Source organism: Ornithorhynchus anatinus, chromosome 11 (assembly GCF_004115215.2).
Source record: "Ornithorhynchus anatinus isolate Pmale09 chromosome 11, mOrnAna1.pri.v4, whole genome shotgun sequence".
Classification (NCBI taxonomy): Eukaryota; Metazoa; Chordata; class Mammalia; order Monotremata; family Ornithorhynchidae; genus Ornithorhynchus; species Ornithorhynchus anatinus.
In genome coordinates this window covers 51218401-51287597 of record NC_041738.1, presented here as the reverse complement: position 1 = coordinate 51287597, position 69197 = coordinate 51218401, and the positions used below count along the sequence as shown (strand labels likewise).

Here is a 69197-nt window from a genome sequence, read left to right as displayed (position 1 = left end):
TGATTGTCTCATGCCTCACCAGCCTTACCATCCAGGAAGATAGGAACCGTTGGGTGGGGGAGGGCAGGGTAAGGGGCAGAGAGGAGGATGTCGGTGTTGAAGGAGAGGGAAGAGGTCCTCAAAGAAGAGGAAAAGGCTGAGGGGAGAAAGCTTAGGATGGAGGAGAGTCTGGGGGTAACGAGCCATGGTTGGGAAACTAGGAGCATCCAATAATAACAATAATGATAATAATAATAATGGTATTTATTAAGTTATTACTATGTGTCGAGCACTGTATTAAGCACTGGGGTAGATACAAAATAATCAGGCCCCAGATGGGGCTCAAGGGCTTCTAGGAGGGTGACAGGGATTGAATCTCCATTTTGCAGATGAGGGGAAGGAGGCACAGGGAAGAGAAGTGGTTTGCCTAAGATCACTCAGCAGATAAGGGGCAGGGGTGGGATTAGAACCCAAGTACTCTGACTCCAGGCCCAGGCTCTTTCATCTAAATCATATGGGTGGAGGAGAGTCGGGGGTCAAAGGCGGAAGGTTCTGAGGACGCCCAGTAGGATGAGGAGAGACTAGAGTTCTGGAGTGTAAGAGGGGAGTGGTCTTTAATACTAAGGGGCAGCAAAAAGGCAGGGGTCTGGTTCCTAGGAGAAACATGGAAACATGTCATTTGTGGGGACAGAAAGGGTTCCAGAAAGGGAAGGGGAGGGGCCGAAGGAGGAGAGTCAAGGTCGACCAGTTCAGGCTTTGTGGGATTTTGGGGGAAGACCCCAGGCCTGGGAGCCGCAGGACAGGGCAGGTCACTTCACCTCTCTGGGCCTCAGTTTCCTCATCTACAAAATGGGGATTCAGTACTTCCCAATTAGATTGTGAGACTAATATGGGACAGGGACTCCGTCCGACCTGGATCAGTGCTTGATACATAGTAGGTGCCTAACGAATATCACTCCTACTGTTAGAGGCAGAGCTTGGGTCTCCACAGTCCTTCTCACCCCTGTCCCCTGCTTCCTTATCACCTAAGCGTGCTGGCCCTGAGCTGTCCCCTGGGCCAGAAGCTACAGAGCTTCCCTCTGCAGTCAGAAAAAGGATGAATCTTTCCTTCCCAGCTGCGCTAGAGTGTGGGAAGTGTGAGTCAGGGGACACACACAGAGAGAGAGAGAGAGAGAGAGAGAGAGAGAGATGAAGTGTCAATGGGACCGGAGGTTTCAACGTCTGACCTGCGGCACTCCTTCCTGGGGAGATGGGCACTGGATCACGAGAGCAAACACTGCTGGGGAAACGCCTCTGGCCTGAGGTTGCAGACAACACAAAGCCCAGATTCTTGCCCTAAACCTCCCCCGGTTTCTCCCTAATTACCTTTCTTCCTTCCTTCCTCCTCCTCCTCCTCCTCACTGTTTGATCCCATCCCAATATTGCACTAATGAGACCATGACAAGTTATTATTTTGATTCACGGAGGTCACTGTGTTCCTGAGTTTGTTGTTGGCCCCCTGGACAGGGATGGGCTGGTGGGTAGGTGGTGTTGTTGGTGGGAGGGATGGGGAAGGGCGGTATAGATTGTCAGCCTTTATCCTCCCTCTAAGAAACCAGGTGTCCTGCCTCCCAGATCCCCAACCACACAACCTCCCCCACCCCCCCAAACAACCTAGGCTTCCCACCCCAGATCTCGCTCAGTCCTGGGAATCTAGGCCCCCAGGCCCCAGTGCCCCAACCCTCCACTTCCAGAATTCATAGAACCCATGTGTCTTGGGTTCTCCACTAAGCAGATCCCAATCCTTTCCCAGAAGCCAGTCTCCTTCTTTGTTTGGGCCCCCGAGTCCGGCCCCCCAAACACACACACACAGACACATGGACACAGACACACACACAAGCACACGGTGTGCTATGAGTAACACACCGTTCCTGCAAGTCCTCAGTGGCAGGCACTGAAGCTCCGCCTCCATCTCGAGAGGCAACAACAGGAAGGAGACCAGCCTAGGCACTTGTGGAAAGGTCAGTTTCCCTGGCAGCTCTCAGGCGGAGGCCCCAGCTACCCTGCCCAGGGCCCGTGGAGGCAACGCCCTCCCGTCCTCCGCCAGCCCTCCCACAGGTTGTGGGCCTGAATCACGGCTTTCCGGGCATCACTGCGGAAGAGGGCTAACGGGATTCCAGAACGAGGGGTTGTCCGAGGTCTCTGGGGGCTGACTCACGGAGGGCAATGAGTGCCCCAGGCCGCAGAGCCGTTAAGGGGCCAGAGCCGGTCCCCTTCCTCCCCTCCCCATCCCAAGACACCCGGGGTCTGCCCACGCAACTCTCCCTATCCCCCTGGGCCTGGATCCCTAATACCTGCAACCTGCTCCCCCAGAACACCATCTCCCCACAGTACTGCTCCCAGCCCCTAGCCCAGCATATCTCACCCCCACCCCCAACTATAGCCTTCGCCCTACTCCCCTTCCCTTCCCAGAACCCAGGGGCCCTGTCCCCAGCAACCTAAAGATAACCGTGGTATTGGTTAATCAATCGATCGATGGTGTTTATTGAGCACTCATTATGTGCAGAACACTTTACTAAGTGCTTCGGAGAGTACAATATAACAGAATAAGCCGACTCGTTCCCTGCCCAAATTGCCAAGCGCTTACTAGGTGCCAAGCACTGTGGTGAGCACTGAGGTAGATACCCTGCAAGTACATCAGACACAGTTCCTTTCCCACATGGGGCTCGCAATCTGATGGAGAGGGAGAGCAGGCATCGAACCCCATTTTATAATGCCCCTCCCTCAGAACCGGTCCCCTCCTGTGCCCCCAGCACAGCCCCCGGTTTGGGATAGAGGTGTTCTTCACCACACCCCTCTCGAGAGCTCCCCGCAACCTTCCCGGAAACCCCGAGGGCCCCCAACCCTCTAACCCAAGGCCGGTGGTGGAAGCCAGAGCTGCCTAGGGCCACATTAACAGCTTATTTCCTTCCTCCCTGCCCCCTCCACCACCCCCTTGACCCACAGCCCCAGGACTGGGGCTCAGGAGGCCCTGCACTGGGGAGACTGGTTGGTCTGCATTCCATCTTCTCCTGAGGATAAAGCCTCCAGCCTGCAGCCGAGCCAGCACATTGGATTCTGCTTCCTGGATCAGCCACCCGCCGCCTCTCTGCCCTGGATTTCTCTCCCTGCCTGCCTCTGGCCTCCTAGTCCACCATGGCCACCAGCAGCACCCCCATGGCCATCTGCTGGGGCTGGGGAATGACCCTGCTGGTCCTGTCCCACCTGAGTGAGTAGCCGAGGAACCCTGTGAGGATCCTCTACATCCCCTGGCCCTGTCTTCCTCCCTCCGGCTCCCTGCATCCCCCCAGCCCTGTCCCTACCCTCCCTCCCTCTGGCTCTCTGAACTTCCTAGGGCCTCATCCCCCTACCTCTGGCTCTCCCATTCTTTCCCATCTCTGTCCTTCCCTCTCCCTCCTCCCTTTGTCCAGTTCCTTCTCTTCTCCAAGGGTCCCACACCATTTCCCTGGTTCCCCCATTTCTGCTCATTTCTCTTCCTTCTCTCTCTTCCTATTGGTCCACCAGTCCTCCTTTCTCTCTCTCTCTCTCCTGTCCTCTTTCATCTCCATCTCTCCCTGGCTCAGGCGCCATCTCTTTCATTTGATTTCAATCCTGCTCTCTCCTTGTCTCTCCTTCTCTACCCTCCCTCCTACTCTTCACTTCCCTGCACTCCCATCCCTCAGGGGAGAAGCCATGAGAGAAGCTTACCCACTTCGTTGACATGCTTGCGAGTCCTAGGGGACAGGAGCTGAGGAGGGGAGGAGAGGGGAAGAAAGGAGAGGGGAAGGTAGAACGATGTGGAAGGGAGAGAAGAAGGGAGGAAAGGACATAGGTGTCGAGGGAGGGAAGAGAGACAAGCAAAGAGTGAGAAAGACAGAGAGATAGACATAAATGGAGAGAGAGAAGGAGATATTGAATGATCCACCTGCCCGATATGCCTCTCCTGCCCAATATGCCTCTCTGTGGAGAGAGAGAGATAGGGACCTAAAGGCAGAGGCAACAGAGAGTGGGCGAGATATTTCATAGTACTAAGTTCTTAGTACAGTTCTATACACATAGTAAATGCTCAATAAATACCACTGATGATGGTTGATGGTCCGAGAGATGGACAATGGAGACATCAACAGATGGAGAGGCAGAGAATTCTGGAGGAGGAAGGATGAGGAGCTGGAAGACCTGGGGACTGAGCCCTTTGGCCATCTTCCTCCTGCCAATCAATGGCTTTTATTGAGCACTTACTGTGCAGAGCAATAATAATAATAACTGTGGTATTTGTTAAGCACTTTCTATGTGCCAGCCACTGTACTAAGAGCTGGGGAGGATACAAGCAAATCAGATTGGACTCAGTACCTATCCCATGTGGGGCTCACAATCTCAATCCCCATTTTACAGATGAGGTAACTGAGGCCCAGGGAATTGAAGTGACTTGCCTAAGGTCACATGGCAGACAAGTGCCAGAGTCAGGATTAGAACCCATGACCTTCTGAGTCCCAGGCCTGTGCTCTATCCACTACTCCATGCTGCTTCTCCAAGCACTAAGACTATACTAAGTGCTTGGGAGAGATCAATATAATAGACATGCTCCATGCCCAGAAGGAGCTTAGAGTCTCGAGGGGGAGCTTACATTCGCTCCTGTTTTTTGTTTTTTGTTTTGTTTTGGTTTTGATGTATTTGTTCAACACTTACTATGCGCCAGGCACTGTACTAAGTGCTGGGAAAGATACAAGTTAATCAGGTTGGACACAGTCCCTGCCCCATATAGGGGTCACAATCAATCCCCATTTTACAGATGAGGTAACTGAGGCACAGAGAAGTGAAGCGACTTGCCCAAGGTAACACAGAAGATGCCTCCCAGAGACTCCCCAGCCCCGAGAGGCTGGAGATTGAGTCTCCAGGTTAGGAGGAGCAAAAGAAGAAACTGGCAAATATCTGGGCCCAGAGACAGGGGAGAAGCCAGGACTGGGAGCTGGATGCCTGAATTCTGGAAAGGAAGAAAGGACTTGGGGAGAAAGAACTGGGTAATTCAAAACAGGAGGGTTCAGGGTTCTCAACCACCTCCACTACTGGACTGATCCCTCTCTCTCTCTGTTTCTCTTCCAGGTACTGCAGAAGCCACATCAATGCCAGGTAAAAGAAAGATCTACCCTCTTACCACCCCAACTGAAAGCAGGAGAGAGGAGGAAAGTGGAGAGAAAAAGGGGATTAGGAGTAGGGGAGGGAAGAGGGAAGAGGAAAGGAGAAAAGGAGAGAAGGGAAAGGAGATCCAGGGAGCAACAAAGAGTGGTAGTGCTGGGGAAAAAGGAGAGGGAAAAGAGGAGAGGGAGAGGGATGTCAAGAAAACAGCAAAACAGAAGAACTGAGAAGCAAATAAGGTAGAGAGGTTAGTGGAAAAAGAGGAAAGTGGAAGGAGAGAGGAAGAGATAGAAAGACCCAGAGGAGAAGAGTGGGAGAGAGGGAAGAGGTAGAGAGAGTCTTATAATGGGAAAGAGGAAAGGAAAGGAGAGATGAGAACTTGGAAGGGAAGAAGGAGAAAGGAAAGAAAGAATCTGAAGGAGAAGACAGTGAAGAAAGGGTGGCTAGTATGAAGAAGGAAAGGAATATGTGAAAAGCGGAAAAAAAAATAAGGATAAGGGTTGGGTTGGCTTTGGGGTTGATGTTGAGGTTGGCATTGGTTCCAAGTGGGGTTAGGTTTAAGGTTGAATTGTGTCGATGTCAGGATTGGGGTTGAGGTTGGCATAGGTTTGGGGATGGGGGCTGGGTAGGATGTTAGAGTTGGACCTGGGTTGGTGATAGGGTTGGGGTTGGTGTTCATCTTGAGTTAGTGATAGGATTGGGGTTTGGGTTGGGTTAGGGTTGGGACTAGAGTTGGGGTTGGGACTGAAGTTCAGTGGGCGATAAGGTTGGGGTTCGATCTGAGTTAGGGTTGGGACAAGACTTGGGCTTAGGGTTAGGGTTGGGTTGGTGTCAGGTTTCAGTTGGGAGTTGGGAGTAAAGTGGAAGATGTGGTTGTGTTGGCGTGTGGTTGGTGTCGAGATCGGGATTGGGGTTGAGGTAGTTGGGGTTGGGGCTGGAGTTCAGTTGGTGATAGGGTTGGGATGTGGGTTGAGTTGGGGTTGGGCTGTGGGTTGAGTAAGGGTTGGGACTAAAAGTAGGGCTGGGAATAGGGTTGACATTAGGATTGGGACTAGATTGGGACTACCATTATCATCATTTGGTTGGTGTCAGGGTGGGTGGAGATTGGGATCAGAGTAGGGTTGGGGTTAGGGTTGGGATTGGAGCTGGGATTAGGGTTGGCACGAGGACTGAGGCTGGAATTGAGAGTGGGTGAGATCCAAGTTCTGCTGCCGCTCCTGTCCCCAGTCTGCGGGAAGCCCCAGCTCCTGAATCGCATCGTCGGGGGAGAGGACGCCAAAGACGGGGAGTGGCCGTGGATCGTCAGCATCCAGAAGAACCGCACTCATCACTGTGCCGGCTCCCTGCTCACTGACCGATGGATAGTCACTGCCGCCCACTGCTTTAAGGGGTAAGTGGCACTAGCACCATACCCCCACACCCCTCGCATCACCATGTGCCCTTCCCGGAGCCCAGGTGTCCTGCTCCCAGCTCCCGACTCTTCCACCCACTTGCCCTATACCTTGCCCTGCCGCCCCCCCGAGCTGCCCAGCCAGGCCTCCCGACCACCCATCGCCCAGGCCGATCTCTGCCCTCTCCCCACTTCCCTGCATCCTCAAAAACTCCCACCATGCTTCCAGCCTCTGACTCTCTCTGCTGAGCCCCTCCCCAGGATCCAGGTGTCCCCCGGCACAGCCACCTCGCTGCATCCAGACCTCCCCATTCCTCATTCTGCCCTCCTGCCTCTTTCCTGCCTGTCTGCACCTCTGGACCTCCTAGGTCTTCCCAGAGGCCTGACCCCTGCTCAACCTAACCACGGCTCCCCGTCTCTCTCCCGCACAGCTCCCCGGACTTGTCCCTGCTGACCGTCCTGCTGGGGGCGTGGACACTCACCACCCCGGGTCCGCAGGCCCTCCGGCTCTCAGTAGCAGAGGTGCGGCCCCACCCCGTCTACGCCTGGAGGGAGGGGGCACCCGGGGATATTGCCCTGGTGCGCCTCGCCAGCCCTGTCCCCTTCTCTGAGCACATCCTGCCCATCTGTCTGCCCGAAGCCTCCGTGCCCTTCCCTCCAGAGACGCTCTGCTGGATAGCAGGCTGGGGGAGCATCCGAGATGGAGGTAAGAACCCCGGAGGGAAAGACTAGAGGAGAGAGAGACAGGGAAGGGAAAGCCGTGTGGCCTAATAGAAAGAGCGTGGGGCTGGGAGTCAGACGACCTGAGTTCTAATCCTGGCTCCGCCCCTTGCCTGCTGGGTGACCTTGGACAAGTCCCTTCACTTCTCTTTCCTCATTTGCAAAATGGGGATTCAATACCTTTCCTCTCTTCCCCATAAATGGTGAGTCCCATAAGGGACAGAGATTGGGTCCAACCTAATTATCTTGTACCTACCCCAGCACTTATAAAAGTGCTTGGCACACAGTAAGCCCTTAACAAATACAACACCCATTATTAATAGGGAGGGAGAGAGGGATGGGGAAAGGTTGGCACAGAGAGAGAAGCAAGCCTAGTTAAATCAGAACAGGAAAAACATATGGATATGGATGTATACCTACTTTCCTGTAAATTATTCATTTTTATTAATGTCTATCTAGAGGACTATAAGCTCGTTGGGGCCAGGGAACATGTCTACCAAATCTGCTATATTGTACTCTTCCAAGTGCTTAGTACTGTGCTGTGAACACAGTAAGCGCTCAATAAGTATGATTGATTGATTGAGGGAAAAGGCATAGGAGAGAAACTGACTTCTGCCCTCCTGCTAAACCTGCCGCACTCCTCCCCTTGCCTTTCTCCTCTCTCCTCTTCCCTCCCTCCAACAGTCCCCCTGCCCCCTCCCAAGAAGCTGCAGAAGTTGGAAGTTCCGATCATCGCTCCAGAGACTTGCAGCCATCTGTACCGAAGGGGAGGGGGACAACAAGACACCATCACCCCAGACATGCTCTGCGCTGGCTACCGCGAGGGAAAGAAGGATGCCTGTCTGGTGAGGCCCCAGCCCAGAGCCTCTCGAGTGGCTCTGTTCTCTTAGGTCGATATCACCCATCTCCAGAGTCAGCTGTGGCGTCCAGTTATAGGCTGCTCAGGCCGTTCCTCTTCAGAGAGTCACAGAGGCAACTACGTCTCTCTGTTGCAGTCAACAGCTGTTCTCTCTCTCTCTGGAGTCAGCTGTGGTTCCTGATTATTCTCAGGGTTTTGCAACAGGTCAGACACTTCTCCCAGCTGGCATCACCCCACCCTAGAGAAAGTCACAAAAGTCCCTGTTCTGCTCAGACAGTGTCACCCCAGCCCAGAGGTAACCAGCCTTCAGGAGAATGTATGGGTGCGGTAAGCCCCATAACTTGGCCCAGCCTCCCCATCCTGGAGCCAGTTTGGGAACACTGCCTTGCAGGCAAGTTCCTGAAAAGCTCTAGGTTCTCTGTGCTCTAAAAGTGGCAATGACATTCACGTTGGCCCTACCCACCTTGACCGATGGCACCTCCTTCCTAACTGGCCCGCTCCCACCCCATTCCATCTCCCTAATCTGAGAGATCAGTCCCTCCTCCCTCCCCTTTCCATGAAATGAAAACCCAAACAACAAGGCCATAGAAAGGAGAGAAGAGTGACAGTCCCGCTGCCTGATTTCCTTTAGGTCTGGGGTAGGTGGCTGTGCAACTGTACCTGATCCTCACCCCAGAGCCAGCTCCGCCTCTGTTATACTGAGCAGGGGCTGCACCCCATCCCAGAGCCGGCCGCCTAGTGTTCTCCTCAGCCGAGCAGCTCCCCGCAGCACAGCCAGCTGTCCCTTCCTGTTATTCAGGTGAAATCTCTCCCCATGCAAGCCCCTTTTCACCCTTCTCTCTCCCTCCCCCAGGGCGACTCCGGAGGCCCCCTGATGTGCCAACTGGAAGGGTCCTGGCTCCTGGCGGGCATCATCAGCTGGGGGGAGGGCTGCGCAGAGAGGGACCGCCCGGGAGTCTACATCCGCCTCACGGCCCACCAAGCCTGGATCCGGGAAACGGTCCAGGAGGCCCAGTTCCTCCGGCCGAAACTAGGAGGGGCCAGAGCGACGGGCCCAGGGGCCCCAAAGGGGTTAGGCGGCTACCGGACCGGGCAGGGCCGGGCTGGGGCTCTCTCTCCTCAGACTCGGAAGCCCTGAGACAGGGAGGGTGGGAGGGTGGGGATGGGGTGAGGGGAGGGGGCTGGAGATGGGGAACGCGCAGGGCCTGGGGGTGGGGGAAAAGACAACAGGGGCACACTGGGTCCCCTCTCCCTGTGCCCTCCGTTTCCCCCCATTCCATAAATACCTTACCTACCTCTGAGGGACGACGATAGCTGAGTGGACCTAGGGCCGTGAGCCTGGCTAGCCCGGCCTCTCTCTGCCTCATTTTCCCCCTCTGGATCGCAGGGAGCACCCCTCTCTGCCCCTTCCCTGCCTACTAGAAGGGGAAAGGGGAGGCAGGGTATAGGAGTGTCTGTCTGGGAGCCACAACTCCTGGGTCCTACCCCCGCTGGCCGTGGGTGCCCTCGAGTCCGATTTGGCTATTCGACTTCTGTTTCCTGAGCCCTCTGCGTCCAGAGGGCCCAGAAAACACCACTCCGGGTTTGAATGTCACTTGTGTTTGCGGACGTTTGTAATCACTGCTGAATATCTTATCATGTTATTTATTCCTTCGATTTCAATAAATTATTTATTCCCAAAGTCCCGTCTCTTGGGATCAGCATACGGGGAGGGGAGAGTTAGTTGCATCCGGCTGGGGTCTCGGAGATGAAGGGCAGGCTGGCCAGGCCACAGGCCTCTCTGCCCACAATGCGGGCACCCCATCTGTGCCCCACCCCTACCATCGGGGCGTCCGGTACCCGGGCACCCGTCTGCAGCCCCCGGAACCCTGTCTGTCGGTCCCCGGACACCCTGTCCGCCTGCCCCCGGTGTCCTCAGTCCTGCCTCCGGGAGGGAGATGACTTTGAGCACGTCACCCTCTTTGGGCTGATTTACTGGGTGATTCACAGCAGATTCTAGAAATTCCTCCCTGCCGATGCCCGACAATAACAATGAGTCAGCAGATTTCTAGGCCGCTTTGATTTCCCTTCAGCACGAACCTGCAGTCAACTCCCTGGGCCTTACAGGTTCCTCCTGGGACAACAAAGGGTCAGGAGAGCAGCAGGGATAGGGTGTCTTGGGTGGGTCGGGGCAGGGCCAAGTGTCCATGAAGGAGAAACTGAAGGCCCAAGAGGCGGGAATGGAATCCGAACCCAGGTGTTTTGTGCCAAACCCCTGTTCTTCTCTCCAAAGCTACACATCCTGCCTTCCCAATCCCATCACCTCCTAGGCACGGTCTTCGCCCCCTTCCAGCGGGAAGCAGCGTGGTTTAGTGGAAAGAGCCCGGGCTTGGGAGTCAGAGGTCATGGGTTCTAATCCCTGCTCCGCCACTTGTCAGCTGTGTGACCTTGGTCAAGTCACTTAACTTCTCTGGGCCTCAGTTACCTCATCTGTAAAATGGGGATGAAGGCTGCGTGGGAAAGTCTAATTCCGTTGTATCTGCCCCAGCGCTTAGAACAGTGCTTAACAAATACCAACATTACCATTATTATCATTATTATTCCAAGGACCCAGGTAACCTACAGTGCAGCCCCAGCTCTCTCCGCCACCCCCTGCACAACCCAGGTCTTCTTAGCTGAACCAGAGAGCACCTCCCTTCTTCCCCATAACAGATTCATCGTTCTTACTAACAGGAGAGGAGAGCCAGGACCAGGGCAGGTGACTCAGTGGGAAGGAAGGAAGGACAGACAGGTGAGGGAGAGGGGAAGGGGAGAGAGAGAAAGAGAGAGAGAGAAATGGATGGATGGATGGATGGATGGATGGATGGATGGATGGATGGATGGATGGATGGATGGTTGGATGGATGGATGAAAGAAATCCCAGATGTTCTCCCTGAAGCCTGGAAAACTCAGCTCTGCTCCCAGGGTCTCTTACTGCCTCTCTGAAACCAGATCCAGCCTTGGACCAAGCTTCCAGGTTTCCAGAAGGAAGCAGTGGCAGAAGGCAGGGCCCGGGGGAAGGCTGTGCTGGGCTCTGGCTGCCAGGGTCTCTTACTGCCTCTCTGAAACCAGATCCAGCCTTGGACCAAGCTTCCAGGTTTCTCAGCCAGAGCCCAGCACAGCCTTTCCCCGGGCCCTGCCTTCTGCCACTGCTTCCTTCTCTCTGGTTCTCGAGACCATATTTTCCTACCCCTCTCCCATCCACCCACCCTCCTTCCCTGACTGCATCACCATCATGGCAGACCCCAGGCAGCCCAGGAGGGAAGGAGTGGTCGCAGGGGAATCGGTATTCTGGACTTGCGGGCTGGGGCAGGAGAGGGGGCCCAGTCTCCCCAAGGCGGCGGTTCCCCCGAGCTTGGCTGAGCCCTCGGAGAACACTGAACCCTAGGGAAGCTGGGGATTGGAACTCGGAGGGATCCAGTCCATAGCCACGAGAGCAGGCGTCCCTGCCCCACAGCCACACGCGGTGGGGTGGCAGGAACAGCAGTAGTAGAATGACTGGCCAGCAAAGCAAGCAGTCAGGGCCCAGCTCCTCTGGGGCCCCCAGGGCACCATTCAGACATCAGCCTTCCCCACGCAGGGCGCGGCTGGGTGTTGGAGTCCACGCTCTGGGGCCGCTGGGCGGCACACGACAGATTACATCCGGAGGCCCAGGCAGGAGGTCAGGAACCCAGAAACGCCAGTCCCCCTGCCCAGGACTGGCTCATGTATGGCTAAATTCGCCTGGGTCTCGCCAAGAACCCAGGATTTCCAACTGCCAGGGGTCCCAGCTTCCAGTTCAACAAAGCAGAGGGGCCAAAACCCCGAGGGAGTTGGGCTGGCAGCCTGCCAATCTCCAGCCCGAGGACAATCACTTCACAATCCCCGGAACAGCCTACGCCAGTAATATAAACTCCCTACCACCTCCTCCCTGTCTTGGTCTCCCCACCCTCTCTGTCCCAAAGCCTGCACAAATTCCCTTTGCTTCCTGGCCTCTCTCCCTGGATCACAATCTTTCCCTTTTGTTCCCAACCTCGGCATCTTCCTCCTCTCCGAGACTCTTCTCTTCCCACTGCGGACTTCTGGGGACGAAGGAGAGAACTGAGTGGCACAGCCAGGAGAAAGACATTTATAGAATCAAAGTGATGGTATTCTCGCTGCAACAATGATGAAGGCGATGATGACTGCCTTTAATTTTGACAGAAGCCAGAGCCGTATCAGATCCATTTCAGTCATCTGGCATAATTAGTTTTGGAACCTACAGAAGAATTAAGCTGACAGGTCCCTTAGGGCACAGATAGAAAAGGCCCCGTCCAGGTTCGAAGAATAGAACCCAACCATCTGCTCCCCATCTCTTAGAGTCCCAAATTTCTCTTGTTTGGCCTGATTCAGACACCCACCCCTTGGTCTTTATTTTCTATTCAAAACATTGCCATCACTGTCTTCAATATGCATTAAGCGCAGTGCAGAACACTTTACTAGGCACTGGAGAAGATAGAACAGAGTAAAAGAGGCCGGCCCTACCCTCAGGGAGCTTACATCCTGATTCCATGAGATAAATATGGAGTAGCTTGGCCTAATGGAAGGAGCATGGTCCTGGAAGTCAAAGGACCTGTGTTCTAATCCCCAATCTGCCACTTGCCTGATGTGAGACCTTGGGCAAATCACTTAACTTCTCTGTGCTACAGTTTCCTCAACTGTAAAAGAGGATTCAATACCTGATCTCCCTCCTACTTAAACTGAAGCCCTATGTGGGACAGGGACTGTGTCCCACCTGATTAACTTGTACCTATCGTGGTTCTTAAAACAGTAAGCACTTAACAAATACCATAGTTATTCATTATTATTATTTTAGATTTTTGGACAGGGTGGGGAATCTAAACTAGGAAGGAGGGAAGTTTAGAAAGTTTTCTGTGGTGGTCTGAAATCAGCTCCTTCTGCCTCTGACTCCTCCTAAGAGTCCTCTCCCTCTCACTCTGAGGGGAGAATGGACACTGGTGTTAAAGTGGAGAGGTAGAGAGTTTTCCCAGAGAATTCTGGAAGAATTTGGGGGTCTGAACTTCCCCCTTGGAGTCCCTCTGAGACCTGATGATCCTGTAGCTATCTCAGTGCTTAGTACAGTGCTTGGTCCATAGTAAATGCTTAACAAATGCAACACTTGTTATTATCATCATTATTATTAGTCTCATGCGGGCTCCACCCCCTTCACCCCCTCCTCCAAATATTGTATTGCCTCCAAGTATTGCCTCCAAATAGGGCCTGAAAGACAATGTGAGCTGAGCAAAGGAAACAAGGATTGACTGCAGGAGGTCAGGAAATGACTTAGCCATAGGGCTTCATCCAATAATTAAGGTTGATAATTGGGTCTTCCAGGTGGCCCCCAGATCCTTAACCCTTCAGGGACCTGAGTCATGGAAACAGGAAAGGGCGTTTCCAAGGGGAAAATTAGACTTCCTCAGCAGGCCGAACTGGCCAATCCTGCAGTAGGAGGGAGGAAGAGCTCCTTGCCTAGGAGACCAAAGAGTCTGATAAATTCAGGGGACTTCTTTATGGGGTTTATTAAACACTTACTATATGTCAAACACTGTTCTGAGCACAGGAGTAGATACAAGTGAATTAGGTTGGACACAGTCCTTATCCCTTATGGGGTTATTGTGTGCAGAGCACTGTATAAGCACTTGTGAGAGTACATTATAACAATAAACAGACACATTCCCTACTCACGACAAGCTTACCATAAAGTCAATTCCTTCACCTGCAAAATGAGAATGAAATACCTGTTCTCCCTCCTACTTAGGCTGTAAGCCCCATGTGGAACCTGATTATCTTGTACCAACTCCATTGCTTAGTACAATGCTTGGCACATAGTCTAAGTCAGAGGAAGAACAGAAAAACTGAGGCACAGAGAAGTTAAGTGATTTGCCCAAATTCCCACAGCAGAAATTTTCAGAGCTGAGATTAGAACCCAAGTTCTCTGACTCCCAGGCCCTTGATCTTTCCACTAAGCCATACTATTAATAGGTCATTCCAATTCCATCAGTGAGGGGATTTGTGAAAGTAGGAGAGCCCCTCCAATATGTCTGGACTGGGGAGGTCCATCCTTCTTGAAGGCAGGGGGCAGGGACGGGACCTTCCCAATGCTCTTTGTTTTGTGAAGATGAAAGGAGGGAGATGGGGAAGAGGAAGATGGAGGAAGAAGAGTATGGGGGAAGAGGAAAATGGGGGAAGAGCAGGAGGGAGACAAGAAGTGAGCCTTCTCCTAGAGAATGAGTTGGCAGAGAGCCTCAATTTCCCCAACCAAACTGAAGTCCTGGAGGGCTCCTGGAGGTCAGTGCCTGTGATCTAGAGAGAGAGAGAGAGTTGTTGCTGGGCTACAGTGCTGCAGTCTCGGAATCACTGTTTTCACCCAGAGCCTTCTGTCATCCAAAACCCAATTCCTTTGCTGATTTTATGACAAAGAGGTGAGTGATGGATGGGTCCCCAGCTGTGGAGGAGTGGCAATCAATCCCATGGCAAGGGAGGGTGGTTGTCATTCCCTCTTTCTCCCCCACACCCAAAGTCATCAGTCCTATTACAAGGGAATGGGTCCCCCTGGAGTGAGTCCCCAGACACAAGCAGCATCTGAAGCCCCATCTTTAGAACCTCTCAGTCTGGTTCAGCAATCCGCAGTCACTTGGTCCCTCACGGGCGGTCCCTCACGGGCCTACCCTCCAACTCTCCATTTCCCAGGCTCTGTCCTTCGATCCCTACCGCCTTCCACGAGGGGACCCTTTCCCCTTCCCTGGTATCGGTCTTGTGGTTAAACAACCATCCCCAGCCTCCCCTTCCCTTCCTTCCTCACCCCCCAGAGGCAGTGCCTTTTCTCTCCCACCTAGGATCACTAGTCAGTCAATCATATTTATTGAGCACTTACTATGTAGTAAGTGCTTACTGTATAGTGCACTGCACAGATTAGCGCTTGGGAGAGTACAATATAAGAGTATCACAGTTACATTCCCTGCCTAGGATCTCCTTCACTTCTCACAAAATGAAAACAAAAGCAGCAGGGTGCTGCACCTTGAGGAACACTACAGTCACCTTGAGGTTGAAGCAGAATGGTCTAGTGGAAAGACCACAGGCCTGGGACTCAGAGGACCTGGGTTTTAACCTGGGCTCCGCTACTTGTCTGCTGTATAACTTTGAGCAAGTCACTTCATTTCTCTGTGCTTCATTCATTCACTCATATTTATTGAGAGCTTATTGTATGCAGAGCACTGTACTAAGCACTTGCGAAAGTACATTATAAGAATTAACAGACACATTCCCTACTCATGACAAGCTTACCATATAATCAGTTCCTTCACCTGCAAAATGAGAATGCAATACCTGTTTTCCCTCCTACTTAGGCTGTAAGCCCCATGTGGAACCTAATTATCTTGTGCCAACTCCATTGCTTAGTACAATGCTTGGCACATAGAAAGTTCCTAACAAATACCCCAATTATTATTATTATTATCATTAATGGGAGCACACAAGAGCTGCCTGTGTCCTTCCCTCCCAGCCACGCAAGGCTGGTGGGAATGAAGGAGACCACTGAATTCTCTGACAGAAGTCACCTGAGCAATGAGCCAGGTCTTTGGACCACCTTTCCTTTTCTTCTTTTCCTGTCCTTCATTGTGGGAATACACTACCGCGCTTCCGTTTCAGAGGGAGGTGAAAGGTCATCATTTATGCTCTTGTGCCCCAAGGCAGCTTTGGAAGGTCCCTGAAGAGGAAAACCTTCTCCAGAAGGAAAGAGGAGTCCCTAGCACCTGTCTCGGTGACTAGTGACAACTCCCTCTCTTGTTACTGTGTGCAGAGCACTGAACTAGATCCTTGGGAAAGTGCAACAACTAAGTAGAAGAGAGGGTATCTACTCACAAGGAACTTAGAGTTTAATGGCTTCTCATTTTGGAATATCACAGAATGAACTCTCTGGAGGAGTCCTACTCCAAAATCATTCTTAAAAAAGGCCAGGCTAAGCAGGCGGGGTTGAAGCAGATGAAAGGAGCTGCAGCGAGTCAGCAAGGAGAGCGATGGGTGACAGTAAAGTGGCTTCTTAGTGCTTCCCGGAGCTCACCCGGTCCAGACATGCATTGACTGTCAAGGATTTTCCAGGCTTCCCATGATCTAAGCAGAGACTGAAGCTCCATCCTTAGAATGCCAGGAAGTCTAGTTTTGTTCCGCAAGGTGTCGATGACTCCCTATCTGCAGGTTCACGTGCCACGTGGCCACTCTCCACTCTGAGTGACTACACATCCATCCCTGAGATTGCGTGATACTTTAGGTTTTAATTTAGAGTTCTATCAATCCTGAGGTCAGGCTGCACTGCCGGATACACAGCCTAACCCTGCCTAACTTGAGTCCTAGCCCAAACCTAACCCAGCCCAGCCTAAGCTCCAGAACCACCCTCATCCTGAGACTTCCGAACTCCCTACGGGGACTCCCTAAAGCCTCCCCTCCTCCAGAGAAGCAACATAGCATAGTGGATAAAGCACTGTCCTGGGAGTCAGAAGGTCATGGATTCTAATCCTGGCTCCGCCACTTGTCTGCTGGGTGACCTTGGGCAAGTTACTTCATTTCTCTGGACCTCAGTTACCTCATCTGTAAAATGGACATTGAGATTGAGTCCCACATGGGACAGGGACCGTGTCCAACCTGATTTGTTTGTATCCACCTCAGTACTTAGTATAATGCCTGGCACATAATAAGTGCTTAACAAATACTACAAGTATTATTATTGTTACTATTATCCAACCCCTAATATACCATCCCTGCACTGATCACTTGACCCGCCCCCTGCCTGGGACCAGCCTTAACCTGAAGTAACACCTCCCTCAGTCCATCAGTAATTCAATAATATTTGTTGAGAACTAATTGGGTGTGCAGAGCACTCTATTAAGTGCTTGGGAAAGGACATTACAATAGAGTTGGTAGACAAGATCCCTGCCCTCAAGGAGTTTACATCACATTCCTGTCCCACTTACCCCTCCCCCTGATTCAAGACCCCTCCTGCTCAGCCATCCCCTCATCACAGACATGCATTCCCCCCTACCTATATCTCTCCCGGCATATGTGCGCTCACAGACATATACACTCATACAAGTAGCAGCAACATCATCTCTTTGCTGTCTCCCTGAGGCAGAGCAGAGCAGGGCCAGGGAACCCCCAGTTGTCCCTGATTTGGCAATGCCAAGCTGGACAGGGGCAGCTGAGCATCCCTAGGCCATCCCTGAAAGTAGGGAAACAAGGGAGGAAAAAAATAGGTAGAGGAGAAAGCACAGAGCTGGAAACTTGAGGATGGGAATTCTAGTCCCGGCCTCTGCACTAGAATTTGTGCCTCTTTGTACCTCAGTTTCCTTATCTGTAAAACAGGGCTAATAAGAATCAGTGTGGCCTAATGATGTCAGTCGATCATATTTACTGAGTCCTTACTGTGCACAGATCACTGTACTAAGCTGTTGGGAGAGTACAATATAACACCATAACAGGCACATTCCCTATTCACAGTGAGCTTAAAGTCTAGATGGAGAGACAGACATTAATATAAATGAATAAATTTACAGATATGCACATAAGTACTGTGGAACACTCTAATTTCAGCTCCACCACTTGTTTGCTGTGTGACCTTGGGCAAATCACTTAACTTCTCTGGGTCTCAGTTACCTCATTTATAAAATGGGGATAAAGACCATGAGCCCCATGTGGGACATGGACTGTGTCCAACCTGATTATCTTGTGTCTACCCCAGCGCTTAGAACAGTGCCGGGCACATAGTAAGGACTTGACAGATATCATTAAAAATATAATACATTTTTTTAAAATGGCATCTTCTCCCTCTCTTAGACGTTGTGAGGAAAACAATAAATAATATGAAAGTGTTTTCGAAAAATAAAAGCACTCAACAAATTCAGAGATGAAAGAGAGAGAGAACTAGGTTCCCTCCCTCCCCTATGGGCAACCTTCCACCTGTGCTCAGTCCCAGCTGGGCATTGCCAAATCAGGGACAACTGGGGGTTCCCTGGTCCTGCTCTGCTCTGCCTCAGGGAGACAGAAAAGAGATGACAATGAGAGACAGGGCACCACAAAGTCAAAGAGCTATTTTTCAGTGTCCTGGAGTCTTCTAGATTGCAAACTTCTTGTGGTCAGGGAACATCAATCAGTTAATCAATCGATTATATTTACTGAGCACTTACTGTGTGCAGAACACTGTACTAAGTACTTGGAGAGTAGAGTATAACAATATAACAGAGTTGGTAGACACATTCCCTGCTCACAAAGAGCTTACCGTCTAGAGAGGGAGATAGACATCATTATAAATAAATAAATTACAGATATGTAATAAGTGCTGTGGGGTTGGGGGTGTTGAGAGAGCAAATCCAAGAGAAAGGGTGACAGAAGGGGGTGGGAGTATGGGAAATGAGGGCTTAGTCAGGGAAGGCCTCTTGGACGAGATGGGCCTTCACTAAGATTTTGAAGGTGGGGAGGATATGAAGAGGGAGGGCATACTAGGCCAGAGGCAGGATGTGGGCCAGAGATTGACGGCAAGATAGACGAGATTGAGATATAGTGAGTAGGTTGGCCATGGAGGAGCCAAGTGTGCAGGCTGGGTGGTAGTAGGAGAGCAGCGAGGTAAGATAGCAGGGGGAAGGTGATTGAGTGATTTAAAGCTAATGTTAAGGAGTTTCTGTTTGATGTGGAGGTGAATGGGCAACCACTAGGTGTTCTCAAGGAGTGGGGAAATGTGAACTGAATGTTTTTGTAGGAAAATGATCCAGACAGCAGAGTGAAGTATGGACTGGAGTCTATCACTCTTTCAAATTGTACTCTCCCAAGCTCTTAGTAAAGTGCTCTGCACACGGTAAGTGTTCAGTAAGTACCACTGATTGATTGTTTTTCAAATCCCTGGGCTTGCTTTCTTCTTTGGACCTTCTGGGGGGCCCTACTTTGAAACTTCTCCCTCTGCATGAGAAGGAGGAGGAACACTGGGGCTGAATTCCCCTGGAGCCCTTCTTCTCCTGAGTCCCCAAATCCCATTGTAGGGTGTTATACCATGACATCACATTCAGAGGAGCAGTGTCATCTAGTTGAAAGATCATGGGAGTGGGAGATGGGCCTATGCTTTAATGGGTCTATGTTCTAATCTCAGCTCTGTCCTTGTCTGCTGGGTGGCCCTGGGCAAATCCTTTAACTTCTCTGCACCTCAGTTTCCTCAACAGTAAAATGGGGATTAAATCCTACTCCCTCCTACTTAGACTTAGACTTTGGACCGAGGCTGTGTCCAAACCGAAGGAGGGTGAGCAGTGGGGCTGGGATGTAATACAGTGCTTCTCACATAGTAAGTGCTTGACGAGTCCCATAATTATTTATTATTTTTATTATTATTCAACCTTTGGCCTAGATAACTGAAGCCTCTGATCTGTGAGGTTTTTCTATGTCAAAAGGTCAGTCTGACCTCTCACCAACCTATAGCAAGGTGTTTCCTCCAAGCATATTGCTCATGGGTATTCCCCCTGCCCGGAATGCCCTCCCTCTTCCTCTGCCAAACCACATCCTGCTCTACCGCAAAATTCCACCAAAGCCCATGGAAGCTTCGGTGGCTTTCCCAGCTGAAGCACCCACTCTGGAGTCTTTAACTTCTTCAGATGCCCCCCTCGCGTTTCTGTAAAGACAGTATAGAAGTTTTGGGGCCAGCTTCAGTCGATAAACAAGAGGGCTTCTCCCCGGGGCCTCTGTCAGAGGCTGAGTTCTAAGAGAGGAGCAGAACTGGAGCTTCCAATCCACAGTTGAGGGTGGGCTTCCTGAGCCAGGGAATGGGAATTGTGCTTGGACCTTAGCGGCAGTATGACTGGGTTTGGATTGGAGGGTCAGAGGCTGTGGGGTGAAAGAGAACTAGCATTATGTGGTGGGAGGTGGGGGGGGGGGGGGTGGCAGGTGGCAAGATGGCAGAAGGGCCTCTCTCCAAAATGGCAGAGGTGAACGCTACGTGTCCCTGGGCCCCTGTCTAAGATGATGCAGGAAAAAAGTGAAGTGCTAGGCAAGTGGAAGTCAGGGTCTCAAAGCCAAGTTGCCTAAACTCACTTCAGCCTGACATCAATCAATCAGTGGTATTTACTGAGTGCTTACTGTGTGCAGAGCAGTGTACTATGTGTTTGGGAGACTATAGTAAAATAGAGTTGGAAAGCATGATCTCTGCCCACAACAAGCTTACATCTAGTGGAGGAGACATCATAAAGATATTTACCACTGAAGTGGTTGAAATCAATATTTGTGTTCATATGTGTACACGAATGCTAAGGATGGATATAATTTCCTAAGTGCTAGAGTTGGCTGAGGGGGGTATAAAGCTAAGGATTCTGGGAGAGTGGGGTGGCAGCAGGGGTGGTGTGACCAGAGAGTTTTGAGACCTTCTGTAGATAGACATCCTTAAAATGTTTTTAATCAAACACTGCAGCATAACCTAATGATGACATAAGAACAGAAGGGAGTAGTGAAGAATAGTAATAAGTATTTTTCTGGTATTTGTTAAGCACTTACTATGTGCCAGACACTGTTCTAAGACTAGTGTAGATACAAGGTAATCAGTTGGACACAGTCCATGTCCCACTTGGGGCTCACAGTCTTCATCCCCATTTTACAGATGAGGTAACTAAGGCACAGAGAAGCAAAGTGGCTTGCTCAAGGAGACACAGCAGACAAGTGGCAGAGCCGGTATTAGAACTCAGGTCCTTCTGATTCCCTGTGCTCTATCCATTAAGCCACACTGCTTCCCCCAAATATAATAATAATAATATTACTGAGAACAGTGATTGGAAATGTGGACAGAGCCCCTGCAAGGACTGGGGGAGCAGCCATTTCCTGGGGTTTGACTTCCAGGTTGAGCTGTCCCCACCCTGCTAATTTATGACTCTCTTTCAGGTGCCATGCACAGGATTCTGCTCCCAGAATCCACAAGAGTCAGTTCAGAAACTCCAAGCCATGCTACCCAATGCCAGCTCCCTCCTACTCTCCTTCCTCCTGCTGTTTCTGGATGAGCTCTCCAGACTTCACACCCAGGGAAGGGCAAGAGGAAGGGTGAGGAATGGAGGAGTTGGCTTTGCTCCCTTCTTCCCTCCTCCTCCTAATCATCTCTCACACTTCTTCTCAACCCTTTTTCCTCAGATGCCCAAGGGGTTCAGCTGCAGGCAGATTGGACTTCCTCCACTCGGCAGGTTTGTTGGGGCAGGGCCGACCCCTGGATTCTCAGATTCCTGGATGGGGTGGGGTTGGGCAAGAGGAAAGTTGGGAAGGAGGTGCCCTTTGTCAGAGACTGATTTCCTGGAGAGTAGCAGATCTGGAGCTGCCAACTCGCAGTTGGGGGTGGGCTTCCGGAGCCAGGGAATGGGAATTGGGTTTGGCCCCTGGAGGCAGGACACCTGGGTTTGAATTGGAGGGTTGAGAGTTGAGGTGGGGTGGGAAGAGAGAACCATCATGGGGCAGGGGAGGAGGCTCAAGGTTTTGAAGGAAAAAAAAGTAAGAGAAGCAAGTAGGTGGGGGGGCAAAGGTTTGCAGTTCCTTCAGTAGGTCTCGCCTCAGCAGGAGCTGGGAAGATTTAATTTCAGAATGGTCTTACATCTCTGAAGGGCTTGTCTCCAAAGGATAGAAACCTGTTGTTCTCATGGTCCTCTGGAGAGTACCTCGCAGCAAGAAAGATAGAGAGTAGACTCAGAAAGATCCTCCCTGTCAAGGTTGGGGAGGCAAGATAAAGGGCAACTGAGGAGGCTAAGGGAATCTATTTCACCAAGATTCTTCCTTTTTCCTGCACAGAAAGTCCCCCCAACCTCTTTAAGCTGGAGGAAGGGACACTCTCTTAGAGGGGAGAAGGGAGAGAGGAACAAGAGGAAGAGAGTTAAAAGTAGGAAGGGGAGAGGAAGAAGGATGCTTAGTACAGTGTTTTGCAAATAAGTAAGTGCTTAGTAAATATGAGTGAATTAATGAATGAATGAAGGAGAGGAAGGAGGAGGAATTCAGGAAGAGAAGTAGGAAGAACTCCCTTGGCCTTTGCCTTTCAGATCCAGAGAGAATCCTTCCACTGGAAATTGATATGGTTCTGATCCACAGTGTTTCCTCAATATCGAGGAGGCCCAGGACTGTGGCTAATGGATATGGAGTGACTATCAGGGCAGAAGAAAATCAGAGACCCCTCCCTTGGCCTGGTTATTGCCATCATGGTTATCCTTTCTCATCTCTCCCAGATATTCACCCCTGGTTAGGAATCCCCACCTCCCAGCAAGGGGCTGGGGAGGAGTGCAGAACACCTAGGTGTTGAGAGAGGAAGTCATCTCTTTTTGGCTCCCCTTTCCCTTCTTCCCCCTACCTCTGTCTTCCTACCTGGCCCCACTTCTCCCACCTCAGACCCTGCGAGGGGGGCTAAAATGGTGGGGTCAAAAGGGTCATACAGAGTAGTCTTCAGAGGCACACAGGGTGGGAGCAGAAGGGGGGAAAGAATGAAGCTGCAGGGATAGGGAAGAGAAGAAAACCGGATGGCCTAATGGAAAAAGCCCAGGCCTGGGAGTCCAAGGGCCTGGATTCTAATCCTGGTTCTGCCAGTTGCCTGATGTGTGAACTTGGGTAAATCATTTAAATTCTCTGTGCCTCAGTTTCCTCAAGTGTAAAATGGAGCTTCAATACCTGTTCTCCCTCCTCCTTACACACAGTCCCAAGCGGGACAGGGACTGAGTCTGACCTGATTAAATTATATCTACCCCAGTGGTTAGAAGAGTGCTTGACACATAGTAACTGCTTAACAAATTCCAGTATTATTAATGAATTAAGCAGAAGTCTGGGGACTATGGACTGGATTTCTGTTTTTTCCATCTACCTATCTTTCTGTTTCCCTCTAGCTCTCTTTGCCTTTCTTCTCCTGCCTCCCTCAGTGTCTGTGTGTGTGTGTGTGTATGTCAGTCAGCCAATCGTATTTATTGAGCAGTTACTGTGTGCAGAGCACTGTAGTAAATGCTTGGGAGAATACAGTATAATAATAGACAGACACATTCCCTGCCCACAATGAGCTTACAGTCTAGAGGATGTGTGTGTGAGTGTGTGTGATGCCATCTACAATCTCTTCCACTACTTTTCAGCCCCTATATCAGTGTCCTTTACCTCCATAGAGATTTCTAGACTCTGGACTCTCTCCACCTATCTACACCCTTCCTGGATTCCCTCCCACAGTGCAGAAGTCCACGCCCTCTCACTGAGCTCAACTCCCTCCCCATCCGGCCTCACCCTTTGTCTCCCAACACTCCCAACCCCACTTCTGCAGCTTCTCACTCATGCAGCTGAGTGTTGTGAGCAGAAAGCCAGTTCCAGGCTTTTTTCTGCTACTTCAAGTTACTCTCTCATCCTGTCATTCAAAGGTGTTTATTGAGCAATTACTATGTGAAGAACACTGTACCGAACATTTGGGCGAGTACATTCCAGTTGGTCTAATTGATCCCTGCCCTCTACAGCTTCCATTCTGTTCTTTCTCCAACTCAGCAACAGCACAGCCTCTCCCTCCCTCCTGGTCTCCCTCAACCAGAGCAACTATTCCCTCCATGATTTTAGCACCTGAGCCACCACCTCCTCCTTCCCTAAGCCCCGAGGACTTTGCTAAATGGACCTTCCCATGAAAACCTCCCCAAAGCCAATCTCACCTCTTCTCTGGTTTCTTGTCCCCAATTATGGGAAAAGTTAATGCTCTATTTGAATGAACAAGTAATAATAATTGTGATATTAAATGCTTACTATGTGCTAAGCACTGGGAAAGATACAAGGTAATCAGTTCAGACACAGTCTCTGGCCCAAAAGAGAAAGAAGGAGAATAGAATTTTATACCCATTTTTCAAAGAGCAGCTAAATGACTTGTCCAAGATCCCACAGAAGGCAAGTAGCTAGGTTTAGAACTCAGGTCCCTGACTTTCAGATTCGTGCTCTTTCCACTGGGTCATGCCACTTCTCCGATGAATGAAAGAATACCCTGCCTCTGTCTCTCTGCCAGCCTCCATCTCTGTCCTTCTCTCCCTTTCCTGCCTTTGCCTCTGCTCCGTGCCACTCTATCACAGCCTTAGCCCAAAAGGCTAGAAGCTGGGACTCTGGAATACCGTGACCCCACCATTCGTAACACCTGCTTAAGCCCTAATGGAAACAAAAGGAAACTTCGGAATGAGTGTGTGCAGGGCCTGGGCCATCTGGGGCTCTGAGAGGCCAGACAGCAGGGTTGGAGTTGGTTGGAGTTTGTTCCAACCTAAGGTTTCTGACTTTTTGTTCCCTGTCTGGGACACTCACCCTCACTAGTTGAAGCACACAGCAGGGGTCAGAACTTACTCCTGGTTGATGAGGGAGCCACTGGAGAGGTGCTTCCAGGTCTGATGGTACATCAACTGCAGGCTGACCAGCCAAGACCGCTCCCCTCATCAGGCCACACAAAGAGAGGTGAAGTGATTTGTCTAAAGATGCTCACCAGATAAGAGCAGAGCTCTCCTCTCTCCCAACTCCAGAGGACTGAGCTGACAGTTGTGGGAATTTATTCATTCAGTAGTATTTATTGAGTGCTTACTATGTGCAGAGCACTGTACTAAGCGCTTGGAATGTACAAATCAGTAACAAATAGAGACAGTCCCTGCCCTTTGACGGGCTTACAATAATTTAGAATGGGGAGGCTTCCTGGAGGAGGAATCTGATCTCAAAAGGACTCTGAAGAATGGGGAGACTTGTGGTCTGTCAGATATGAAGGGAAAAGAAGTTCAAGAGTTTTTTGTTTTATTTTCTTCTGATTTTTAAATGGTATTTCTGAAGCACTTACTACATGCAAAGCCCTACTGAGAGCTCACCTCCTCCAAGAGGCCTTCCCAGACTGAGCTTCCCTTTTTCCCTCTGCTCCCTCTGCTCCCTCTCTGCTCCCCCTTCGCCTCCCCTCAGCTAAGCCCCCTTTCCCCCCTTTCCCTCTGCTCCTCCTCCTCTCCCTTCCCCTCCCCTCAGCACTGTGCTGATTTGTATATATTTTTATTACCCCATTTATTTGTTAATGAGGTGTACATCCCCTTGATTCTATTTATCGTGATTAAGTTGTCTTGTTTTTGTCCATCTGTCACCCCCGATTAGACTGTAAGCCCATCAGTGGGCAGGGATGGTCTCTATCTGCTGCCGAATTGTACATTCCAAGCACTTAGTACAGTGCTCTGCACATAGTTAGCGTTCAATAAATATTATTGAATGAATGAACGAATGAACATAGTTAAGGGGAAGGGTGTGAGCAAGAGAGGTAAGAATGGGGCCGAGTAGATTAGCCTGAGAGGAACGAAGAGTGTGAGCTGGGTTGTAGTGGGAGAAGAGAGTGGGTAAACAGTAATACCAAGGGTCAGGAGTTTTTGCTAGATGCAGAAAAGAATGGGCAACCATTGGAGATTTTCGAGGAGTGGCCATAGTTTATCTGTTTACTTATATTGTGCTGTGACATTATAAAGTTTAGAGCAGGAGGAACTGCTGGGAAGGAATAATTTTGGGGTTGCTATACTTCCAAACATGCTTCCCTCCCAAACATCTGTCTCTCATTGCCCCCTGGTATCTTACAGTTCCCTGAATCCTTTGAACTACCAGGTCCAACTGGGAGAACAGATGCTCTCAATGACCCATTAAATTATTTGGGTAAACGTTAGTCAAGTCATCCTACAATCCGATTACCAGTGGGACAAAGTTGACTCCAGAAGGGACATCGCCCTGGTGCACCTGGAAAAGCCAGTTTCCTTCTCCAGCAAAATCCTCCTCGTCTGGCTCCCGGTTGCTCACGTCCAGGTGAACTCAGAAACCCGCTGCTGGACGGCAGAGTATCATGCCAAGGAGGAAGGAAGTAAGGAGAGGAAGCACAAGGACTCCTCAGAGTTGGGCTCATCTCCCCATTCCAGTCAGCTGTGCCCCCCACCCCAGAACCAACCACCAGTCTCCCCTTCACCCTCTTCTCCAGTGCCCATCTCCGATGTCCAGCAGGAGGTTGAGGTCCCTCTGATCGATGCCAAAACCTGCGACGCCTTCTACCACAGAGGCACAAACATCCCCACCAGTCAGAAAATCATCTAGGATGATATGATCTGCAAGGGCTTTCCCCAGGAACAGAAGGATTCCTACCAGAGGACCGTTCCTTCTGGGCTCCCATCCAGGCCCAGGGTCCTGCAGCTAACCCATCTCAGAAGCCTCCAGCTTCTTCTGAGTCCAATCCAGCAGCCCCTCTCACCCTCCACCTTAGTTTCCTTGAATCTGAACCAAGGGTTCAGTCACCCCTGATCCCAGGTCCCTGCAGACTAGATCCCAGGGTCCCATCCCCTTCAACCACCTTCCAACCTAGGACCTTTCACCCATTCCCTGAGGCCTGAGAATTTCCAGAGCCCCCAGCTCTACTCTCTGGCAAAGGGAGTGGTGTCCACTCTCCCAACAAGAAGCACTGTGGCCTAGTGGAAAGATTCTGGGCCTGAGAGTCAGAAGACCTGGGTTCTAGTCCCAGCTCTACCAGTTGCCTGCTGTGTGACTTTGGGCAGATAACTTCACTTCTCTGTGCTTCCGTTGCCTCATCTGTAAAATGGGGATTCAATATCTGTTCTCCCTCCCCTTTAGACTGTGAGCCCCATGAAGGACATGGACTGTGCCTGACCTGATTATCTGTATCAAATCCAGCACTTAGTACAATGTTTAGCACCAAGTAAATGCTTAACAAATACAACCACTATTATTATTACTATTATCATTATTATTTTAACTCTGACTCAGTTTTCCCATCAGCATCCCCTATCTACCTATAGCAGAGTCAATACCTTATGAAGTCTGAGCCTCCCTGTCACCCCATTCCCTTGAGAAGACCAGGAATCCCCACAGCCCTACCACCTGATCTCCCCAGTTCCCTGTCAGACCCCTCCCTTTCTTTTGCCCAGGAAGACACAGGTGGGGCCCTAGTCTGTAACTCCAGAGGTACATGGATCCAGGCAGGCATGGTGATCTGGTGAGAAGGCCTGGATTCTGTCAACGCCCCATACTATGCCAAGTGGATCATATCAAAAGTCCCGGGCCTGAACTTCAAAAATTTCCCCATCCCAGGAGCCTCCCCACCTCTGGGTCCCTCCCCGATCACCCTTCCAGACCTGCTGCTGATCTTGGGTCTCATCACGACTATGTGAGAGACTCCAAGCTCCTTAATAATAATAATGATGGTATTTGTTAAGCACTTACTATGTACCAAGCACTGTTCTAAGCACTGGGGTAGATACAAGGTAGACAGGTTGCCCCGCGTGGGGCTCACAGTATTAATCCCCATTTTACAGATGAGGTGACTGAGACACAGAGAAGTTAACTGATTTGCCCAAAGTCACACAGCTGATAAGTGGTGGAGCTGGGATTAGAATCCATGACCTCTGACTCCCAAGCCCGTGCTCTTTCCACTAAGCCATGCTGCTTCTCCTTCTAATGCCTCCTCAATGCCCAGTGTTTCTGGACGACCTTCCCTCTGCCAGCGTGCACTACTTCTCCTTGAGTTCTTTTCCATCCTACAGCCCATGGTCCCTTGTCAAGGTGAACTTACCCAGTTGGCTACACCGACAAACTTCACCTCTCCTTCTAGACTGTAAGCTCTTTGTGGGCAGGGAGTGTGTCCGTTTATTGTTATATTGTACTCTCCCCTAGAGCCTAGTACAGTGCTGTGCACACAGTAAGCTCTCAGTAAATACAAATGACCGACTGACTGCCTCTCCAGCCCTCTGTGTGAGTTATTGGCCCAGGTCCAGTCCAGCTTTGGGCATGAATAATAATAATAATAATGCTGGTATTTGTTAAGCACTTACTATGTGCAGAGCACTGTTCTAAGCGCTGGGGTAGATACAGATGTTAAAAACAGCATTCTGAGCATAGCATCTCTTGATCTAAATGACTCTGTTTTTGTCTCAGTAAGTCCCCCATTTCAGGTGAGATGTAGATCACATTGCTATTTCCAAATTCCGGGGGACAGGAGATTGCTTCTTACCCAAAACAGATAAGGTCTGCTTGGACAGGAGATTGCTTCTTACCCAAAACAGATAAGGCCTGCTTGAAGATTCTCTTTTGTCACTGAAGAAAACACACTTGTCCGAGTTCTTTTGTGATTGGCTAGTTCTCCTGTATGTTGTAAATAAAGGCACAGCCAAACTGGAGAGGGGCGCCATTGTGTCACTTGTACCTCTCCAGAAGTGAATGGGCATTCGGTCATATGCCTCCCTTTTCTGATTTATCCAGCACTGTCTCTGCATGTTACTTTTCCTTGCTTGGGGGTCGAATCCTCACTGTTTTTTTAGTTCCATTCTCTTTTCAAGAACTCAGCGAAATCAGGTTGTCCCACGTGGGGCTCACAGTTATCCCCATTTTACAGATGAGGTAACTGAGGCACAGGGAAGTTAAGTGATTTGCCCAAAGTCACACAGCTAAGTGGCAGAGCCAGGATTCGAACCCATGACCTCTGACTCCCAAGCCCGGCCACTTTCCACTGAGCCACGATGCTTCTCATGAAGGCCCAGCCCAGGATGGGAGTGAGATTGGGAGACCCTTGGGCCTCCTGCTTCAGCCAGAGGGCAGTCTGTCAGTGAAACGGGGCCAGGAGTGGGGTCGGGGAGAAAAATCTGAGTTTGAGAAGATGGGTTGCTTTGGGCATGCAGAACTGGAAGCTGGAAAAGTCTCCTGGAAGACAGGAGATAGTCCGAGCTGGGAAGATAGTACAGGCCTGAGTCTGGGGGCTTGGGGAGTTGGGACAAGCTGTATTTTCAAGATTGAGATTGAAAAGAGGGACTTTTCCCAGTCAGAAAGGCTGTGGTGAGTGGAGAATTTGCAGAGCTTTGCAGAGGCAAGCCAAGGGTGTCAGAGACCTGTATCTACTGAGTGCTCCCACCTCTGTCCTCCTAGAAGGAAAAACTTCCAACAGCTCTGCTCCCTAGTGCTCGGGGGAATGGTGATTGCTAGAAAGAGGGAGGGGTCTTTCTCCTCATCTACACTGAGACCATCCCCAGCAGAAGTTTGCTTGTAGTTCCACCTCTCTGTCTCTGCTACTAATGAACCAAATAAACGTTGAGAACACTACGGATTTTACCTTTAAAATTCAAAGGCCTGGTCTACAGGACCTGAGAACACGAAGGGAGTTAGCCCCAATCTTCATCAGCTCAGTGTTGGATGGAGGGGGAAAGGAAGGGAGTTGTCAAGGTGAGAGTGCCTTCAATAAAGCTCTGAAGTGGGGGAGAGCCATTGTCTGTCTGATATGAGGAGGGAGGGCATTCCAGGTCAGAGGCAGAATGTGGGCAGAGGTCTGCAAGATAAAGGAGATTGAGGTATAGTGAGAAGATTAGCATTGGTAGGGGAGCTCTAAAGGAGATTGAGGAATAGGGAGAAGATTAGCACTGGTAGGGGAGCCCCCCTGGAGCTGGGGAAGTTATCTTCATGCCCTGGGGATTTTCTTAGCCCAAAGTCAAGATGGACTCCCTCCCTAACTCCCTCCACCAGCCTCTGAAGCAAATCCACCCCTCCCCTCAGGGTGTGGTTGGGAAGGGAGGGGTTCTGGCTGGGTTTCTTGGGTCTGGCCTTCTGGGAGGGAAGGAGAGGAGAGAGGAAGGGCCATTGGTCAGAGAGGCATGGGTCAAGGCCCCCAGGCCCATCAAGAAGGATGGGAGAAAGGGAGGTTGGAAGTCATCTCTGCCTTAGGTAACGAAGGCTGGAGTGGATGGGCGTAGGGTATGAGTCAGATGGAGAGGAACCGAGGATGGGGGAAACAACTCCGGCATATCAATTTATGATCCTTTCAGTCCCTCCCCATGGGTTGGGAGACATTCAAGGACTCTGACCCTGATGCAGGAAGGAGTCAGCTCAGAACACAGGGCACCATGACTCTCGCTGCTTGCTCCTTCCTGCTTCCCTCCATCCTGCTCTTTACAGGTGAGTCTCCTGAGGCCATCATTTGTAGTAAACATCAGGAGGGTTTGGGGGGGCACGGAATCAGTGAGTAAATCAATCAATCAAATGTATTTATTGAGTAGTTACAGTGTGCAGAGCACTGTACTAAGCACTTGGGAGGGAACAATATAACAGAGTTGGTAGACACATTCCCTGCCCACAACAAGCTTATGGTCTAGAATAGACCATTATGCAAGGGTGGAAGATTCTGATTTTTTTCTCGCTGTAGTATTTTACTCCATTTCTGTCCCTGTCCCTTATAAGGGTGCTTCAGACCTCCAAACCCTCTCCCTCTGTCCTAAACAGCAACTTTTCCATTTCTACTCCTTGGGGTCCAGGAATAGCATTTATTTGGCATCTGTTGTGGGCAGATGACAGAACTGAGTGTTTGGGACAGGTCAGTAGTCAGAAGGTGTGGTCCCTACCCATAAGGAGTTTACATGGCAGGGGAATTTAATATGTACAGAAGTATTACGAGTATTTAAGTGTATAATGGGATCAGGGCTACTAAGGTGTTAAGAGAGCCAATGGGAACCTGCATGGCCTAGTGGAAAGACCTTGGAACTGAGTGTGAGAGGACCTGGCTTCTAATCCCAGCTCTGCCACTTTTTTTTAATGGTATTTGTTAAGCGCTTAATATGTATTGAGTGTTGGGGTAGATATAAGATAATCAGGTAGGACACAGTCCCCATCTCACATATAGCTCACAGTCTTCATTCCTATTTTTCAGATGAGGTAGCTGAGGTGCAGAGAAGTGAAGTGACTTGTCCAAGGTCTCACAGCAGACAAGTGACAGAGCCAGGATTAGTCATTCAAACATAGCTATTCAGATCTTAATGGGTGCAGAGCACTGTACTAAGCGCTTTAGAAACCAGGTTCTCTGACTCCTAGGCTCTTTCCACTAGGCCACACTGCTTCCCTTGTCTTGTCTGCTGGGTGACTTTGGGCAAGTCACTTCACTTTTCTGTGCCTCAGTTGCCTCAACTGTAAAATGGGGATTAACATTATGAGTTCTATCTGGGACAGAGACTGTGTCCAATCTGATTATCTCATATTTACTCCCATACTTAGTACAGAGCCTGGCTGATAGTAAATACTTAACAAATTCTAAGAAAAAAATGAAATTGTCAGTGTTTCTCCCCACCTCAGGAGCTTATCCATTCCTATGGCCTTATCTCTAACCCCCTATGGAAGTGGCTCCCAAATCTGCCCCTCCAACCTCAACCCCTTATGTGCTACAAAATCTCACATTCCTCTAACCTCCCAGATATCACTCAGGTATCTCCCCCCCAACCCCCCCGGGAAGCCTCAAACACAAATTGATCTGGCTTCTGGTCCCCAGCTCTGCCACCTGCCTGCTGGGTGACCTTGGTCAGATCACCTAACTTTCCTGGACCTCACTTTCTTCACCCATGAAATGAGGTTTCAGTACCTGTTCTCCTATCCCCTTAGACTTTGAGGTCGAGGAGGGACAGGGAACTGTATCTAACCTGATTATCTTTGTACAGTGCTTTGTACAGTTCTCATCATCAAGTTGTCTAATGGCATCTGCAGTTACTCACATTCTTTTGACCCCAAATTCTGCAGATTCTCCCTCAACGATGTCTCCTGGGACCATCACTTCCTCTCTGCCCAAACAAACCCCTACCACTCCTCGAAAACTTTTAATGGTGACCCAACTCCCTCCACATCAAGCAGAAAGCCCCAATTACTGGCTTGGAGGTGTTCCACATTTTATATTCCGGTTCCTGCAGGTTACTTTCTGTCTTTTCCAGGTGTCCATGGGGATCTGCTGCCATCTGGTGAGTCTTGGAAAATTCTGGAAGAGCCAGGGGAAGGATGCTTTGGAGCGTCCAAGAGTGCAGGGCAGCAAACCAAAGAGATCTGGGGAAAGAGGTGGGGTCGGGGGGAGGAAGGCCCAGTTAGCATTAGGAGTAGTAACAGTAGTAATAATATTGATAATGAAAATAATGGCAATAATGCCAAGCACTGTTCCAAGCGCTGTGTTGACACAATTTAATCAGGTTGGACCCAGTCCCTGTCCCACATGGGGCTCAAGGTCTAAGTAGGAGGGAGAAGAACAGGTACTGAATCTCCATTTTACAGTTGAGGAAATTGAGGCACAGAGAAGTTAAGTGATATAGCCAGCAACTGGCAGAGCCAAGATTAGAACCCAGGTCCTCTGCCTCCCAGGCCCGTGTTCTTTCCACTAGGCCACGCTGCCTCTCATTGATGGGGAGGGGATGGATCTCTGGATTCCAGGCCATGGAAGGAAAGGAGAGTGGGAAGAAGAGCTACCGCCGGGACCAAGCGACATCCTCTGGATTCTCTCATCGCCCCTCCCCGTTTCTGTCCAGAGTGTGGCCGACCCCAACCTGTTCGTATTGTCGGGGGGCAGGAGGCTGAGGAGGGGCAGTGGCCTTGGCAGGTCAGCCTGCATTTTTGGACTGGGAAGTGGACTCACATATGTGGCGGTTCCCTCATCAACCATGAATGGGTGCTGACCGCCGCTCACTGCGTTAAAAAGTAAGTCCGGAATCCCTGGACTAGTAGGGCTGGACACATTTGGGGTTCGGATGGGAAGGGAAGGAAGCAGGTGTTTTTAAGAAGGGAGACGAGGCTGGCCAGAGTCCTTCTGTGCTGAGACAGCAGAATAAAAGGAGAATGTAGACCAAACTGGAAATATTCTAGCCTGTAAGCTTGTTGTGGGGAGGGAATGTGTCTACCAGCTCCATCATAGTGGACTCTCCCAAGTGCTTAGCACAGTGTTCTGCACTCATTGATTGATTGACTGAAACTTGCTAGGAGTTGGCAGCTCTAATCCCAATAACCCCTGGCTTTCATTTCCCAAACGCACTGATAAACACTGCGAAGGGAGCGAGGATGGTTCTGCCCATTTTACAGATGAGGAATTGGAGGGTTTAAGTGAATTATCCAAGGACGCCCCCTAGGCCAGTAGCAGAGCTGCTCTGATCCCAGTTTTCCCGACCTCAGCCATGGGTTCTCTCCACCTGGCCATCATCCACACCATTCCTCTCCCGCCACCCTTGGCATCGTTGTATTCACTACTCTCCCACTCCAACCCAGCCCGCCCACTTTGCTCCTCTAATGCCAACCTTTTCACTGTACCTCCATCTCGTCGATCTCACCGCCAACCTCTCACCCACATCCCGCCTCTGGCCTGGAACACCCTTCCTCCTCATATCTGACAGACAGTTGCTCTCCCTCCTTTCAGAGCCTTATTGAAGTCACATCTCCTCCAAGAGGCCTTCTCTAAGCCCTCTTTTCCTCTTCTCCCACTCCCTTCTGCGTCACCCTGTCTTGCACTCTTTATTCATCCCCCTCTTTCATCCCCACTGCACTTGTGTACATATCTGTGATTTTTTTATTTATATTAATGCCTATCTCCCCCTCCAGACTCTAAGCTCATTGTGGGCAGGGAATGTGTCCGTTTATTGTTACATTGTACTCCCCCAAGCACTTAGTACAGTGCTCTGTGCAAAGTCAGCGCTCAGTAAATACAATTGACTGACTGACTGCTGCCAGGGGAGAGAGTGACAGGGGCTAGGATGGAAAAATTGTGGCGTCAGTTGCCCTTGGAGCCAAGGATTCTGTGTCACAGGAGGGACTGTTCTACTGGTTTGAGATGCTCCTCCCTAGACACAGCCAACCCTGACCAAATCTCGTTTCTTTACAGTCCTGCAGACCCTTGGTCCTTGAAGATTCATCTGGGGGAAAGGCATTTATCAATATTCACCCAGGCCCTGGTGAAACAGATCATCATCCATCCCCAGTACGAGGAGACTAAAGTGGACTCCAGCGCAGATATCGCCCTGCTGCAGCTGACAACCCCAGTGCCCTACTCCCACACCATCCTCCCCATCTGCCTCCTGAATCAAGACGTCCAGCTGCCCTCGGGAGCCCGGTGCTGGGTAACCGGCTGGGGTGCTACGGTATCTGGAGGTGAGGGCACTGGACACTACTGTTGTTGCTCCTGGTCATTCAGCAGGAATTTCCCTTTTTCAGTCAGTCAGTTGTATATATTGAGCATTTACTGTGGGCAAAGCACTGAATTAAGAGCCTGGGAGAGTACAGTATAACAATATAACAGATACATTCCCTGATCACAACGAGCTTATGGTGTAGAGGGGGAGACAGACGAACGTAAATAAATGAACTACGGATAAGTACACGAGTGTTTCGAGGCAAGGAGAGGGGATGAATGAAGGGAGAAAGTTAGGGCAACTCAGAAGGGAGAGGGAGAAGAGGAAAGGAGGGCTTAGTCAGGGAAGGCTTCTTGAAGGAGAAGTCTCCTGGAGGTCTTTTGTTCCCCCCTACCCTAAGTGAGACAGGGACTGTGCCCAATCTGATTAGCTTGTATCTACCCCAGTGCTTAGTTCAGTGCCTAGCACATAGTAAGCACTTAATGAATACCAATAAAAAAAGCCAGCTGAATTAGCCCTGATAATATCGTCATTATAATATTTATTGTCTACTAGGTATCAAGCACTGTTCTAAGCACTGGGATCGATACAAGATAATCAAGTCATACTTAATCCCTGTTCCACATGGCACCCTCAGTCTAAGTAGGAGGGAGTAGAGAAGCAGCCTCACCTGAGCATGGCCCTGGGAGTCAGAGGACTTGGGTTCTAATCCTCGCTCTACCCTTTGTCTGCTGTGTGACCTTGGGTAAGTCCCTTCACTTCTCTGGGCCTCAGTTCCCTCATCTGCAAAATAGGGATTCAAGCCCTGTTCTCCCTCCTACTTAAACTATGAGCCCTGTGTGACCTGATTATTTTGTATCTACCCTGGTGCTTAGTACAGTAACTGGCACCAATACCACTAATATTACTGAATCCCCAATTGACATATGAAGAAACAGCAGCTCAGAGAGATTAAGTGACTTGCCCAAGGTCACATAGCAGACGAGCGACAGAGCCAGGATTAGAACCCAGGTCTTCTGACTCCCGGGACCATGCTCTGTCCACCAGGCCACAGCCCAAAGCCAGACGCAACCCTCCTTGTCTCCTCTCCAGGCCCCATATCTGATATCCTGCAGGAAGTTGAGGTCCCCCTGATCGACAGGGAGACCTGCGATGCCTTCTACCACCTGGGCACAGACATCCCGATCAGCCAGAAAAGGATCCAGGAAGACATGATCTGTGCTGGTTTTCCCCATGGGCAGAAAGATTCCTGCCAGGTGGGTGTCTCCCCTCTATCCCAGTTCGGAGGACTGTTTCCGCAGTTTCCTCAGCTACATCCATCACCAACTTCCCTCTTCTCCCCATCCCGGAATCTAGATTTCCATAGTGCCCAAGTCCTGATTCCCTTTCCCATCCCTCCCTCTTCCCTCAAGCAGAACCAGGAATCCCCACAGCCCCACCACCCGATCTCCCCAGTTCCCTGTCTGACTCTTCCCCGTTTCATTCCCAGGGAGACTCAGGTGGGCCTCTCGTCTGTAACTCCAACGGCATCTGGATGCAGGCAGGCGTGGTGAGCTGGGGAGAAGGCTGTGCCAAGCCCAACCGGCCTGGAGTCTATGCCAACGCCCCATACTACGCCAAGTGGATCGCATCCAAAGTCCCGGGACTGGCCTTTGGAAATTTCACCATTTCAGGAACCTCCTCACTCCTGTGTCCCTCCTGGATCACCCTCCTGGCCCTACTGCTGATACTGGGCCTTTTCAGTACCCTGTGAGCTGACCTCATGCTCCTTCTAATCCCTCCTGAATGCCCAATACTTCTGAAAGTTCTTCCCTCTCCTCTTCTGAGTCCCTCCCCAGCCCCTATGACTTCCCTCTGATTTCCTCTTCCCTAAGAATAATAATAATAAAAACAGTGGTATTTGTTAAGTGCTGACTGTGTGCCAGGTACTGTTCTGAGCACTGGGGTAGATACAAGATAATCAGTTTGAACATAATCCCTGCCCCACTTAGGACTCACAATCTTAACCCTCATTTTACAGATGAGGTTACTGAGGCACAGAGAAGTGGAGTGACTTGCTCAAGATCACACAGCAGACAAGTGGAGGAGCTGGGATTAGAACCCAGGTCCTTCTGACTCCCAGGCCTGTGTTCTAGCCACTAGGCAACGCTCAAGCTGCCAGTCCCACAGCAAGTTGAATTCACTCAGCCACCTGCCCGACACAACTTCATATCTCCCATTCACCTCCTCAGAAGTGTATTCCATTCCATCTCAGCCTCGGAAAGAAGAACTGAAAGTGGGATTCTCTCATTCAGAAAACCTCTGCAGTGGCAGGTCAGGCCAGAATCCACTCTGTGAGGGAGGAGGGACATGAGAGGAGACATTCTGGTTTTCTTCTCTCCCAAGCTGGATCTGACTGGCCCTCTGTCCCCAGGGCAGAACCTCGCCACCAGTCCAGACTCTGAGCCTTTGGGTTTCCAGAGGCTTCTAAGAGAAGAGGGGGTAAAGTTGGAGTCTCCAAAGAACTGTCAGGGAGCAATGACTGATGTCATAGTGCAAGAGATGGGGCAGAGAGGAGGGGAGAAACAGGAGGAAGGTTTCCAAGCCAGCCAGAAACGTGGTGAGGGTCTGGGTGGCCAGTGGCTCATGTGAAGTGGCCCCAAAGGGGGAAAAGAGCAGGCTATCTCCTTTCCCAGAGAGCTGGAGGGAGGGACAGAAAAAGAGACCACAGAGACCAGCAAGAGATAGATCTGGATCGGCCTGGAGCCAGATTTTGCATCATAAGGACCAGAGATGGGGCAGAAGAGATGGAGAGGAACAAGACAGGCTGAAGGGAAATTTGGTTCCAGAGAAGCAAGATGTTTCATAGGGCAGAGGTGAGGTCACAGGAGGTAGTAATGTAGGGAGACTGGTTGAGAGCCTTGGGCTGGATGGTGACCAGGGCAGTGATGAAGTACAATTTCCCCACTCCCCCAGCTACCAGTGTTTGCCCGTTCTTCTCTGTGACAAGCAAAAACCCCTGACCATTGGGAAGTTGCATGCTCTAGTGGAAATAACCCAGACCTGGGAGTCAGGAGACCTGGATTCTAATCCTGGCTCTGCCACTTGTCTGCTGGATGACCTTGGGCAAGTCAGTTCACTGGGCCTCAGTTTCCTGCTCTGCAAAATTGGAATGCCATTCCTGTTACCCTTTCTATAGTAATAATAATGTTGGTATTTGTTAAGCACTTACTATGTGCAGAGCACTGTTCTAAGCGCTGGGGTAGACATAGGAAAATCAGGTTGTCCCACGTGGGGCTCACAGTCAATCCCCATTTTACAGATGAGGTAAATGAGGCACAGAGAAATTAAGTGACTTGCCCACAGTCACACAGCTGACACGTGGCAGAGGTGGGATTCGAACTCATGACCTCTGACTCCAAAGCCCGTGCTCTTTCCACTGAGCCACGCTGCTTGGACTGTGAGCCCCATGAGAGGCAGGGACTGTGAGCAACCTGATTATCTTGATCTCCCCCACCGCTTAGTATGGTGCTTGGCATATAGCAAGTGCTTAATAAATGCCACAAGTATTTAAAGCCCTTCATCAGCTTTCTCCCACTAAACAACAGCTCTACATCTTCGCTCCCCCCAAGCTAACCTGTTCGCTGTGACTCCATCTCGGCTCTCACGGTCAATCCCTTGCTCACGTCCTCCCTCCTGCCTGGGATTTCATCCCCCTTCCTTTCCGACGGGCTGCAGCATTCCCCATATTGAAAGCCCTGTTGAGATCACCTCTCCTTCAGGAGGCCTTCTCTGGTCAATTTATCTCCTCCCCATCTTATATCCCACGACTGCCACTAGGCCTTTTAAATTCTCATAACCCCTGAGCACTTACATGCATATCGTATATACTCCATTCCCTCCTCCTATATGTAATTGATTTGGGTGTCCTTCTTCCTCACAGATTGAAAGCTCCTTGAGGGCAGGAATTGTGTCTTCCAACTACTGCAATGTCAAACGCAGGCAACGGGTGATCTCACAACAGCTCCCGTCACACCAGCCCAAGAGGGCCAACCTCGCAGGAGAAAAGCCACTCCCATCAACCTCGACTCCAGCCCAGAATTGACTCAGCCACTAGCGGTGGAAGGCCTGTCTCCCCCTCTAGACTGTAAACTTGTGGTGGGCAGGGAACGTGGCTACCGACGTGGTTATGTTGTACTCTCCCATGTGCTCTGCACACAGTAAATTCATTCGATGGTATTTATTAAGTCCTTCTGTGTGCAGAGCACTGTACCAAGCGCTTGGGAAAGTACGAAACAGCAATAAAGAATGACAATCCCTGCCAACAATGAGCTCTCAGACTGGAGGGAATGATGGATGGATTTAAATACGATGGACTGATTTACTGAGATAAAGGTAGGGGTAGTGGCTCCGCCTCCATGTCCCATTCCCTCCAGCCCCCCATTTCTCCCATCTTCCTTTTCCCTGCCTCTTCCCCCTTCCCTCTGTCCTTCTCCTCGAGTCTCTGACTCTTCCCCGGTGTCCTAGCGGGCCAGGTGCCCTCAGCCTTCCGGGAAGAGGGCATACTCCTTCTGGCCACCAGAGGGCGCCAGATAAAAGCCCTGGCGTATCGGGCTGCCAGCTTAAATGGGATTTTTGCTGGGGGTGCAGGCCGGTCCGAAGGAGAAGGAAGCTGCTCCAGCACCCGCGGTAAGACTGATGATATTCACTGAGTGCTTCCCAATTCTAAAGCATTGTAAGAAACCCTTGGAACAATCAGAAGCAGGAGTGTAAATCTCCCTCTCTTTTCCTCTCCCCCTTTCCTTTTCTATCTCTCTCACACACACACACAATGCCATTCTATTAAACTGTGAGCCTCCTCTTAATAATAATAATAATGTTGGTATTTGTTAAGCACTTACTATGTGCAGAGCACTGTTCTAAGTGCTGAGGTAGATACAGGGGAATCAGGTTGTCCCACATGAGGCTCACAGTCTCCATCCCCATTTTCCAGATGAGGGAACTGAGACACCGAGAAATGACCTGCCCAAAGTCACACAGCTGACAAGTGGCAGAGCCGGGATTTGAACCCATGACTTCTGACTCCCAAGCCCGGGCTCTTTCCACTGAGCCACACTGCTTCTTGCCTCTGCTCCTTCCCTTCTCCAGGCACTTGACTCCCCATTTTATATCCTCGTGGATATAATCCCTCCAAAGTCCCAGGACTGCCCTTTGGAAATTTTACCATTCCAGGAGCCCCCTTGTTCCTTTGCCCCTCCTGGATCACCCTCCTGGCCCTACTGCTGATACTGGGCCTCTTCGGTACCCTGTGAGCTGACATCATGCTCCTTCTAATCCCTCCTGAATGCCCAGTACTTCTGAAAGGTCTTCCTTCTCCTCTTTTGAGTCCCTCACGGGTTCTTTTGGGATCTTTAGTCTATCAACTCTCTGGCTCTATTTCCACCCGGTCCAGCAAGGGGAGCTGGAGACCGTGTGCCGGATCATGTCCCAGATCATCCATCCTCATTCTAACTACTGAAGCTTGGGGGCTGAAACCCGGAGTCTGGTCTAGCTGGAATCCCCAGTGACTTTCAGCATCCAGATCCTGTCCGTCTTCCTCCCCGAACCCTGAGTCCCGTTAGCCACTGGAAGTGTGAGCTGGGTGATGGGCTGGGAAAAAAGGGCCCAAAACCTTGGTGAGGAAAATCTAAACTCTCCAATCAATCAATGGACTTTATTGAGCACTTATAACAAAGTGCAGAGCACTGTACTGAAGCACAGAGAGTAAAATAGAATTAATAGGCATGATCCCTGCCCTCTAGGAGGTAACAGACACCACAGGAATCAGACACAAAAAAAATGTACAGAAAGGAGGAAAGAAAGTGGGTAGGTATATCAGTTAAAGCTTAAGTAATTGGAAGACATGAAAGATATGTAGCCCCTTTCCACCTGCCCAGGGAAATTATAGCCTAGTGGAAATCAATCAGTAAATCACAGGTATTTATTGAGTGCGTACTGTGTGCAGAGCACTATACTAAGCATTTGGGAAAGTACAATAAAACAGATTTAGTAGACATGTTCGCTGCCCTTAAGGAGCTTACACTCTAGAGAGGAGCTTACAGAGTAGAAAAGAGTCAGGATAGGGGAACTGGAGTCAACTCTAGTTAACTGCTAACTGCCTGGCTCTGCAACTCATTCACTGTGGGGTCTTGGATCCTCACTTAACCTCTCTGTTTTCAAATTCCACAGCCATAAAATGTGTCCATGCCACCTCCTGCTGTACAGGTAATTGGGGGTGGGAGGTGAGACAAGGGTAACAAATGAAATTGAACAGGTGAAAGTGCTTTGAGAAATAAAATCATCAAATAATCCACAAAGTTCCACTCACCTCAGTAGGCACTCAGTAAAAATGAATTAAATGAATGAACAGTCTTCCTCCCATGAGTCTCCTTAAATTTAGCCACCCCTACTTAGTAGCCCAGACCAAATACTCAGCTGTGGCTGTTCCCTCCCCAGAGTCAGCTGTAATCTTCTCTCTTCTGCCTCCTCCCTGATCATCCCATCACCCTTCAGCTTGCAGGATTTTCTAGAATTATAGTAGACCAGACCTGTTATGGCTATTTCCATATCGGACAGGCCAGCAGTAGTTAGCAGGTGGCAGATGCTGTTCCTTGAGGACATGATCTATGCTGGCTTCCCAAGGTCACCTAACAACGTAACAGACAACCTACCAATCTCCCATCCCCGACACTACAGCCCTTCCTACCTCCTCCAGTTCCTCAGATCAGACCCAGGCATCTTTGCCTCCCTCTTCACTCTCCAGATTGGCTCTACCTGCCTCACCTTCAAGGTGGACTTCCTTCCATCAACAAAAGAATCACTTTCCCCCATCCCCTGAAGTGAGGACCCCCACCAGTTGGATCTAGGAGTCCCCACATGCCCCTTCTCTTGTCCAGATTCCAGTAGGATGCTCCCTCCCATTGGACCCAGGAGTCCCTGCATTCTACCGGCTTGTCTTACTGTTTCCTACCTGCCTGTCTGCATGTCTGCCAACCTGCCTGCGTGCCCACCTACCTCCCTTTCTGCCTGCCTGCTCACCTGCCTACCTATCTACCCCTGCACCCACGGGTCAGAGTGGGCAGGTTGACCACATTGTGGCTGGGCATGGACTCAGGGACCCATTAACTGTCCATAAAGATGTGAAAATTGTGACTAGACACTCAGTACATTTTTAGTAAGTGGAGAGACTAGTGTCCCTTCATTCCCTGAACCTAGGGGTTCACAAGGAATGTCAGGGTGGGAAGGAAGAACACTGGAAGGAGAGCCAGGGCTCAGGAGTGGGTTGCCTTGACCTTGGGAGGGAAGCCAGAGTTGGGGAGCAGGGCTGCCTGGACCCTGGGAGGGCAGTCATGGTTAGGGACCAGGGCTATCTAGACCCTGGAAGGAAAGCCAGGGCTGGAGTATAGGGCTGCCTGGACCCTGGGAGGAGAGCCAGGGTCAATAGTAGAGGCCAGGGTCGGGGGCAACAGAAATTGGAGACTTGGAAGGCTGAACTCCTTGGGCGGGGAGCCTGGAAGGCCAAAGGCTGGAGGCCAGGTGCTTGGGTCCTGGGATGGGAAGAAGAGATTTCCAGGGAACAATAGCGCCTCAGAAACTGAAATCTGACAAGAGCTGAGACAGCTCTGGAGATGAGCCGCTAATTACCATCCCCTTGAGCTTCCGGGATTTACCACAAGATTCCTCCTGCCCCAACTCTCCTTAGATCTACCCCTCCTCCGGGGCCTTTTCCCTGGCAGAACCCTGGCACTCTGGCCCCTGGCTCCCAACCCTCTCTCCTCAGCCCTTCCCCTGTCCAGGCCACATCCCCCCACCCTTCCCACCTCCTCCGGTCTCCCACCCTCAGACCTCTTCTTGCCAAAACCCAGGGGTCCTGTGTTCCACACCCCTCTCTGCTCCAGGAACTTGGGTTTCCTCCACGTAGGATAAGCTCATCAAGGCATCTTTGTTTCCCAAGCCTGACCGGTTGCACCCCCCGTCCCGCCCCATCTCCTTTAATTCTCCCCCTCCTGACCACCCCTGTAAGCCCTCCTGTGTCTCCCAGGGAAGCGTGTGTCTTCTGAAAGAAAACCCAGCGGGAGGTGGCAGGACCCAGCCCAGTGGTGGGATCTCCGGAGGTTGGGGCGCAATTCCTAGGCTCTGGAAGTCACCAGATTTAGGGGGTAGGTCAGTTGGACCCTGAGGAAGGAGGTGGGTCAGGGACAGGGCACTGAGTTTCTGAAAGAGAAGGATCTGAGGGCCCAGGAGGGGCAGGACACTGGGTCCTGGCCCGGCAAGAGGGGGAGGGTTGCCGGGGTCCTCTCACACCTTTCCCATTCAGCCTTCTGGGACAGATGACCTCAGACTCCTATTTCCCTCATTCAGCCTGAGCAGGAGCTGGGGCCTGCTCCTCCCACCCCCGGACCAGCGGGAGAGATGAGAGGGACCCAGGGGCCCCCGCCTCTCCTCCTCCTGCTGCTGCTACTCCTGCTTCTGGGTGAGTCTGGCTCATGGGCCAGGGAGTGGGGGCTGAGAAAGGTCTCATATTAGGAAGCAACTCCTTCCATCCTCCTTCCCCCGCTCCGACTCCTCCATCCGTCCCCACCAACTAGACGCCCCATTCCCAACCCTTCAGCATTCACCCATTTCTACACTCTCCCTCCCTCTCCTGATGGACCACTTCCTCTTTGGAATTTCACCTGCTACCTATCTTCTCTCACCTTCACACAAACCCACTCTCCCTCATCTCCATCTCACTGGGTATCCCCCCTCTTCCCTGTCCATGCTCTCTCTCTCTCTTCCTCTGTTCTAATTCTCTCCCACCACTTATCTTATTGTTCTGTCACCCACTCCTTGTCTGGTTGTTCTTCTCGGTGTTATTTCACTCCCGTCTCCATCAACCCCCTTATCCATAAAGTTGTCTCCTACCTCTCAAAACACACTTGCTCACTCACATTTTCCAGTTTCTCTCTCCCCCTGCACGTTCTCCTTTATCCCTGCCATTGAGCAAAATAGATGGTTGTCCAGCTCCCATTTGCTGGCAGAGGCTGACCAGGAGGCTAAGAATATCCCCATCCCTGGCAGAGGCTGACTGGGCATCACCAGAGGCTAACTGTACCCATCAGAGGGCCTCTCTCTCCGGACTCATCATCTGCCTCTTCCCACCCTCCCCGTCTTCTCATCTTCTTCCTCCTCTGGTCACTCTGTGGTTGTCCCGCGTCACATGCACAAATGTGAGTGATGTGATTCCTTCATCCCCCAGGCTCCCACGTGCCCCGCAGAGCCGCGTTTGGCCTCGGCTCAGGGGTAGCCCTCCTCCCTGCACCAGAAGCTGCAGGGCCTGCAGGTACGAAGCTGATTCCAACCTCCCAGCCGCTGACCCTTGACCCCTCCATCCACACAAACCAGCTCTTCGTCCCTCCACCCACGGGCTACCTTGAGGCCCCCAGCCCCTCCCAGACCGTGGGCCCTCTGCTTTGGCAGGCTGCGGGCAGCCTCGTTTGGCCAGGCGGATCGTGGGCGGGCGGGACGCCCACGAAGGGGAGTGGCCGTGGCAGGTCAGCCTCACCTACCAGAGGACTCGTCTGTGCGGTGGCTCCCTCATCTCCCGCCAGTGGGTGCTGACGGCAGCTCACTGCTTCTCCAGGTGAGCAAGCCACCCTACTTTGGGGCTGGGCGGGAGCTGGACCCCCTCATGGAGGGACAAATGGACCCACCCCGGGGGGCCACCCTCACTTCACCCCTTTCCTGGGAGCCAGCTGCCAGGAAACTCTTGGCAGCTGCCTCTCTGTTACACTCAGCAGCTTCTCTGCTCCTCCCCGAAGTCAGTCTCTAGAAGCAGCATGGCTTAGTGGAAAGAGCCCGGGCTTGGGAGTCAGAGGTCGTGGGTTCTAATCCCGGCTCCGCCACTTGTCAGCTGTGTGACTTTGGGCAAGTCATATTCTAATCCCGGCTCCGCCACTTGTCAGCTGTGTGACTTTGGGCAAGTCATTTAACTTCTCTGTGCCTCAGTTACCTCGTCTGTAAAATGGGAATTAAGACTGTGAGCCCCACGTGGGACAACCTGATACCTTGTATCTACCTCAGCGCTTAGAACAGTGCTCGGCACATAGTAATCGCTTAACAAATACCATCATCATCATCATCCTTTCAGTTTCCTACCCCAGAGGCAGCTCCACCTACTGACTTCACCACCGGCTTTCCCCTCCTGGGCTCTCACTCCACTGCTACTCGACTCCTCTGCGGCCGCCTGTCTGTCTTCCTCTGTCCCCAGGCCGGTGCAGCTGTCGGAGTACCGAGTGCATCTCGGGGAGTTCCGGCTGGCCCGGCCGTCCCGCCACGTCCTGGTCCTGCCCGTGCTGAGGATCCTGCTCAATGCCAACTTCACGGAGGATGGCGGGCAGGGGGACATCGCACTGCTGCAGTTACGCAGCCCTGTGCCACTCACCTCCTACATCCAGCCCGTGTGCCTGCCCGCCCCTGGGGCCCACCTGCCCTCAGGGACTCTCTGCTGGGTCACTGGCTGGGGCAGCCTGTGGCAAGGAGGTGAGTGCCCTGAGTAGGACCAGGCCCCCCGTCCTCCTGGCCAGCCAGCCCCCACCCCCATGAGTCCCCTTCACCTGAAAGGGGCATCCAGGTGACTGACTCCCCAGCTCTCCCTCTGACCGGTCCCCTGGGGCCTAGTCCGGCCTGCTGCGCAGCAGGTCCCAGGTGGGGCCGGCAGGTCGAGGGTCTAACCTACACTCGACCGTCCCCCCCCCCAGTGCCGCTCCCAGGCCCCAGGCCCTTGCAGGGGGTCCAGGTCCCCCTGCTGGACAGATGGACCTGTGACCGGCTCTATCACCTCGGCTCCAACGTCCCTCCGAGTGAACCCATCGTGCAACCCGGAACCCTGTGTGCTGGCTACCCCCAGGGCACCAAGGACGCCTGCCAGGTGAGAAGTTTCAGTGACTCTCGGGGCCCGGAGATTCCCACCTCCCTCTGCTCCCCCGAGACGGCAGTCCCCCCCCCCCCCGGTACTGCTCGCTCCTCCCGCTTCACAACAGTTGGGATCAGGGGGACCCAGACACCCCCGGCTAACCTTCACAGACCTTTTCAGACCCATCCAGTGGTGGAGGTGGGATATCTGCAGGCTGGGGAGCAGATGCCTGGGTTTATGGCAGTAGACAGTGTCCGAGTACCTGCATAGTTGGGTGAATACCACGATAATGAGAGTAGGGGTCGAGGAGCGGTGTGATGGGGGACAGACTTGGGTGAGGGGAAGGAGGGCTGAGGGGATCCAGATACCTGGGTTCTGAATCCATCTCTCCCTCAGGGCGATTCTGGGGGCCCCCTGGTCTGCGTGCAGTATGGACACTGGGTCCTCGTGGGGGTTGTGAGCTGGGGCAAGGGCTGTGCCCTGCCCAACCGCCCAGGCGTCTACACTAGCGTCGCTGACTATAGACACTGGATCCAGGCTCACATGACCCCACCAACCCTGCGGGTCCAGCCCACCTCAGGGGCGGGGAGCCTTGGGGCCGTCTTCCTCTCCATCCCCTTTTTTCTTCCCCTCTTGCTCCCCAGGCTTTGCCTGGCCCCCTAAAGCAGCAGGCACAAGCTCCAGGACAGACCTGGAGGCTTGGGGTAAAGGGGGAGAACTAGGGCACCTGAACCCCTGGTATGGGCCAAGGCAGAAAGGGGCTCTGGGAAAATCCTGGGTCCTTCCATTCTGAGTCAGATCAGAAACCTCATCTTCTCATAACATACTGGACTGGAACCTCCAGGGACAATGTGACCACCGCCCCTGCACCCGGCTCCTGGAAATGGCCCCTGCCCCTGCCCAAGGACAAACCCAGTCTCTGACCACAGCTGGCCTTTGAGAAGCCCCAGTCTGGTTCCTCATCCTCGGGCAAAAAGGTCTAATAAAAAGCTCAATGCGACTGCCGCACTGCGTTCTTTGTGGTGGTCCCAGCCCAGCTCTGCTCTGGCCCCCACCCCGGCCCCCAAACCAGCCCTTTGAACAAGAGCACTTTGAATAAGAACCTGAATGCTGCAGAGTGGAGGGCAAGCATCCTGCAGCTCAACTTCAGCAATAAATGCCTTCTATGTGTCATTGTCCATCTTCAAAGACACCACTGCCAGTAAAGTTCACCTAAGAGTGCATGTGTGACTGAAAAGACCAATGTGGTTGGGTTGTCACATTTGATGTTTGCAGCGCCTGGTGGTGTTTTCACTTTGGCTTCCTTTCTCTTATTCCTTATGAAACTTTTGCTCAAAGCCATTCCAGAGTCAGATACGGAAAAAGTGGAGGGAACAGGGGCTCCATTTCCCACTGAAACAAGGTTTAACACAGTTTTTTAAATAACACGGGGGTTTGCAGGAACACAGCTATGGTCTGGTAGGAGACTAATGGAAAAAGGAACATAGGCATCAAAAAGCAGTGCATACACAATCAATTCAGAATGGCAACGGCATGCTTGAATTTACAATGACCAATTAAGAAAGCAAGGGTTGATTTCAATAGACAGGGATAACAATAGGTAAAAAGAAAGAATGGAAATAACCCAGACGGGTAAAGTCAACACTCCCTAGAACTGAAACAGAGTTTTCAGCTAGGCTTCAGATTCTTAAGTAAATATTACACCACAACAGATTTACTAAGTTAAACATTAAACCAGAACTATTGTAATGTTCAGAGGTAATACTTAGATAATACACTGGAAATAATGTCCCAGCAGTGGGTTTTATAATCTACCACAGAACAGTTTATTAATAATCATAATAATAATTATGGTATCTATTAAGCACTTATTATTTGCCAAGCACTGTTCTAAGAACTGGGGTAGATACAAGGTAATCAGTTTGTCCCATTAGGGGCTCACAGTCTTCATCACCATTTTACAGATGAGGGAACTGAGGCACAGAAAAGTGAAGTGACTTGCCCAAAGTGACACAGCAGACAAGTAGCGGAGCCAAGATTAGAGCCTTCTGACTCCCAGGCCTATGCTCTAACCACTACACCATGCTGCTTCTCTCAAAATGTAAATATGAGACAATTGCCCAGTGTATTATTGAGACCGGAATCGTGAGTGTAGCACTTTGGCAATTACAAACATGTTTAGCTTTTGGATGGACGGGAAGGTAATAGTGTAAAATTTGTTAAAGATAAACATCACGAGGTACTTGAAACCACAGGGAAGTAACACACTAGCTATAAATTAATCTTAAGAAAGATTACATACCAGTAATACCTGCTCAAAGAATTGTCACGTGGATCCCATGGTAAAATGAAGAGAAACATAAAAAATTAAACATCCAAGGAATAAGAGGGAAATAGACAGACCTATGGAAAGGACTCATTTGTTACTGAGATTAGGTGAATTTAAAGGATGGAACACTTAGAAGCGCTTGGGTCCCAGAGATCTAAGTTTATTGAGTGAGAACTTTTTCCCTTTCCTAGAAGAGATGATTCTTGTTGTTGCTGTTCAAAGGGCAGAAGCCAAGTATTTATCGTCTCAGAGTTCTGGCAGATACTCCTGGAAGAATCTCGTAAACTTATGAACACACTTCATTTGCCATTTATAAGGTATCATTTTACAAGGTTACTAATTGAATTGGGTTTTATACATTTGAAGTTTTCCATAGTGCAATAGTAAATAGTACATAATACAACATATTCAAGAGCATGGGATGAAAGGGGAGCCCGCTTCTAGCTGGTCTTTAGACTAAGTTCAATGTGGGCAGGAAACGTGTCTGCCAACTCTGTTCTTTGAACTCTCTCAAGCATTAGTACAGTGCTCTCCACATAGTAAACGCTCAATAAATATCACTGATGATGATGCTAGTGAGCACTTAATAAATGTCATTAGCTTTAAAAAAAAAACCTCATGTTTCCCAATTCCTAGACTCCCACTCTTTGCCCCAGACCATTTATTTATTTATATTAATGCCTGTCTCCCCCTCTAGCCTGTAAGCTCACTGTGGGCAGGGAATGTGCCTGTTTATTGTTACATTGTACTCTCCAAGCGCTTAGTACAGTGCTTTGCACACAGTAAACTCTCAATATGACTGAATTCAAATGAATTGAAGACTATGCTGCAGAATTGATCTTAAAACAGGCTCTGTCCATAGTGAAATCCTTTAAGCAAGTTATTTCCTGTTTAATAAAATGTGCAGTGACTGGATTGATTGTAAATGATGAAGCACAATGCCTAAGGCCATGGAAGGGCAGGCCAACGCTCTTTCAAGAATTTAGTGGTAAAGACTCAGAAGACAAGACTACAGCTAGGTAGTAGAACACAAATCTGCTTGAACATCTTAACATCTGCCTCCCCTGTCAGACTGAGAGCTCCTTGAGGGCAGGGATCATGTCTATGAATCCTGTTGTACTCTTCCAGACACTTAGGATGGGGCAGTACAGTACAGCGTGGAGGGCACTTAATATACTCTACTGACGGATTGATCGATGAGCGAAACCAAGGCAGCAAGCTGAAATGAAGGTAATTTGCCTAATGATGAAGATAGTCTCCAAAATAGAGGCTGGTGGGCAGGGAACTTGTCTACCAACTCTGTAATGTTGGATTCTCCCACATGCTTCGTACAGCACTCTGCACACACTAGGCGCTCAATAAATACAATTGACTGATTCATTCATTCATTGTTCGAGTGGATGGGGGTCGGGGAGTAGGGTCAAGCCCAGAAAGAGCAGCTGCTATGTGGCAATCTGAAGCCCATCAGGAAGGTGGAGGAGGTTGGGGGGCTGTAGAAGTATGATTCTTCTGGGGGACTCCTGGCCTGCATGCAGTATGGACACTGGGTCCTCGTGGTCTCCCCCCACCCACCCCTGAGAGAGATCTCTGCCCTTTGGGCTCATAGCAAGAGGTCAAAGGATTGGGGCAGGACAGGGAGATGAGAACTGATTTATGTGTGTCTCCGGGTTGTGGTTTTACTTTGTGAAGGTGAGATGGGTACATCTAGGTTTGAGGGTGAAGCAGACTGGAACTCCATGAGCCAATCATTCCTGCCTGACACCGCACCTGACTGGCTCCATTCATTAACACCCTATCACCTGGACACCTAAAAAGCAGGGCGGTCACTTAGCGTCAAGCAGCTGAGGATGTCTTGAGCTGACCTGGACAGTAATATGGCCCCCACCCCCACCACTCTTCCTGAGCGTGGGTCAGTGGGATGTAAGAAAGCATGAAACGTCTCCCTCACCCCAGTGTCGGGCTTAGCCAAGGATGCTTCTGTCCTTTCAGTTGCAGAGGTTTCAGTCTACGGACTGTAGGACCCGTCAAGGCTGGGCGTGCTCACCGGCTGCTTTAATCCCCCCCCCACACACTATCGTTTCACTCCTCGTTGGGTTCTCCACTGTTCTCACTGCTGCAGAAAATGGGACTTAGTTGCCCAGCCTCCCACTGATGCCACACAGCACAGGTGGTCTCCCGCTCCACTCCAACTCAGGAGCTTCTTCCTCCCAAGGAAATGTGTGCTTCTGGCCTTTCCCTCTCTCTCTCTGCCTATAATAATAGTAATAATAGCATTTGTTAAGCACTTAGTGTGTGCCAAGCACTGTTCTAAGTGCTGGAGCACTGTTCTAAGAGCCGGAGCACTGTTCTGAGAGCCTCTTTGCTCAGCTTTCCCACCCCCCATCCTTCCCTTCTTCAAAGACTTCTAAGGCTACTTCCTCCATGACATATTTCCAGATTTACCCACCCACATTCCTCCTCATGCCATACCATTAGCCACCACCGCACTTTTACCTACCAATGGATTAATCTGCATCTATTATATTTTTTTTTTTTGTTTTTACAGTCTTCGTTTAGTGCTTACTATGTGCCAGGCACCATACTAAGTGCTGTGGTAGAAACAAGCCAATCAAGTTGGACACAGTTCCTGTTCCACATGGGGTTCACAGTCTTAATTCCCATTTTACAGAGGAGGTAACTGAGGCACAGAGAAATGAAGTGACTTGACAAGATCACACAACCGACAAGCGGCAGAGCCGATATTAGAACCCAGGTCCTTCTGACTCCCAGGCTCTTGCTCTATCCACTAGACCCTGCTGCTTCTCATCTATCGATTCCCCCCTCTCCGATCCAGAGGCTTCAATCAATTCTACTGTCTCACTCAGGAAACTCAAGTTCCCCAAGGGTGGGGATCTCAACTTTCATTGCTCTCTTCACTCAAATGCTTCCCGCTGCTTGGAACTTTTTTTCCCCTTCAAATCCTCCAGAGCACAGCTCTCCTCCATCTTCAGAGAGCTCCTGAAATCCCCTCTCCTCCAAGAAGCTTTCCCCGGGCGGGGGGGAAGTAACAAACGTTTCGAATCGGCAGCAGCGGCGGTGTTGGCAGCATCGATGATGAGAGGGAATTGCACAGGGTTGGAGGGAGAGGACATGGGCAGCCCACCGGCCGAGGAAGGGCCTGGATCTCCCAGGGGTCCCTGGGCCCACTGGGGCACAAGGAGTGGAGCCGCCATATCCTTCTCTCCAATTCAGGTCCGATCCCACATCGGGGTGGGGGCACTGGCCCCAGAGAGCCACAGTCAAACAGCTTCCATGACAGACTGCCTTTTCTGGGGCTCTTTCATTTTCTGGAACTGAGTTCTGTCCCATTCCGGCTGGCTTCCAGCTCTGCTCTTCCCCAGTTAATAATAATAACAATAATAATAACAATAATAATAATGGCATTTGTTAAGCGCTTACTATGTGCCAAGCACTGTTCTAAGCACTGGGGAGGATACAAGGTGATCAGGTTATCCCACATGGGGCTCACAGTCTTAATCCTCATTTAACAGTTGAGGCACAGAGAAGTTAAGTGACTTGCCCAAAGTCACACAGCTGACAAGCAGTGGAACTGGGATTTGAACCCTTGACCTCTGACTCCCCAGCCTGGGCTCTTTCCATTGAGCCAAGTTGCTTCTCAATTAATTTCTACCACCTGCAGACTGTGTCACCCTAAGGGGCCCCTGCGCACTTATGTATTTACAGTCATGTTTGGCACTTACTGACCTACAGAACTCATCTATATACAACACGACTTTCTCCTCTGTTGACCTTACCATGCCCCGGCTCCTACCAGTTCTAACTTTGCTTACCCTCTTACTCCAACTATTTATACATAACAGTTATCTGCCAGTCTCCCCTGCTAGATGGTAGACTCCTTGAGAGCAGGGAGTGTGACTACTGACTCGACCGTGCTCTCCCAAGCACTTGGGGGAATGCTCTGCCAGTAGGCGTGCAACAAATGCTAATAATAATAATGGTCACATTTGTTAAACGCTATGTGCCTGGCACTGTACTAAGCGCTGGGGAGGATACAAGCCAATGGGGTCGGACACAGTCCATGTCCCACGCGGGGCTCATGGTCTCAATCCCCATTTTACAGATGAGGTAACTGAGGCACAGAGAAGTAAAGTGACTTGCCCAAGGTCTCACAACAGACAAGTGACGGAACCGGGATTAGGACCCACGACCTTCTGACTCCGAGGCCCGTGCTCTACTACGGCATGCTGCTTCTGATTGATGTTCCCCAAGTGCTTAATACGGCATCTACAGTAGCAGGTGGCCAATAAATTCTTGTGGCAGCAGGAGAACAGGTCACTTAGACCAAAGACTCTTACCCCTCTGGATCTATTAAATAAAGAAAGGAAAGAAACAAGGACTGAGAGGGAGAAGCAGAGACTGGACTCAGAGTACCTGGAAAAAAATCATCTGGGAAGAAGATAAAGAGCTGTAGGGAAGCACGGAGCGGAGGCTGGCGAGTGCCGAGGGGATCGGAGGCAAGTGTTCCGGCAGGTGGGCGAGCGGGCTGAGAGTGGGGATGCCGATGTCTCCGAGCCCCACAGTTCTTTCCTCAACAACAACAAAAAAAAAAACGCCGTACTGTTGACTTTGCTGGGACACTTGGCAGCAACTTCAGGAAGTCCCTATGTCCCTGGGGCAAATGGGGGCCCGGCCAGGCTGTGGGAGACACGCATGCACACACGTGCACGCGCACCCACACAAACACACACTCTCTCTCTCTAAGAGCAGAAGGGGTACCCGGGCCTGGATGAGAGAAGACAGAGCCGGGCTGCTGCTGTGGTGGGAGCCCCAAGGGGGTTGGGACAGTGGAACCTGTCCCACCCCACCCCCTCCCCAGGGCTTTGAGGACAAAGGTGCAGGGAACTCAACTGCCCACAGACTTTGGGACTTTGCTCTCTGACCCAGGGCCCGCAAGGGACATGGAAGGGCCTTGGGCAACTTGGCTCCTGTCACTGCTGCTTCTGCTCCAGCCTCTCCTACTGAACGGTGAGTCCGAGGCCCGTGGTCCCTGGGTCCGGTTCCCTCGCTCTTCGGTCCTCAGCCCCCCCCACTTTCCTACTCTTTGGTCCTCAGCCCACCCTCCCTCCTGGCACCCAGGAATCTTCCCCTGGCAAGGGGCTCATTCCTGACAGGGGATCCTGATCCTCTCAACCCACACCCTGCTCCAGATCCCCGTCCTCGACTTGCTTACCTCCGGGGACTCGGGCATCCCAGTCCCCAGCAGAGTTCTCACCTTAACTCTCCAAAGCTCCCCCCAGACCCGCCCCCGGCTCCTTCAGTCCCGCCACCACCACTAGCAGCACCTGGGTGTCCTGTCTCCCAGCCCGACTCCTTCCCCGGATTTTCTTCCTCTCCCTGAGCCCAGTCATCCGGCTCCCTGTCCCTCAGCTTTCCCGGGGACACCGGCTCCCTTCCCAGAAAGCGTGACTCTCCCACAACCACCCCTCCATTCTTTTCCACATCCACCTCCCTTCCTCCAAGGGCACGTCATTTGAAATCCATTAGGCAGAAAACACTGAGCACTAGTAGAAGTCTGAAGCCCAAAATTTGCCAAGGGGGTAAAATGGAAAATGATCCAGGACAAGGGAAAAACCTTCATCGTCCTATTTTTAGGTGGGGGGATCCAAAGAGAGATTGGGCAGGAAGGGTGGGAATGAGGAGGGTACCTCAGTCACCAGACCCACAGAGATATGGGGGTAACGAACGAGGTTGGGGGAAACAGGGACCCCAGAGCACGGGAGAGAAGGTCCCACCACCGATACTGGCTGAACATCTGCTGGTGTGGAGTAATGCTCGTGGGCAAATCTGAGAGACCTGTGGCAGAGTTCCCAATTTAACCGAGGGGAGGGAAGAAAGCGCCCAACTGGATAAAAGTGCTGGGGCCGGGGCGGGGGGTGGTAATTGAAGAGTGCCAGTGACAGACACCTATGCCAAGTTGTGCCAAGCTGTGCCCAGATGTTGGGTCGGCAGGACCGGGGTTAAGGGGCTTCTCTGGGTGGGCTAGAACTTTCAAGGAGGGGACTATTATACTCTCCTGAGTGCTTAGTACAGTGTTCTGCGCATATTAAGCACTCAATAAATACCACTGATGGATTGATGCAGACAGGAGGAAAGGACATTCAAGGTGAGGGGAATGGTATGCGCAGTGGCAGGAGAATGACAGCTGGGAACAGTTTACTGAGGGCATGAGCCGACGGGCAGGGAAATGCCGTAAACTCCTTGGGGGCGGGGACCATGCCCACCAACTCTACGGTATTGTGCCCTTGCAAGTGCTTAGTCCAATGCTTAGAACAGTGCTTGACACATAGTAAGAGTTTAACAAATGCCATTATTATTAGTGCTCTACCTTTCATTCATTAATTCAATAGCATTTATTGAGGGCTTACTATGTGCAGAGCACTGTACTAAGCAGTTGGAATGAACAAGTCAGCAACAGATAGAGACAGTCCCTGCCGTTTGACGGGCTTACAGTCTAATCAGGGGAGACGGACAGACAAGAACAATGGCAATAAATAGAGTCAAGGGGAAGAACATCTCGTAAAAACAATGGCAACTAAATAGAATCAAGGCGATGTACATTTCATTAACAAAACAGGGTAATGAAAATATATACAGTTGAGCAGACAAGTACAATGCTGAGGGGATGGGAAGGTAGACGGGGAGGAGCAGAGGGAAATGGGGGGAAAAGAGGGTTAAGCTGCGGAGAGGTGGGGGGGGTAGAGGGAGTAGAGGGAGAAGGGAAGCTCAGTCTGGGAAGGCCTCTTGGAGGAGGTGAGTTTTAAGCAGGGTTTTGAAGAGGGGAAGAGAATCAGTTTGGCAGAGGTGAGGAGGGAGGGCGTTCCAGGACCGCGGGAGGACGTGGCCCGGGGGTCGACGGCGGGATAGGCGAGACCGAGGGACGGTGAGGAGGTGGGCGGCAGAGGAGCGGAGCGTGCGGGGTGGGCAGTGGAAAGAGAGAAGGGAGGAGAGGTAGGAAGGGGCAAGGTGATGTAGAGCCTTGAGGCCTAGAGTGAGGAGTTTTTGTTGGGAGCAGAGGTTGATAGGCAACCACTGGAGGTGTTTAAGAAGGGGAGTGACAGGCCCAGATCGTTTCTGCGGGAAGATGAGCCGGGCAGTGGAGTGAAGAATAGACCGGAGCGGGGCGAGAGAGGAGGAAGGGAGGTCAGAGAGAAGGCTGACACAGTAGTCTAGCCGGGATATAACGAGAGCCCGTAGCAGTAAGGTAGCCGTTTGGGTGGAGAGGAAAGGGCGGATCTTGGCGATATTGTAAAGGTGAAACCGGCAGGTCTCGGTAACGGATAGGATGTGTGGGGTGAACGAGAGAGACGAGTCAAAGATGACACCGAGATTGCGGGCCCGAGAGACGGGAAGGATGGTCGTGCCATCCACGGTGACAGGGAAGCCTGGGAGAGGACCGGGCTTGGGAGGGAAGATGAGGAGCTCAGTCTTGCTTATGTTGAGTTTTAGGTGGCGGGCCGACATCCAGGTGGAGACATCCCGGAAGCAGGAGGAGATGCGAGCCTGAAGGGAGGTGGAGAGGACAGGGAGAGAGATGTAGATCTGCGTGTCATCTGCGTAGAGATGGTAGTTAAAGCCATGAGAGCGAATGAGTTCACCAAGGGAGAGAGTGTAAATGGAGAACAGAAGAGGGCCAAGAACTGACCCTTGAGGAACTCCAACAGTTAAAGGATGGGAGGGGGAGGAGGCGCCTGCGAAGGAGACCGAGAATGACCGGCCAGAGAGATGAGAGGAGAACCGGGAGAGGACGGAGTCTGTGAAGTCAAGGTGAGATAAGGTGTGGAGGAGGAGGGGATGGTCGACAGTGTCAAAGGCAGCAGAGAGGTCAAGGAGGATTAGAATGGAGTAGGAGCCATTGGATTTGGCAAGAAGGAGGTCATGGGTGACCTTAGAGAGAGCAGTATCGGTAGAGTGAAGGGGACGGAAGCCAGATCGGAAGGGGTCCAGGAGAGAATGGGAGTTAAGGAATTCTAAGCAGCGATTGTAGACGACTCGTTCTAGGATTTTGGAAAGGAAGGGTAGTAGGGAGATAGGGCGATAACTGGAAGGGGAAGTGGGGTCGAGAGCGGGTTTTTTTAGGATGGGGGAGACGTGGGCATGTTTGAAGGCAGAGGGGAAGGAGCCATTGGAGATTGAGTGGTTAAAAATAGAAGTTAAGGAAGGGAGGAGGGCAGGGGCGATGGTTTTAATAAAGTGAGAGGGAATGGGGTCCGAGGCGCAGGTGGAGGGGGTGGCACTTGCGAGGAGGGAGGAGATCTCTGAGGATGGAAGGATGGAAAAGTAGGGGAGAGGGTTGGTGGCGGGGAGGGGAGAGGCGGAGGGGTGACTTTGGGGAGCTCAGACCTGATTGTGTTGATTTTTGTGATGAAGTAGGTGGCCAGATCATTGGGGGTGAGAGATGGGGGAAGGGGAGGAACAGGGGGCCTAAGGAGAGAGTTAAAGGTCCGGAACAATTGGCGGGGGTGACAGGCATGGGTGTCGATGAGGGAGGAGAAGAAGTTTTGCCTGGCGGAGGAGAGGGCAGAGTTAAGGCAGGAAAGGATAAATTTGAAGTGTGTGAGGTCGGCTTGGTGCTTGGACTTTTGCCAGCGGCTCTCGGCAGCTCGAGCATAGGAGCGTAGGAGGTGGATGGAGGAGGTGATCCAGGGCTGTGGGTTAGTGGAGCGAGAGCGGCGGAGGGAAAGGGGGGGCGAGAGAGTCGAGATGAGTAGAGAGGGTGGAGTTGAGAGCGGAGACCTGATCGTCGAGAGTGGGAAGTGAGGACAGGGCGGCAAGGTGAGGAGAGTTGCTTTTGGAAAGACGGATGGGATCGAGAGAGCGGAGATCTTTGTGGGGTAGTAGCAAAGATTTGCGGGGGGGGGAGTGTGAGAGATGAGGCAGGTGAGAAGGTTATGGTCAGAGGGAGGGATTTCAGAGTCGGTGAGGGAGGAGAGAGTGTAGCGGTAGGAGATGACGAGATCGAGGGTGTGACCGAGTCGGTGAGTGGGAGAGGTATGGTGGAGCAGGAGGTCGGCAGAGTTGAGGAGGGATAGCAGGCGGGCGGCGGAGGAGTCGTCGGGTACATCCATATGGATGTTGAGGTCTCCAAGGATCAGAGTGGGCCGAGAGAAGGCGAGAAGGAAGGTGAGAAAGGGGTCTAGGTGGTTGAAGAAGTCGGAGGTGGGACCGGGAGGATGGTAGATGACAGCGACGAGTATCTGGAGGGGGTGGTAGAGGCGAATGATATGGGCTTCGAAAGAGGGGAAGGAGAGGGAGGGGGGAGGAGGGATAGTGCGGAAGAGGCAACGGGGCGAGAGGAGGAAGCCGACGCCTCCTCCCTTACCGGTGAGTCTGGGGGAATGGGAGAAGGAGAGGCCTCCGCCGGAGAGAGCAGCGGTGGAGACCATGTCTTCGGAAGTGAGCCACGTTTCTGAAAGGGCGAGGAGGAGGAGAGAGCAGGAGAGGAAAAGGTCATGGACGAAAGGTAGTTTACCTGTAATGGAGCGGTGGTTCCAGAGGCCACACTTGAAAGTAGCTGTGGGTGCAAGGGGGGGAAAGGGGGAGAGCGGGGGGAGGGGAAGGTTTGGATGGGAAGGAGGTGGCGGGGCCCTGGACAGGGAGAGGGGGATGAGGGGTAGCGGTGGGACAGGAGGACTGGGATGGGGCGTGGGTGGGGAAGAGAGAAGGGGGGAGGGGGGGAGGGGGGGGTTGGTGGGGGGGAGTAGGGGGAGGGGGAAGAGGGTTGGCGCTGGTAAAGTGGGGTTCTAGGGCGGGGGGGTAGGCAGAGGAGAGAGCGGGAAAGAGCTGAACGAGAGAGGGGAAGGGGAGGATAGGAAGGGGCGGGCGGGAGGAGGTGGGGAGGAGGGACATGGTGAGGCCAGAGAGGTGGGTGGCAGCACTGACAACAATAAACAGTAACAAACGAAATCGGTAATATAGCAACATGATACAGTATGATACAATACAGTAGTGTTAATAAGCGGACGATGACCAGCTCAAAAAATGTAGTAATCATATTGATAATAATAATATTTGTTAAGCACTTACTATTTGCCAGGCGCTTTCCTAAGCGCTGGTGTAGATACAAGTTAATTAACTTGATCTCATTCCCTGTCCCACACAGGGTTCACAGTCTAAGTAATCAGTCAATTGTATTTAGTCAGTGCTCACGCTGCGCAGAGCACTATACTTAGCACTTGGGAAAATACACCGTAACAGAGTTGGTAGACACATTCCGTGCCCACAGCGAGTTTATAGTTTATATAGGAGAGTGAATCCTGAACTCCTATTGGACAGCTGAGAAAAGAGAGGCCAAAAGAAGTGGTCAAGGTGGCCCAAGGTCACCCAGCAGGTAAGTGGCCGAGTAGGGATTAGAAGCCAGGTCCTCTGCCTCCCAGGCCCGTGCTCTTTCCACTAGGCCGCACTGTTCTTCAGATGGGCAAAGAAGCTATTTATCAGCATCAAGTTGCAATCGCCTTGGGCTTGCACTGGGGCACGGTTAGAATGGTGAAAATTGCCAACGGGCACCAAGCAAGAGAGACGAATCAAAGGGGACGGACTCCAAGGTCGTGTGTTGAGAGGGTGGGAGGTTAGCGATGGGTCCGTTGACAAAGATGGGGAGGTGAAAGATTTGCCTGGGGTTCAGGAGAGAAACAGAGTCATTATTCATTCACTCAGTCATATTTATTGAGCGCTTACTGTGTGTAGAGCACTGTACTAAGTTCATTCATTCATTCAATAGTATTTATTGAGCGCTTACTATGTGCAGAGCACTGTACTAAACACTTGGGATGAACAAGTCGGCAACAGATAGAGACAGTCCCTGCCGTTTGATGGGCTTACAGTCTAATCGGGGGAGACGGACAGACGAGAACAATGGCAATAAACAGAGTCAAGGGGAAGAACATCTCGTAAGATACTAAGAACATACTAAGTGCTTGAGAGAGTACACTACACTACACTACACTACACTACAACAATAAAGACATATTCCCTGCCCACAAGTTTACAGTCTTGGGGTAGGGGGATGTCAGACATGAATATTAATAAATAAATTACAGATATATACATGAGTGCTGTGGGGCTGGGTGGGGGGGAAGGGCAAAGGGAGTGGGAGAAGAAAAAATGAGAGGTTTAGTCAGGGAAGGCCTCCTGGAGGAGATGTGCCCTACCTAAGTCCCAGTTTTCCCCTCTCCCCAGACCTAGCCTCTCCTCAGTTGGGACCATCGGGGCACTAACCACTACTTCTTTTCTCTCACAGGGGAACAAGGGAAATGGATCCAAACAGGTGCGTCGGGTGGCAGGGAACAGGGGCACAGTAAGCCAAGCTGGGTGCTGGGAGGAATGTGCAGGCTGGATGGGTGGATGAAAGGTGACAGAGGCCAAAACATCTGTGAGGGGAGTGAGGGGCTCTAGGTAGGTAGGAGGAGGGTGAGCTAGGGGAGGCTGGAAGAACTGGCCCCCTGAATTCTGAAGGTGCCCTCCTCTTCCCAGAGTGCGGCCTGCCATCCCAGAGGCTGCGGGAGACCCCACGCATCGTTGGGGGCAAGGACGCCAAGGAGGGCGAGTGGCCCTGGCAGGTCAGCCTCCGACACCGTCGGGATCACATCTGCGGGGGAACCCTGATCACTCAAGACTGGGTGCTGACGGCTGCTCACTGCTTCAGCCCGTGAGTCCGGGGGGCCCTTGTCCACCCTGCTGCCTCTCATGATGGGCTTCAGCCCTCGCCCACCCAACTGTCCACCCACCCCTGGAGGGGTCCACATTGTCTTTCCCTACTTCCCACTTGCCCAGAAAGATTCCACCTTCACCACTTCCTAAGCTTCTGGATGTCATGCCCGAGATATCTGCATTTCATGGTTTTTGATGAATTCGCCCTGCTCTACCCAACTGCTTTTGCCAGGACCCCAGAGTCAATTGCATCTCCTCCGGCATTAAAAGTGGGTTGGAGGAAAGAACACTGGGCTAGGAGTCAGAATACTTGGGTCACCTTCCCCCTACCTCAGCCCTTCACCAAGTGCTTAGCACATAGGAAGTGCCCCATCAATAGCACAGTTATGATTCTAATCTCAGCTCCACCACTGAGTGGCTGTAGGACCTTGGCCAAGTCACTAACCTCTCTGGGCCTCTTTTCCCAACCATATAAGGGAGAAGAGAGCTAATAATCATTTTCACCTAGCTTGACTTGGCAGAGTCCTTTGATTTTCCCACAGGACTTTCACATCAGTCCTCTCCCCATAATCTCACAACATCGAGGTGAGGTAGGGAGAGCCAAAGATGATAAATCAATCAATCATAGTTATTGAGCGCTTACTGGGTGGAGAGCACTGTACTAAGCACTTGGGAAAGTACAATATAACGGAGTCAGTAAACATGTTCCTTGCCCACAGTGATGATGATGAAGATATAGTGATATTGTAGATATCAAAGTCCTCTGAGGCAGGAGGGTCTAAGTGAAAAGACTCTGGGAAACAGGAGACCCAACCTCTGAATCCAACTTGGCTACTGGCCTGCTGTATGACCTTGGATGAATCACTTAACCTCTCTGCCTCAGTTCCATCATTTGAAAAACATGGATGACACCCGTCTATGCCAACCTCTTAACAGCATTAATCGTATTTATTATGCAAATTCTGGGCGCGGGACACTATACTAAGCACAGGGAGAGAATACACAGGTAGGAATTAGAGACTGGGGTTGTGTCTGGTGGGATTATTTTAAATCTTCTCCATGACTATGCACAGTGTGTAGCACATAATGAGGATTTAATAAATACCATAACCAACTTAGTGCTCTTGAAGCAAAAATCAAAGGTTTTGCCATTATGCTAAGATGGTGCTCATTTTGTAATTAACTTTGGCTGAGTAGAGGGTGGAAAGCGGGGGGAGAGGGAGCAGAGACTTGAGGAGAGAGAGAGAGAGTGAGGAAAGAAGGAAGACAGGAAGGAAGAGGGGAAGGAAGGTGTGAGGATGGGAAGGAAGCAATGCCCTGAAGGAGCTCCCTCTACCAGCCTTGTTCTCTCCAGCTTTGGCTCCTCCCATCACAGAGCCAAATCTCAACTAAATCTCGGGCCCCACTAGGGAGCTGCCGTCCTCCTCCCATGCCAGCCACATCTCGGCCCCACGTTCGGCCACGCGCCCCAGCCCCTCAGCAGCGCTGGTTATTACTGACGCCGCCTCTCCCCACCCCGACTCCTCAGGCCTTTGGAGACGTCTCAGTTCCGGGTGGTGCTGGGAGAGCTGCAACTCTTCTCCTACCCCATCCATGCCATCTCGGCGGCGGTCAGGAAGGTGATCCTACACCCCGACTACAAAGCCACTGAGCAATCGGAGGGGGACCTCGCCCTGGTGCAGCTGGCCACTCCCTTCAACTTCACGGACTACATCCTGCCAGTCTGCATCCCTCAGGCCACAGACTCCTTCCCCTCGGGGCTGCTCTGCTCCGTGACCGGCTGGGGAAATGTGAAACAAGGAGGTAAGGAGAGGGTGGGACCACCCGCCACCGCTTCCCAACTCCCCAACCAGCCCCGTCTGGTGGGCTTTCGGAGCCAGATCCCACCTAGGGCCAGGCCCAGCCCAGCATTCTCCTGACCCTTACCCGCCCCAGCAGCCTCACGAGGACACGGCTGCTCCAGCCAACCGCCTCCCAACAGCCTGCTCTTCTTCTCGGTGGTTGCTGGGAGTAGGAGGACCTGGTTTCTACTCCTGGCTCTGCCACGTGCCTGACCTTGGGCAAGTCCCTTCACGTCTTGATGACTCCCCGCCTCTTAGAGTGTGAGCCTCATACGGGCCAGGACCTGGGTCCATCTTGATCTGGTACCTACCCTAGTGCTCAGTACAGTGCTTGGCGCATAGTAAGCGCTTAACAAATACCACAATTAGTATTATTGCTGCTCTTCTCCCCCAAGCCAGGTCCAAGTGAGTGTTGTACTTAGCTGACAACAAGCCTCCTGCAGAGCTAGTTGCATTTCAAAGTCCCCACTAGGGAAGAGGTGGGAGGACAGGAGGATGGAAGGATGGGAAGGATGACTCTTATGCCTTCTCTTCCCCCACACACCAGTTCAGCTTCCTAAGCCTCACACCCTCCAAGAGGTTGAAGTGCCCCTGATTTACCCCAGTCAGTGTAACAACTTCTTCAAAACCCAGAATTCCAAGCTCCCGGTCACGAACGCCATGATCTGTGCGGGCTACCCGGAAGGTGGAAAAGATTCTTGCCAGGTGAGAGCTGCGGAAGTCTGGGCCGAGGAGGAGCTGGGGACTGGGCTAGCCAGATCCTTGGAAGGGAAATGGGCTTAGTGGGGTAGAGTTGGTGAGGGAGGGCCAGGTGCGTGGAATCTCTCTCTCTCTTATGGGAGGAGAGTCCATGGTGGCAGGATGCTTGCATTCCAGAAACCAGCAAGAATGAGAAGTGAGATGGGGCTATGGGACAAGATCCCTGGGTACTGTGGGAGCAGGGAGGGACTGGGACTGGAATTCAGAGTCAGGTTGTCTTTACTGTAAGAAGGGAGAAAAGGCTAGAGGAGGGGCAGAAGGAGGTGGAGCAAAGAGGACCTTGGCTCTAAGAGGACTGAGGTATGCTGGGTGGGAAGGACCAGGACACCAGATTTCTGGGAGAGATTGAGTGCTCCCTTTTGCTCTTTCTCCTTCTCTCTCTCCTTCCCAGGGAGATTCTGGGGGGCCCCTGGTCTGCTCCCCAAACAGTTCCTGGTTCCTGGTTGGGGTGGTGAGCTGGGGCCACGGCTGTGCCCTCCCTGGGAAGCCTGGGGTGTATACATTCATCCCCGCCTACAGCAGATGGATCCAGCACCACGTGCCCAGCCTGGGTCTGGGTTACAGAAACATCACCGTGTGGAGTGCAGCACCGACAGGGTCCAACCCCCTCGTGGCCTCCCTCCTACACACCCTCCTCCTGGGCACTCTCTGGTTCCTCCTCTGACACCTACTAAACACCTTCTACTCCCCTATATCCCTCCCTCAGTCCTCTCAGATCCTCCTCAAAGCAGCCTGCGGAAGCTTGCTGCCACTGCTGCCTCTTCCCACTCGCTGAAAACTCACTGTTTCTGCGGGGCTTTCATCAGCCTCCCAGGCCCTCATCAATCCCCATGACGGGGAAGTTCTTCATGTATTTTCATGTCTTCCTGCAAGACCCTCTGCCTTCTGAAAAGGCCTTCCTCCTCCACTGCATCAACGGTCGGCCCCACGCCTTGCTTCATGCCGTTGCTCGGACCCTTTCCTCTGTTGGGGCAGAAACAATATGACGACGTCGAATCTCCACAATAAAGGTATGAAACGGAGATTTGCATTAGGACCTTCGGCCTGCGGCCAGGAACCAGTCTCACCTGTTCTGCCAATAGCCCAGGTGGGCGGCCCGGGCTTAAGAGGAACTCGGGAAGTAGGTGGGGGTGGCTGGACCTAGTGCCTTGTGGGGAGAGGGGATGTTCTAAGCGGGCCAGGAGGGCAGAGTCAGACAGGGAGAGGGGTAGGTTTGGACCTTTAAAGACTTGAGGGAGCTTTCTGGGGCAGGGCTTGAAATGAGGGGAGGGAAGAGACTTGGAGAAAAGCCAAGAAAGGGGTCATTCGGGTGCAGTGGTTCTCGAGGATCCATGAACAATGAACAACAAAGAGGAAACGGAATGGACGGCCTAAAACAATATGGGAGTGAGGGCACGGAAGCTTCTGAAAGGGAGAGGGCCCAGTGGAAAGAGCATGGGCCTGGGAGTCAGGGAACCTGGGTTCTGATCCCAGCTCTACCAATTGCCTGTTGTGTTTTATTGTGCAAGACACTTAACCTTCATCATCATCAATGGTATTTATTGAACATTTACGGTGTGCAGAGCACTTTACTAGCACTTGGGAAGAATGCAACAGAGTTGGTACACGTGTACCCTACCCACAATGAGTTTATAGTCTAGAGGGGGAGACAGACATTATTACAAATAATTTGTAATATATACAGTATGCACATAAGTGTGTTGAGGGTGGGCCAAATATCAAATGCTAAAAATTCACAGATCCAAGTGCATGGTTGACACAGGAGGGAGATGGAGCTGGGGAGCTCTGTAAAATGGGGGTAAAAGACCTGATCTCCCTTTCTCAGACTGCGAATGTCATGGGGGACATGGACTGTGCCCAATTTTGGTGTATTGTACAATGCTTAGCACATCATAAGCCCCTAACAAATCCTACGGTTATTCTTATTAGTAGAGCCTCACAGATGGCCATTCTAGGGAAAGCCCCAAAGCACTAACGTACATGTCTATAAATTATAAAAACTGTTTATTTATATAAATGTGTCTCCCCCTCTAGCTATAAGCTCATCATGGGCAGGGAATATGTCTATCAACTCTGTTACGTTGTACCCGCCCAAGCACTTAGTAGTGTTCTGCACATCATAGCGCTCAATAAATACCATGATTAAGATGAAGATGGCTAAGATCATCATGGAGGGGTTAGCTCCGTGTCCAGCCTTCCACATGTTCACCGAACCAGCGAGAATCCAGAGGCTATTACATATTGTCTATTCTTTTTTCATCCTGAGCTCCACTCAGAACCTCAGAATAGAATAGAAGCCAGTATCCTGGATCTGGGTGCGGTTTTCCAGAGTATTTCTTCTCTTTGTTCCTGCTTTTTTACTTTCTAGTCCTGATGAACAGGGGAGAGACAACAGACTGAAACCAGTGAGTGATGGGACAACCCACAGTACTTTCTGAGTGCCCGCTGGGTTCCGAGCACTGTTCTAAATACTGTGTACTGAGCTGTAGAAGTAATAGTAACAACTGTTGAGCATTCACTTAATAATAATAATAATGGCATTTGCTAAGCGCTTACTATGTGCAAAGCACTGTTCTAAGTACACTGAACTAGATGTTTGCGAAGAACAGAAACAGTGACAAGTTACCTGCCCACAAGGAGCTTATAATATTTTACATGGGAGAGACAAACATAAGAATATTTACAACTATACTTGTCTTATGTTGTCGAGTTATCTCCGGCCCACAGCGACTCCATGGACACATCTCAGTGGAAAGAGCCCGGGCTTGGAAGTCAGAGGTCAAGGGTTCTAATTCCAGCTCCGCCACTTGTCAGCTGTGTGACTTTGGGCCAGTCACTTCACTTCTCTGGGCCTCAGTTATCCTCATTTGTAAAATGGGAATTGAGACTGTGAGCCCCATTTGGGACAGAGACTGTGTCCAACCCGATCTGCTTGTATCCACCCCAGCGCTTAGAACAGTACCTGGCACTTAGTTAAGCGCTTAATAAATACCATAATTATTATTATTATTACATCTCTCCCAGAACACCCCACTCTCTACCCGCAATCGTTCTGGTAGTGTATCCTAGAGTATTCTTGGTAAAAATACTGAAGTGGTTTACCATTGCCTTCTTCCACGCTTGACTCTCTCCAGTGCTGCTGCTTCCCAGCACATTAGGGAAATCAAAAATAAACCAAGCAGATACACACACACACACACACGTGCTAAGGAGCGTGTGAATACGTTCACAATGCTAGAAAGCACAATTCCTGCCCACAAGGAGCTAACAACCTAACAGGGGAGGAAGTCACAATAACATACAGGTAAGAGAAATAAGTGTTTAGACGATACAGATCAATATTATTAAAAGAGTAATGGGAGGTTTAATAAAAAGGGCGGTGATGGTGTAAATGGAAGGATGTACCGTACCCCATTGAAGCTGAGCAGAGAGATCTGTATAGAAGAAATTGTGAGGCAAGCTGAGGAACAGGGTGAAGCATAGATGAGAGAGGGGAAAGGGTGGAGGCACAGATGCCAATGAGGAGCTGGTACAGTAATCTTGCCTCAGGATATGGCAAGTGCCTGAGCGAAGGAGGTGGTCATTTGGATGGAGGAGGAAGTAGATCTGGGAAATACTGTGGAGGAAAACTGACAGGATTCAAAGGCAGACTGAATGGACAAATTTAAAAAAAAGTGAGGGGTCAAAGATGTCGACACGGGTAGAGGCTTCAAGGGCAGGGAGAATGGTAGTGTTTTCAAGTGTGATGGGAAAGTTAGTTGGAAAAGATTTGGGAGGGAGGATGAAGATGGAGGACCGTGGTCTGGTGGATAGAGCAGGGGCCTGGGCATCAGAAGGACCTGTGGACTTAACCCAGCTCTGCCACTTTTCTGCTGTGTGGATTTGGGCAAGTCACTTAGCTTCTCTGTGCCTCAGTTACATCATCTGTAAAATGGAGACTAAGACCGTGAGCCCCAAGTGGGATCTGATTACTCTGTATCTACCCCAGCGCTCAGAACAATGCCTGACTTAAATACCATTTAAAAAAGAGCTCAGTTTTAGACACATTGAGTTTAAAATGCCAGTTTAAAATGGGTCATCCTTATGGAGCTATGAAGCTGGCAAGCAGAAATGGGAGACTGCAGATGGGACAGGGTTGGTACTAGTGAGACAGACAGCTCATACAGGTTGTGGTTGAAGCAGTCAGGGCCAGATGAGTTCCCTTAGAGGGTGCAAAATTGAGAAGCGCAGGGGATGCTGAACAAAACAGCCTTGGGGGTGAGAGGTGGAAGAGTAGACCGTGAAAGAGACTGAGATGGGTCTGCCAGAGAGATAGCAGCATTGCCTATTAGATAGAGCAGAGGCCTGGGAGTCAGGTCTCAGGTTCTAATCCCAGCTCTGCCACTTGTCTGCTGGGTGATCTTGGGCAAGTCACTTCAATGAAATGTACATCGCCTTGATTCTATTTAGTTGCCATTGTTTTTACGAGATGTTCTTCCCCTTGACTCTATTTATTGCCATTGTTCTTGTCTGTCTGTCTCCCCCGATTAGACTGTAAGCCCGTCAAATGGCAGGGACTGTCTCTATCTGTTGCCGACTTGTTCATTCCAAGTGCTTAGTAGAGTGCTCTGCACATAGGAGGCGCTCAATAAATACTACTGAATGAATGAACTTCACTTCTCTGCACCTCAATTACCTCATCTGCAAAACGGGGGCTAAGACTGTGAGTCCAATGTGGGACAGGGACTGTCTTCAATCTGATTTACTTGTATTCCCCCCAGCGCTTAGGTCCGTGCCTAGCACATAGTAAGCAATTAGCAGATACTATTACGAGAACCTGGAGAGAACTGTGCTGCCGAGACCAAGATTAAATGGTGTTTTCAGAAGATGTGGGAGGGTTTTGTGGAGATCTCGAAATGTGGGGAGAGGAAGGCCTGGATGCGAAGGTCAAGGAAAGGCTGATTTCAACCCAGGGCCTAAGAGGCCCCGTCCCTTCTAGCTCTTTCCTAATCCATCTAAAGTGTCATCACTGTGGGGCAGGGCCAAATTCCTTTTTCTTGTCTTCAGGACCTCTCGGGTCCAATTGTCCACCTCCAGACATCTCATCTCTCCCTGATTTAGGATCAGGGCTGGCCCGCGCACAGTCCTAGCTCTCGGGGATGGGACAAGGTTTGTATTTATTCTAATGATTTTTACCTGGCTTAGCATATAACAAGAGAGTAGCATGGAGAAGCAGCGTGGCTCAGTGGAAAGAGAACGGGCTTTGGAGTCAGGGCTCATGAGTTCGAATCCCAGCTCTGCCACTTGTCAGCTGTGTGACTGTGGGTAAGTCATTTAACTTCTCTGTGCCTCAGTTCCCTCATCTGTAAAATGGGGATTAAAACTGTGAGCCCCACATGGGACAACCTGATTCCCCTATGTCTACCCCAGCACTTAGAACAGTGCTGGGCACATAGTAAGCGCTTAACAAATATCAACATTATTATTATTATTATTATTATTAGCATGGTCCAGTGGAAAAAACAGAGGTCTGGGAGTCAGGGGACTTGGGTTCTTATCTTGGCTCCACCATCTGCCTGCTGCTGGGCAAGTCACTCTGTGCCTCAGTTTCCTCATTTGTAAAATGGGGATTAGATACCTGTTCTCCCTTCCCCTTAGACTATAAGACTTGTGTGAGCAGTGACTGTGTCTGACCTGATCATTTTGTGTCTATCCCAGCACTTACTATAGAAGCAGCGTGACATGGTGGGCCTGGGAGTCAGAAGGTCATGGGTTCTAATCCTGGCTCTGCCACTTGTCTGCTATGTGACCTTGAGCAAGCCACTTCCCTTCGTCCGTGCCTCAGTTACCTCATGTGTAAAACCAGGGATTGAGACTGTGAGCCTCACCTGGGCAGGGACTGAGGCCAACCCAATTTGCTTGTATCCACCCCAGCGCTTAGTACAGTGCCAGGCACCTACTAAGCATTTAACAAATACCATCATTATTATTATAGTGCTCAGCACAGAGCAAGCGCTTAACTAATACCACGAATAGCTTGTTGTGGGCAGGGAATGTCACCATTTATTGTCGTATTGTATTTTCCCAAGTGCTTACTACGGTGCTCTGCACCCAGTAAGCGCTCAATAAACACGATTGAATGATTATTATTTTACCTATTCTAAGACATCTCCGGGGAATGGGGCCACTTCCCCGTAATAATAATAAAAACCATTAAGGTATTTGTTAAGTGCTTACTCTGTGCGAAGCATTGTTCTAAGCGCTGGGGTAGATACAAGGTAGTCAGGTTGTTCCAAGTGAGGCTGAGAGTCTTAATCCCCATTTTCCAGACGAGGTAACTGAGGCCCAGAGCAGTGAAGTGACTTACCCAGGTCAGACAGCAGACAGGTGGCGGAGCCTGGATTGGAACCTGTGACCTCCTGGCCCGTGCTCTACCCACTACACCACGCTGCCTCTTGCTGTCTACGCTTCCCAGAAACTCCCTTTCAGGAAGTACATCCGAAAGTCTGACTCCGATCCCGCCTAGGATAGCTTTAGACTATTTCTTCCTCTTTGGCTCACTTCCTCCTTCTTCCCCTGCCTCCCCGCTTTCGTGTCTGCTGTCAGGACTTCACCTCCCTGTGTGTCGTCTCCCTCATACACTTGGACTGTGAGCCCGTCACTGGGCAAGAATTGTCTCTGAATTGTCCATTCCAACTGCTTAGTACAGCGCTCTGCACATAGAAAGCGCTCAGTACTACTGAATGAATAGTATTATTGATATTATTACTATATCAATAGTATTATTGAATGAATAATAATAATGTTGGTATTTGTTAAGCATTTACTATGTGCCAAGCACTCTTCTAAGCACTGGGGGAGATACAACAAGGTGATCGGTTTGTCCCACGTGGGGCTCACAATCTTCATTCCCATTTGACAGATGAGGGAAGGGAGGCCCAGAGAAGTGAAGCGACTTGGCCAAAGTCACACAGCTGATAAGTGGCAGGGGCGGGATTAGAACCCACATCCTCTGACTCCCAAGACTGGGCTCTTGCCACCAATAATAATAATGGCATTTGTTAAGCGCTTACTATGTGCCAAGCACTGTTCTAAGCACTAGGGGAATACAAGGTGATCAGGTTGTCCTAAGCAGGGCTCCCAGTCTTAAATCCCCATTTGACAGACGAGGGAAGTGAGGCCCAGAGAAGTGCAGTGACTGGCCCAAAGTCACCCAGCTGACCGGTGAAGGTGGGGTTAGAATGGTATTTGTTAAGTGCTTTCTATGCGCCAAGTGCTGTTCTAAGCGCTAAGTGCTGTTCTAAGCGCTGGGGGAGATACAAGGGAGTCAGGTTGTCCCATGCGGGGCTCCCAGTCTTAAATCTCCATTTAGGGAAGCAGCGTGGCTCACTGGAAAGAGCACGGGCTTTGGAGTCAGAGGTCATGGGTTCGAACCCCAGCTCTACCACTTGTCAGCTGTGTGACTTTGGGCAAGTCACTTAACTTCTCGGTGCCTCAGTTCCCTCATCTGTAAAATGGGGATGAAGACTGTGAGCCCCACGTGGGACAACCTGATTCCCCTGTGTCTACCCCAGCGCTTAGAACAGTGCTCGGCACATAGTAAGCGCTTAACAAATACCAACATTATTATTTGACAGATGAGGGAAG

The 69197-nt window shown here is 51.1% G+C and overlaps 4 protein-coding genes across 4 annotated transcripts; all 4 read left to right on the top strand.

The window, feature by feature from the left end:
* Positions 1–2999: 2999 nt before the first annotated feature.
* LOC100083876 (serine protease 22) lies at positions 3000–9237 on the top strand. Its single transcript, XM_029075642.2, has 6 exons — positions 3000–3226; positions 5098–5124; positions 6358–6520; positions 6952–7226; positions 7925–8085; positions 8953–9237. The coding sequence occupies exons 1-6, from the start codon at positions 3154–3156 to the stop codon at positions 9235–9237; spliced, it is 984 nt and encodes a 327-aa protein (XP_028931475.1). The 5' UTR covers positions 3000–3153.
* Positions 9238–30010: 20773 nt separating this feature from the next.
* On the top strand, positions 30011–35777 carry LOC114815199 (tryptase-like). Its single transcript, XM_039913633.1, has 7 exons — positions 30011–30062; positions 31348–31358; positions 31835–31976; positions 32438–32606; positions 33778–34043; positions 35117–35280; positions 35514–35777. Exons 1-7 carry the CDS (start codon positions 30011–30013, stop codon positions 35775–35777), a joined length of 1068 nt encoding a protein of 355 aa, XP_039769567.1.
* Positions 35778–36541: 764 nt separating this feature from the next.
* LOC100086525 (serine protease 33) lies at positions 36542–46123 on the top strand. The gene is made up of 9 exons (XM_039913632.1): positions 36542–36623; positions 38531–38692; positions 39236–39311; positions 40619–40832; positions 42404–42541; positions 43495–43664; positions 44292–44563; positions 44782–44951; positions 45333–46123. The coding sequence occupies exons 1-9, from the start codon at positions 36542–36544 to the stop codon at positions 45597–45599; spliced, it is 1551 nt and encodes a 516-aa protein (XP_039769566.1). The 3' UTR covers positions 45600–46123.
* A 5901-nt stretch (positions 46124–52024) lies between these two features.
* On the top strand, positions 52025–62593 carry LOC114815111 (serine protease 33-like). Its single transcript, XM_029075644.2, has 6 exons — positions 52025–52290; positions 58562–58588; positions 58795–58969; positions 60500–60774; positions 61360–61517; positions 61963–62593. The coding sequence occupies exons 1-6, from the start codon at positions 52224–52226 to the stop codon at positions 62233–62235; spliced, it is 975 nt and encodes a 324-aa protein (XP_028931477.1). The 5' UTR covers positions 52025–52223; the 3' UTR covers positions 62236–62593.
* Positions 62594–69197: the final 6604 nt, after the last annotated feature.

Coding starts and splice junctions, on each gene's coding strand:
- LOC100083876 (XM_029075642.2), top strand. CDS start 3,154: ATGGCCACCAGCAGCACCCCCATGGCCATCTGCTGGGGCTGGGGAATG. Junction 6,521..6,951: donor GCCGCCCACTGCTTTAAGGG/GTAAGTGGCACT, acceptor TCTCCCGCACAG/CTCCCCGGACTTGTCCCTGC. Junction 7,227..7,924: donor GGGGAGCATCCGAGATGGAG/GTAAGAACCCCG, acceptor TCCCTCCAACAG/TCCCCCTGCCCCCTCCCAAG.
- LOC114815199 (XM_039913633.1), top strand. CDS start 30,011: ATGACTCTCGCTGCTTGCTCCTTCCTGCTTCCCTCCATCCTGCTCTTT. Junction 34,044..35,116: donor GGGTGCTACGGTATCTGGAG/GTGAGGGCACTG, acceptor TCTCCTCTCCAG/GCCCCATATCTGATATCCTG. Junction 35,281..35,513: donor GGCAGAAAGATTCCTGCCAG/GTGGGTGTCTCC, acceptor TTTCATTCCCAG/GGAGACTCAGGTGGGCCTCT.
- LOC100086525 (XM_039913632.1), top strand. CDS start 36,542: ATGACTGATGTCATAGTGCAAGAGATGGGGCAGAGAGGAGGGGAGAAA. Junction 38,693..39,235: donor AAGCTGCTCCAGCACCCGCG/GTAAGACTGATG, acceptor TTACCATTCCAG/GAGCCCCCTTGTTCCTTTGC. Junction 40,833..42,403: donor CTACCTGCCTCACCTTCAAG/GTGGACTTCCTT, acceptor TCCCTCATTCAG/CCTGAGCAGGAGCTGGGGCC.
- LOC114815111 (XM_029075644.2), top strand. CDS start 52,224: ATGGAAGGGCCTTGGGCAACTTGGCTCCTGTCACTGCTGCTTCTGCTC. Junction 60,775..61,359: donor GGGAAATGTGAAACAAGGAG/GTAAGGAGAGGG, acceptor CCCACACACCAG/TTCAGCTTCCTAAGCCTCAC. Junction 61,518..61,962: donor GTGGAAAAGATTCTTGCCAG/GTGAGAGCTGCG, acceptor TCTCCTTCCCAG/GGAGATTCTGGGGGGCCCCT.